At 36.5% G+C, this 72,089-nt stretch overlaps 2 protein-coding genes and 1 long non-coding RNA gene across 7 annotated transcripts; 2 read left to right on the forward strand and 1 right to left on the reverse strand.

Annotated features, from left to right (window-relative positions):
• The first annotated feature begins 11,432 nt into the window (after window positions 1–11,432).
• LOC121267125 lies at window positions 11,433–13,464 on the forward strand. The gene is made up of 4 exons (XM_041170996.1): window positions 11,433–12,287; window positions 12,584–12,728; window positions 12,865–13,108; window positions 13,269–13,464. Exons 1-4 carry the CDS (start codon window positions 11,433–11,435, stop codon window positions 13,462–13,464), a joined length of 1,440 nt encoding a protein of 479 aa, XP_041026930.1.
• Window positions 13,465–17,305: 3,841 nt separating this feature from the next.
• LOC121267518 (ankyrin repeat-containing protein ITN1-like) lies at window positions 17,306–23,627 on the reverse strand. Its single transcript, XM_041171406.1, has 6 exons — window positions 23,511–23,627; window positions 23,186–23,353; window positions 19,474–19,953; window positions 19,059–19,208; window positions 18,171–18,610; window positions 17,306–18,060 (listed from the first exon to the last, which is right to left on the reverse strand). Exons 2-6 carry the CDS (start codon window positions 23,322–23,324, stop codon window positions 17,431–17,433), a joined length of 1,839 nt encoding a protein of 612 aa, XP_041027340.1. The 5' UTR covers window positions 23,325–23,353; window positions 23,511–23,627; the 3' UTR covers window positions 17,306–17,430.
• Window positions 19,355–41,197, forward strand: LOC121267521. 5 transcript variants are annotated; one of them, XR_005941032.1, is made up of 6 exons: window positions 19,355–19,365; window positions 34,996–34,999; window positions 36,645–36,649; window positions 38,922–39,125; window positions 40,171–40,479; window positions 40,727–41,197. It is a non-coding gene; the product is annotated as an uncharacterized LOC121267521 (long non-coding RNA). The 5 variants fall into 5 exon arrangements; XR_005941034.1 differs by having other exon boundaries at window positions 39,043–39,125; XR_005941033.1 differs by lacking the exons at window positions 19,355–19,365; window positions 34,996–34,999; window positions 36,645–36,649 and adding an exon at window positions 26,305–26,319 and having other exon boundaries at window positions 39,043–39,125.
• The last annotated feature ends 30,892 nt before the right edge of the window (window positions 41,198–72,089 follow it).

Raw genomic sequence — 72,089 nt, forward strand, 5'->3', positions numbered from 1 at the left:
GGAAAACCAAATAAACTTCTTAAAACAAGAATTAAAATATAAAAGAATTCGAGAACAGTTAAAAGACCCATTATTAACCCAAAAAATTGATAATTTTAAAATTACAATTGAAAACGAAATATGTGCTAACCTACCCAATGCCTTCTGGAATAGAAAACAACATATAGTAGAATTATCCTATGAAAAAGAATTTTCTGAGAAAAACATTCCAACTAAGGCTAGACCTATCCAAATGAATAACGAATTACTAGAATATTGTAAAAAAGAAATTAATGATTTAAAAACAAAAGGATTAATAAGGAAAAGTAAATCACCATGGAGTTGTGCTGCCTTTTATGTCCAAAAACAGGCAGAATTAGAAAGAGGAGTTCCTCGTTTAGTAATAAATTACCCAATTCCTAATAAAAAAGATTTATTATCCCGATTATATAATGCTACAATATTTTCAAAATTCGACATGAAAAGTGGGTTTTGGCAAATCCAAATCGCTGAAAAAGATCGATATAAAACAGCTTTCACAGTCCCCTTTGGACATTTTGAATGGAATGTTATGCCCTTTGGATTAAAAAATGCCCCTAGTGAATTTCAAAATATTATGAACGAAATCTTTACTCCATTCACTTATTTTTCAATAGTGTATATAGATGATGTATTAATATTTTCTTCATCTATTGAACAACATTGGAAACATTAGATATTTTTGTTCAAGTTATCAAACAAAATGGATTAGTTGTCTCCTCATCAAAAATAAAATTATTCCAAGAAAAAATTAGATTCCTTGGACATGAAATTTATCAAGGAACTATTACACCAATTAGTAGAGCAATAGAATTTGCTGATAAATTTTCAGATGAAATAAAAGATAAAAATCAATTACAAAGATTTCTAGGAAGTCTCAACTATGTTGCAGATTTTTACCAATCTCTCAGACCATTATGTAAACCATTATTTAAAAGACTAAAAAAGAATCCACCTCCTTGGACAGAAAAACATACTAGTATTATAAAACAGATTAAAGCTCATATTAAGAAATTACCATGCTTAGGGCTTCCATCTCCTCATACTTTTAAAATTGTTGAAACAGATGCCTCTGATATAGGATACGGAGGAATTATGAAACAAAAATTATCATCCAACCCGGAACAAATAGTTCGATTCCATTCAGGATGTTGGAATCCTACTCAAAAGAATTATAGTACTATTAAAAAAGAAATTTTAGCTATTGTATTATGTATTTCTAAATTTCAAGATGATTTGTTGAATCAAAAGTTTTTGCTTAGAATAGATTGCAAATCAGCCAAGGAAGTTTTAATTAAAGATGTGAAAAACCTAGCTGCTAAACAAATATTTGCCAGATGACAAGCTATATTAATTATTTTTTATTTTGATATTGAGCATATTAAAGGAGAATCTAATTCTCTTCCTGATTTTCTATCCCGAGAATTCTTACAGGGAAAATCATGTCATCTTCAAAGTCCAAAATAAAGTCCAAATCTTCATACGCACGGCCACCATCTCCTCCCTATCCTTCACCTTGTCCTTCTGCAACTCCAAGACCTTATACGGTATTGGGATCATTACCACAAAACATTAGACCCTCTTACAATCCATTTTCACCATTAGTCTCTCCAAAATTACCAACCTATTCCAAAGCTGTTTCTCCTCTTTCTCCTTCCCAAATTATTAATCCTCCATTATTATCTCAACCTTCTTCATCTCCTATTATTATCAAATCTCATTGGCATCCGGTCTTTCCTATTGAATCTGAAATACAACATCTGTCTGACCCTCAGAAATTACTTGATGCCTTTCTCCTACCGGACTGGCATTATGTTCCACAAAACATTAAGAAAACTCAGCATTTTTATGAATTTATATTAGTAGATACTGACTCAATTATTCTCTCAGAAATTCCTTGTTCCCTTCAAACTCAACCTTCTCCACCAGCGTCTCCAATCATTGCTTTTCATAAAGTCACTATTAAGCAAGTTCTCACACTGGAACAATGGGGAAAAAATCCCTACTTGACAAGAAAATTCTCTCATCCCTATGATCCTCCTTATTATGATTATTATGATTACCAGCAAGCATGGACAAAAATGTTTTTAAAACAAAACAAAAATTTGCTTCATTCATGGTTCCGTCATTTTGATAAACTACAGGAAATTAAAACACTCCCGAAATGGTTCTCACTATGGTGGGAATATTATGGACCTGAACCTCTTCTCCTTTCTCTTCCTCTTCAGGAAAGTCTCCAAAATTTCATCTCACAGAATGACAGCCCACCAGCATTAAACCATTGATCACCCCTCTTGCTCTTCTTTCTCAAAACAAAATTAAATTGGATTATGAAATGGGAATACGTTATCAAACCTCATCTCTCTCTCAAAACCATTATGTTCCTAGCCCGTCAAGTTTCCATCAAATGGTGGGAAAAATACAATTATGATCATGTACTGAAGATGTTTTCAAAAGTTACCAAAGCTCCGGAAGTCCTAGTCCAGCGAAGCAGATTTCAAGCACAATTGGCATCCATTACAAACAAAAGGGATTTGAAAAAATTAGCTGAAGTAATGTCACAAATATCAGACAGTGACGATGAAGAAGAAGCACAACCCAGATTAACTCCACCACAGCAACTCGCATTATCACCAGCCCATCAGGCCTCTCCTTCTCAACAGGCCTCTCAATCTCAAGGCAACCAAGCTGCATCTCCTTCTCAAAATTATTCACCTTACCATCCGGTACAACTGATGGATTCTCAAGACCCGTTTGAACTGGAATTAGCAAATTTTGATCCTCAGAATTTGTGACTCCAAAAAATTATTATCTGACTAACCAGCATGACATGCAGATATTATCCCTCTAAAAAGTTATTCGCGACAGATTATTGCCCTGCAAAGCGACAAATAATTTTGTACTAGATTACGTGTTCTGTACTGATTACGTGTTCTGTACTATGTTTGTTTTTAGCGTCGGCTGACACTGTTCTTGTCTTTAATGTCGGCCGGTACTGTGTTGTCTTTAGCGTCGGCTAATACTGTTCTTATAACGGCCGGTACTGTTCATGTTTTATTAAAGTTACTGTTTTAGTGTCTATATAAAGGGGTTCACGAGGCAAGAAGGGCATTGAGAATTCTAATCTGATATCCCTTCCTCTCTCGCCCAAACCTCTCCAGTCCAAGTCCTGTCCTCCTCTCTTTGTAAATCTTCAATCGTCCTTCCCTCATGTCTTCAGCTCCCAACTCCTTTGAGAATTAATCTCCTTGTAAGTATTATATTTTTAATGAAGAAGTTTATTTCATATCTCTTTTCTTTAATTTCTATTCCCTCATGCATATGGTCGGTTATACCGCCTGCCTACTTTGCTATTATGCATATGGACGGTCTTACCGCCTTTAATTTTTATTAATACATTACTATTCTATTAATACCTTATTATATTATACCTGGGATATACGCCTTTGGTATCAGCTATTTGTTCCGGGTTGGATGATAATTTTTGTTTCATAATTCCTCCGTATCCTATATCAGAGGCATCTGTTTCAACAATTTTAAAAGTATGAGGAGATGGAAGCCCTAAGTATGGTAATTTCTTAATATGAGCTTTAATCTGTTTTATAATACTAGTATGTTTTTCTGTCCAAGGAGGTGGATTCTTTTTTAGTCTTTTAAATAATGGTTTACATAATGGTCTGAGAGATTAGTAAAAATCTGCAACATAGTTGAGACTTCCTAGAAATCTTTGTAATTGATTTTTATCTTTTATTTCATCTGAAAATTTATCAGCAAATTCTATTGCTCTACTAATTGGTGTAATAGTTCCTTGATAAATTTCATGTCCAAGGAATCTAATTTTTTCTTGGAATAATTTTATTTTTGATGAGGAGACAACTAATCCATTTTGTTTGATAACTTGAACAAAAATATTTAAATGTTTCCAATGTTGTTCAATAGATGAAGAAAATATTAATACATCATCTATATACACTATTGAAAAATAAGTGAATGGAGTAAAGATTTCGTTCATAATATTTTGAAATTCACTAGGGGCATTTTTTAATCCAAAGGGCATAACATTCCATTCAAAATGTCCAAAGGGGACTGTGAAAGCTGTTTTATATAGATCTTTTTCAGCGATTTGGATTTGCCAAAACCCATTTTTCATGTCGAATTTTGAAAATATTGTAGCATTATATAATCGGGATAATAAATCTTTTTTATTAGGAATTGGGTATCTAATCCATTGTAATACCTTATTTAAAGGTTTATAATTTATTACTAAACGAGGAACTCCTCTTTCTAATTCTGCCTGTTTTTGGACATAAAAGGCAGCACAACTCCATGGTGATTTACTTTTCCTTATTAATCCTTTTGTTTTTAAATCATTAATTTCTTTTTTACAATATTCTAGTAATTCGTTATTCATTTGGATAGGTCTAGCCTTAGTTGGAATGTTTTTCTCAGAAAATTCTTTTTCATAGGGTAATTCTACTATGTGTTGTTTTCTATTCCAGAAGGCATTGGGTAGGTTAGCACATATTTCGTTTTCAATTGTAATTTTAAAATTATCAATTTTTTGGGTTAATAATGGGTCTTTTAACTGTTCTCGAATTCTTTTATATTTTAATTCTTGTTTTAAGAAGTTTATTTGGTTTTCCTTTCTTCTAATTTTATTTTTTGTTAAGAAATTAATTTCTCTGGTTAATGAAATTTTCTTTAAAGAGTTAATTTCTTTTGGTACTGGGGGAAATATGAACTTAAAGTGTATCTCTTGTCCAAGTATTTTAGTAGAGATTCATTCTTCTGTTACAGAGAAAGGGTAAAGTAGTGCAAGAAAGGATTTCTTAAGATTACTTTGGTATTAATATTTTTTACTAAAATGAACGTTGTTTTAAAGTAAAGTCCATTATTACACATATGTGCATTGGATAATTTATAATTTATATTTAATTTTGTTCCATTGGCTTGGGATAATGTTTCTCTTGTTTTTTCAAAATATTTAGAAGGTATTAATCCCTCTTGTATACAATTTAAGTCTGCTCCTGTATCTAATAGGGCAATTGTAGTAAAAGAGAATTCTTGATTAATTGAAACTGTTACTTCAACATACCATTTTTGAAAATTTATCTTATTAAGAATATTAATGAAATTGTCCGTTTCATCTAATGTTGAACATTCTCCCTGTTCAATATTATGTTTTTCTTCATGGAAGTTTTTTCCATTTTTCTCTATTTTTAATAATATAATTTCTTGTAATAGTTGTTCGTTTGAAACTACTAATTTAAGATTAGATGTTTTTAAATCTCTAATTTCCTGTTTTATTTTATTGATTTCTTGTTGTATATCTTGAATCGTAATTTTCTGTTTATCAGTTTTAAATCTACATATGATTTCTGAAAAATTGTAAGGTGTTGAGAATGAAGTTATTGTAGTATTTTGATTATTAAATGTATCTTTTAATTTTTCTAAATAATCTTTTCTTTCTTGAGGGTTCTTGATTTTGTCTATTAATTCTAATATAATGTCTTCTTGTTTTGAAAGTACATTAATGGTTTTGTTACAAACACAATTATCCTTACTTAGACAATTACAGATATGTACTTCATCTTCTTCTAATTCACTATCAGAAGATTGTTCTGAAAAGCTTGATTCTTTTAATTGATAAATTTCTTCTTCTTCTGAAGAACTAACGTCATCTTCACTTGAATTTATTATAAAAATGTCCATTAATTTATCTTTTAGTGTTTCGGGTATATCTAATTCATTAATTTGTTGTTTAACTTTACAGTTTGATTTGTAATGTCCTATTTTTCCGCATTTATAACAAACAATCTGCTTTTTCTTTTTATTAGTCTTTTTAGGATTTTTTAGTGGCTTATTATATATTTGTTTATCTTTTGTCTTTTTATAAGGTTTTCTATATTTTCGTTTTTTATTAGAATATTTGTTATAAACTCTTTTTCCCTTTTTGTGTCTTCTTGAGGGGCTAATAAAGAAGTGTAACCAAATTGTTCACAAAAAGTACCTAATTCTTTTCTAGCAAATTTCTTTTCTTTCTCCATTTGCTTTTTTAATCTTAAATCATTGCACATAGTTAATCCAGTTCTATTAATCAATAGTACCGTCTGATCTTAATAATGATTCTCGTACCTTTTGGGCGAAGTAATATGGAAGTCCGGCTATGAACTTTTCCTTCCAGTATGGCTGTTGACAATCATTTCTGATCATAACTTTAGTTAGAAATACATCTTTATACCAACGAAAATCAGATAATTGAGGGCATTTAAGATTAATCAATAAATCACTAGTTCTTTCTTTAAATTGAACGGGATCACCTACAAAGTGTTTAGTTAATGCATATATTAATGTATTGACAGCATCTTCCAGGGGTAAATCATTTTCCGTTTTGATTATTTACATATTTTCATCATATTTATAAGTTGTTAATATGCGTGACCTTTCGTCATATGAAAGATAATGATCCCACCAACCTTTTAGTTGGCCAGTAAATCCTGTAACAATAATGTGTGCTACTTGATGATCAGTTTTTCTGTTACTTTTATAGACGTTGGCTACCATAATCATTTCTTGAAAATGATTTAGTATTTCGTATTCAGATAATCCGTCTATATTCCATTCGTATAATACATCTGGTGCGAAGGCTGATCTTACTATATGTTCTCTTTCCTCGAATTGCATATCCGGTGGAGTAGGTCTGGGATACCAATTACGAGTAATAGAGACATGATGTTTTGAATCTCTAGCCGAAAAGTTATTAACATGATCTCCTCTAATCTTGTTTATCTGCAAATCTAGATTTTTAAATTGGTTTTCAATATTACTAATTTCAGAGTCAGATATTACGGGTGAGTCTATTTTGCTTAATACATTAATATGTGGTTGTTTTGAGGTAGTGGCAGTGTTACTAATAGTTAATTTTTCTAATTTACTAGAGATCTGTTCCAATAAATCATTTTTGTTTTTGGAAAATATCGATTTTAAATGGGATGGAATTTCGTGGGGAACAAATAAGGGAGTTTCTTCTATTTCTTTAATAGTGGGTTTTATAGGAGATATTTGGGTTTCAATCCTTTCTAATTGCTTACTCATGATTTTTAAGTATAAATTAGTATAATTATTTTGTTGTATTATATTATCAAGGTTTTTTTCAGTATTTGCAATATTATGTTTTTTATTGTAGCCAGAATTTGAGTATTCCTTTGATTGTACTTGATGGCTTCAAAAGGGGGATATTCTTCATAAATAATTTGGTTATTTTCTCCTTTAATCCATTGATTAGCAGTCCTGTTTATGGTAGATAATTGGTTTGATTTATATATCTCAAACCATGTAAAGAAAGGAATATTGATCTGTATTTTCTCTAAATCTTCGTAATATTTTTCTTGAATATAATCTCTTTCTATTTTTGTAAAGGTTGAGAAAAATGTTATTCTTTTGTGACCATTTTCTTTTTTCATATAATCTTGTTTGAGATATTCTTTGTTAATTTTAAATTCTTCTTTATTCAGGGTATATATTTGGGCATCATCTCCAACTACTTGAGAATACGTTGGAGAAGAGGGTTCTTTTTCAGGATTATGGGAGGTAGATGCTCTATCAGGATGACTAATAGCATATACTGGTGTATCAATAATGTTTCCAGGAATGATCCCTCGAATCTGGGTTTCAAGATTTTGGGATCTGGTATCAAAATTTTGAGATCTATTTCTAGAAATTGATGTAAGAATAGATCTGGGTGTATGATAACTGGAAGGTGCTGGAGAGGAATAATGTGAGAAAGATCTTCTGAAAGGTTGAAAAGCTATTTGAACCGTCCCATCCATTTTTTGATCTATATATTCGAGATTATCTTTAGAATTATTTTCTATCTTGGGTGTTGGAGTGATATTTTCTAATTGCCATTCATTAGGAAGTGTGACTTGATTCCAATTGATTTGTTTAGGAATTTGTATACTAGAATTTTGTGTGCTAGATTGTAATAATAATGTATATCCTTTAGGGCTAGTAATTAGAGCTTGTGGTTCTAATGTTGTTTTCATTAATTTATAATGAATCCTGTAAACTACTGTTAAAGCATGTGACTCTTTCATCATTTGATAGCCATTTGTTTTAATATTTAGTATTAAGGCGTGTAAAATGTTACCATCAAATAATGATAAAGAATAATTGGGATAACAGTTAAAATAGACCGGTCCTTGGAACAAGCTGGATTCTACCATTCCAAGTAATGAATCATGAAAGTTATAATGTCTTCCGTCTCTTAAACAAAGCAATACTGAGGTATTTAAGCCGTTTCGAGTGAGTGGCTTTATAGCTACTTGTACTAATCCAATATGAATAAAAGAATAATTTTATTTTTTGTGTTGATCAATAGCCTTTTTTGTTAAGAGATGTAATGATTCATAGTCATTATTTAAACTAATAGTTTTCTCTACTGTTTTAATTGTATAATTTGTAAGGAATGAAAATTTAGAAGAAAAAGTTGAGATTTTATATATTTGATTTTTTGGAACATCGGGAATTGTCCAATCTTGTAGATTTCTTTCTATATCTAAAATACTATAGTCTTCTTGATTAATATTATCAGATTCTATAGGGATGCTAGTGGTAGATTCACTAGGTTTGAATAAAGAATTCATTGATTCAGATTTTCAACAAAAATTTCCTATTTCCAAAGAGAAATAAGTAGATTAAGAACTTGAGGGAACACCTCCGGGACCTCCCTTAGAGGCCTCTGGCATAAATGGGCTGACCATCGGTTTTTCTTGGCTTACTAACACAAGCTTCCCAATATACATTTTTCTCTCTAGTTATGGTTATATTTATAAAATTTGTATCAATGATTCCTTTACTCTTTTTTTTTTTTTTTAATTTATAAAGCAAGTATTTTTAGACGGTTTCTTATGGCATTAATTTCTTTTCTTATGGCATTATTATATTATATAATATATTATACGGTATAATGTTATAATATATAACATAATATATTAAGTATTATATATATTGTAGTCTAATATAATAATAACTAGTATATATATATATATATAGTGTATGTTACTATATACTTACCATATATTAAATTCATGTATGCATTTATAACAAGACATACAATCATTCTTATAATCTTTTTATTGACCATATTTTATTGACTATAAGTTAGAATATTACTAACAACATTAACATATATAATTTTTCTCTATTTTGTTAAAAATGTAAAAATTAATTCCCAATAATTGATATTATATTTTAAGAATATATTATGTTCTTAATAAGTTGTCTAAAATAACATTGCATCAAACACATCAAGTGATTTAACATAAATATGTATGTAATCCGACTTCTTCTAATGGCTAGAATTAAGTTATTATTAGAGTATCAAACAATAATGGTCCTCTCCGTCTGAAGGGTGAGGTTTTGTCTTTGCATATAGCAAAGTGAGTCTCTCTATTTTTTTGACTGAAGAGACGTGTATGGAGACTGAATTGGAGAGATAATGGAGAGGTTTCACTTTGACAGATTAGGAGAAAGAAGAAGTGGCAATTTCGAAATCAGAGGTAGCGAAGGTAGCCAATCAAAAGAAATTTTGTTTGGTGATTTTAGTTGTCTCTGAAAGATTGGTTAATAAAAAGGCTTTCCGTGCTATGATGTCAAAGGTATGGGGTCCTGTGGGCTGGCTCCAATGTAAGGATATGGGGGCAAATAAATTTTTGGTGGAGTTTCAACGTGAGCAAGACAAAAATAAGGTTCTGTTGGGAAAACCTTGACTCTTGACAGGTATCTTATTTGCATGGAGGACATTGACTGGACTAATCCTCCCACAGAGATTCTCTTTTCTTACGAGTTTTTTTGGATTCAAGTCCATAATATGCCACTGGTGAGCATGAACAAAGAGACTGGAATGCAAATTGGCTTGGGTATTGGAGATGTTATTGAAATCGATACAGACAGCTCAGGCTGTGCATGGGGTCAATATCTACGTATGAAAGTTCGAGTCAATCTCTCCAAACCTTTGATCCGAGGTAGGTTCCTTAACCTTGATGACAAACAGTTATGGCTTCCAATCAAATACGAGCGATTACCATCTTTTTGCTTTCATTGTGGAGTCATAAAACATAAGGAGGGTGGATGCACCAAGTTGAATAGAGGCCACTGCGAGACTTACAAACCAGAATATGGTGCATGGTTGAGAGCTACCACTCCAAAGCCAGGTAGTACGTTTACAAAGAGGTATGACGGGGTGGTAGGGGTGCTGCAGATCCTCACGGGAGGCGAGAGGCATCAGAGGATGTATCTAATTTTGGAAAGAGTAATCAAGGGCCAAATAAGGGGGATGCTCCCTCAAATCAAGATGATGAATCAGTGGAATCAAAAGGGATTTCACTAATAAGGAAAGTTGTCATTCTGACCTCAGAAGTTCACTTGGAGCCAAAAGGGAAGGCTATCAACACAGCCTAATCATCGGGAGAAGAATATCCCTCTGAATCCTTACCTAAACAAGATATTGTAGATTTTGTCATCCAGGCTAGACTCAATATTATGGTGGTAGACAAGGGGAGTGAATATGCTTCAGATAAGAAGATGAAGGGCCTGAGCCCGAAGGCCCATCAGGAAAAGGCCTCTACTGTTGATCTAGATCCATCACTAGCATCTCATGTTAAGTCTCTCAATCTTTTCCTATCGTCACAGATTAAACAGTTAACCACTCCAAAACATTCAATATGGAAAAGGAAAGCTCGTGCGCAACACATGTTTTTAAGGGATAGTGGCAATGAGGATCTCAAGATGGGGGGAGTGGTTTAACATCTCTGAAGAGAGTGGTGGAGTTCCCTTTGGTTAGCTCAAATCCTGTTAAAAAAAAGAAGCTTAATGAGATACATGAAGTGGCTATTAAGAAATAACATATGGTGGTGGCTGCTAGGCAGCACCACCAACAACCATGATTTACCTAAGTTGGAGCTGCCGAGGGCTTGAGAACCCTCGAACAGTTCGTGAACTTCACCTTTTGGTGAAATCCAAGTTCCCTAGTCTCATTTTTCTAATAGAGACTAAATGCAGTAGACATAAGGTGGAGTTAATGAGGAAGAAGTTAGGGATGTCTAACAGTTTCGTGGTTGACAGTAGAGGGCTAGTGGAGGTTTGGCCTTTCTTTGGAATGATTCTGCGCATGTTGATTTGCTCTCTTATTCCCAGTCCCACATCTCTGTCGTAATTGACAAATGGGGGGATAAGATGGGTTGGATTTGTACTGGTTTCTATGGAAACCCCTTGACTTCAAAAGGGCATCAGAGTTGGGAGTTGCTGCATGTTTTAGATCCTGGTGGCAGTAAACCTTGGCTCTACATAGGTGATTTTAATGAAATACTATACTATGGTGAGAAGTTTGGGGAGGATCTAGGCCTTTTGCTCAGATGGAAGGCTTTAGAATAGCTCTGATGGAGTGTGGCTTACATGACTTGGGGTTCAAAGGTGATAGATTTACATGGTGGAATAACTGGGAAGGTTCTCAATTTACTAAGGAGAGACTCGATAGAGCTTGTGCAAACTCAGATTGGCTTGAAAACTTTGGTGGTTATTTAGTTACAACAGCAGCAGCAAGCTTTTCTGATCATAGGCCTCTTGTGGTATCCATTGCTCCAGAAGGACAGAGTTTGGTCAGAGGGGAAAGACCATTCAGATATGAGGCCAGCTGGGCCCTTAAAGAGGATTGTCATAAAGTAGTGGAGGAAGCCTGGAAAAGGTCATGGATGGTGTCTAATAAGTTGGAAATGGCAACTGAAGGGCTGAATAGATTTAAAGAAAGTTTGAGGACATGGAGTAAAACCTCAGTGGGTTCTACTAATCAACAACTTCACAATAAGATCCAACAACTTTCTGCTCTCCAGCAAGCTGATAAGGGTGAGTTGAAAGGACCAATCCAGGTTGTAAAGAAAGATCTTGACCAGCTGCTTGAGGAAGATGATATTCATTGGAAGCAAAGGGCAAAGCAAAGATGGCTCCAAGAGGGGATAGAAATACTAAATTTTTCCACGAGTGTGATTCACAGAGGAGAAAAAAGAACAATAAAAACAGTAGCAGATGAGTTTGGGTCCATAGCAAAGAGTCCTGAAGAAGTTAGTGCAAAATTCCAACATTTCTTTCAGAACTTGTTTACTACTTCCAATCCAGAGGGCATTTCTGAATCCTTGCTTCATTTAGAGAGAAAAGTTACTGAAGAGATGAATGAAGCTTTGCTGAGAAAGTACACAAAGCAAGAGGTGAAAAAGGTTGTTTTTCCCTCTCAGTTCACCTGGACCAGATGGGTTTCCACTTGCTTTCTATCAAAATCATTTGAGTCTAGTGGAAAATGAGGTATGTGAAGCTGTTCTGTTTATTCTTAACTCCAATGGAAATGTTGATGCTATCAATGCTACTAATATTGCTTTGATTCCGAAGATTGATAGCCCTTCAAAAGTATCTGATTTTCGCCCCATTAGTCTTTGTAATGTCATGTATAATTGTCTCAAAGGCAATAGTAAATAGACTGAAGCTTATTCTTCCAGAGATCATTTTTGCTTCACAGTCAGCTTTTGTCCCAGGAAGGCTTATTTCAGACAATATTATTGTAGCATTCGAGGCCTTGCACACAATGAATAACAAAATGACCGGAAAAGAGGGGTACATGGCCTTAAAGTTCGACATGAGCAAAGCTTATGATAGGATTGAATGTAAGTTTTTGAGAGAAGTGATGAAAAATATCGGATTTGCTTAGGATTGGATACATCTAGGCAGGCCTATTTATTCTCTGTGCAGAAGTTCTTAGCTCCTTACTTAATGATGCTGAAAATTCAAGGGCCATTTCAGGTGTTCCTATTGCTAGGGGAAGGATTCACATAAACCATCTGTTGTTTGTAGATGGCAGTCTCTTGTTTTGCAAAGCAAATTCTCTTGAATGGAGTAGGCTACTGTTTGTACTCTCTTTATATGAAAATGTCTCTGGTGAGCACCTCAATAAAGAGAAAACTTCAATTCATTTTAGCAGGAACACGTCTCATGAGAACAAGGATTTAATTCTGAGAATAGCAGGTGCCCTTTTTGAGATAAGCAGGTGGGTTGGGCCGGCAGACTAGGAAAGAAGGAAAGCTAGCTAGATAAAGGGCAAGAGGGTGTCCAGCTGAGAATGTAGTATATGAGAAATACTTAGGCCCTCCAGCTCTAATGGGGAGATTAAGAACTCAGTCTTTCAATCTTATTTTGGACAAAATCAGGCAAAAACTGAGCAGTAATAAAGTCAAAATGCTTTCTCAAGCAGGGAAGAAGATTTTCATCAAATCAGTTGTCCAATCAATGGCTACTTACAGCATGACAGTGTTCAAACTTCCTTGGGCCTTTATAAAAGAAATAAATAAGTTGTTGAGGAACTACTGGTGGGGTCAGATTGAGAAGGAGAAAAAGATTCACTAGATCTCTTGGAATTCCATGGGAAACGCAAAGAACCTTCGGGGACTGGGTTTTCTAGATTTGCACAGTTTCAACCTTGCTTAGAAAAATCATATCTTTAAAACTAATAATTAATATCTTTGAAATAACATCCTAACATGTATATAAGAGGCTTAGAATCATCACATAAAAATATCAAAGCCTTTGGAATAAGATTATACCACGAAATATTCAAACTTTCACAAAACAAAAACTGTTTTTTCACTGCAGTTTTCAAGTTTCTAGATCTAAAGAAATCTATCATTAAAAGATTTATTCATGCAATAAAACCTGAATGAACATTCATAAACACATACTAACAACACTCCAAAAAATTTTCAGACCAAGATATGTCCAATAGCTTGATCAAAAATTTCAAAACATAACATACTTTCTAGTTTCACGCCCATAATGACATTTCCATAGTTAAAAATACTTTTGACTGACCAAATTAGCATGAAATGAGAATAATAAGATATCCACAGAAATTACACTCAAAGATGAACAACTTTTATGAAGGAGTCATTGTGCCAAAATACTTACAAAGGGTCAAAAATTGCTACTAGAAAATTGCCACGCAAAAAGACTTAGAAATCTGCCCCAGAGAGCTCTTTTGCGTTTCTCTCTAAAAATGAAGTGAAGAAGTGATAAAATGGAGTGAAATGTGACTTGCACGACATTAGAAACCTAGAAGGTGAAGTTATGGGCTTGAATGACCCTTGATTGGAGTTGGCTATGTGACATAAAGTGGAGAACAGTAAGGGGCAATGACTAACTGCAGCAGTTGTGAGAGATGGAGGTTGATGGAGTGGATTTCTCCTTCACATCAAGGCACTATTGGGTGCAGCCAATGGTAGTGGATGGTCTGCCATGTGGGGAAGGAAACTTCTTTAAGAAACTTTGCCACGGTGGCCAAATTCGTGGGCTTTGGTGGGCCCCAACCAAGTAGGCTTCAATTTGAGGTTTAAAGGGGATTTGGTTAGGGTTTGAGATGCTGTCAAGCCCAAAAGTATTTTGTTTTTTTTGCCCAATCAAATTTCTAAGGTTTAAAAGATTGGACAATGATGTCTTAACAAGGATTTGATTAATTAATAGCATGTGGAAGTGATTTAATCAAGTGATTAAATACAATGCAAGAAATCAGAATAAAAAGAGTTTGGAGGCCAACTTTAGGGTTTGAGAAACCGTTTAGGGTTTCGGTTTCAACCAAACTTTTGAGGTTTCAATTGGATTCCAACCATTTAAGATTTTTCTAAGATTGGAACCCTCTTTGGTCTGGCACAATTTGGTTGATAGGATGAAACAAAATTTTGCTTAGGTGGCATGATCTCACACATTGATTTCCTTTACAAATCTATCTAATCGTTCTATGGTGTCAACTGTCTAATACCATTTACTATGTGTGGCTAAGATCTTGCCAAATGTCCAAATAAAACTTCTCTAACCTAATTTGGATATTCCACACTGTGATTTTTAAAACATTGCATTAGGTACGCTTATCGAAGTTACTATTCACTCCAAAGAAATGCATAATAAAATTAGTATCAAAAAATCCTAAATATTCGTATTAACCTGTAGTGAAAATCGTTTACCTAAATTCAACTCTGAAGTGCCCACAAAAAATAATTTCACAATTTCGAACAGACGTTTCGGCCGGTTATAAAAATTGACTATTACGCCATAAAATCTTAAATAATCAACTGAGTCTAATGGCATAGACCAAAACACATTCTGATACTTCTAACTACTTCAAATAATTAAACTCATATTTTTAGCACCATAGTGAGTTATCACACTAACTATGTTGATAGACTAAAACCTATGCGATTGATCGATTTTTAAAAACTTATAGGATTTTTACGAGATTCCTAAAGTCAATAGAAATTCCACTAGTAAATTTCTAGCGGGCTGTTACATCTAGAATGCTAATAGTGTTTGGAGTCTAACACTAAGGAGTTTGGAGTTTTTTTTTTTTTTTTTTAAATGGAGCCTTAAATCTTGGTTCCAATAAGTATACTTATACCATAACTCTTTTATGGGCTTTAACTTCTTTGTTGGGCCTAATAAAATTATCTATAATTTATTTCTAAAAATATAAGATCGGGTCGTTACATGTTATGATGTTATATTATGATGAAATGTTAAGTTATCAATGCATTGAGAACGAGTCTGCAGACAATGTAGTTTCAACATAAGTTGTACTACAGTCACCAGCATGTACTCACAGTGCATATAGGGAAACTGTGACATTACCATACGTTATGTTATTGTTAATGATGGCTTTAATAACAATGAAAAGTGATGTTTTTGAAAAGATGAAGTGAGAAATATTCTCTGTAAGAAGATGTTCATTAAAGTTTTTCTTAAAGGATTTTGAGGAACTTAGATGGGAGACAAATACGAATATTTTATCTACACAACATACATATCATGTTTATCATTAATTATGCATATTTTATCTCCATGCAAGTTGGTTGTTTAACTTATTGAGATTTCAAGTAAATCTCATCCTTGTGGGCCCACTATAATTTCTCAAAGTGGTAGAAATTGTGTCAGGGCCAGCCTAAGACGAGCAGGATGAACAGCTAGCTACAGATGGTCGAGGACGAGCCTGATTTTGAGAAGAGGTTGGACCTTGATTATGATGTTCATAGCTTTGACTCTATATACCATAGAACGGATGAGAAACCTAGTCTAATTATGTACTTTTAGTATTATGGGATTCTATCTTCCATATTATGTTGAACTTATGAAAACCTCTAAGTGAGGAAGTACTTATTTATGGTTAACTAATATATTTGGAATGTTTAGTTCATTCTAGCATAAATTATTTTTATCTTTCTTATTTCCGCTAAGATTATTGCAAACTGCGAGTTGCATACCAAAATGCATTGAACGTGCAATGGCGGCATAGGGTTCACGGTGCAAGGTGACAATGGTATGGCGTAGCTTTGGTAGTGGAGTTACCCCACGGTGGTGGAGTTGTAGTGAGGTTTCTGTAACAAGCAGGGTCTGTTGTGTGTCGGCTTTGGTTGTGCCACTTGGTGTTTGTCCTATAATGGTGGTTGGCACGTACGTGAAGGGTTTGCTTGGGCGGCGATTCTATGGATGGGTGGTGGTGTAAGGAGGTACAATGGATGCTCTATTTTCATGAGTTGCATAAAACAGAGGCACTTGGTGTGGCAAAATCATGGGTTATGGAGCGGTGGCACGGTGTAGGGTTTTGGCGGTGGTGACTTGCTGTTTTTGATGATCTAAACATAGAGGGACTTTCCAAAGCTTGTTTTGATGTGTGTTGGTGTGGTGCAATCGTGATGCATCATGGTGGAGGAGTTACTCTAAGTTGGGATGTTACATTCGGCTTGTTGGTCGGTGGTCGCGAAGGGGGGCTTGGGTGGTGGAACTCACAGAGAATAAAGAGAGAATTTGTGAGGGAGTGGGGCATTTGTAGAGAAGAAGAACTCTTGTGGAGTGGCATGAATGGGGATGAGACGAGGAGTGGAAAAATAGGAAGAAGAGAGTGTAGGGAGGTGAAGGATTCAGGAGGGAGAAACCGATGGGGAGGGAAGAAAAAAAGAGAGAGAAAATGAAAGCTTTTAAGCCCAAAACACACCGTTTTCTTCAAGTGGACTGGGCTTCTCCGTGGCTTTGGGCCTAGTTTGGGCCGGGGTGTTACGCAAACTAATTGTGGATTTTGTAATGCAAGTATAATTTACAACATTATAACTAAAAAGATAATAGTGCCTCGATCTAATCAATGAAGATGATATTAAAGTCTTGATGGAAATAATTCAGATGAAGATAAGTTTGACCTGATGCTCTCAATTCTATGTTCTTCCATCCAAGTTCCGAATCACTTGTTCATCTTTAGAAATTTCTATTCCTTTTCATTTGTCAAGCATTGTAGATCTTCTACCTACTAACCATGCATGTTGCCCAGTCCAATTCTTCCTAGAAAAGTCGACCCTCACGGGGTCGAAAAAGAAACCTAGACCTATACGTTGAGTGGAATATATCAGCCCAAAGTCTATAATGTAAAACCAAAAATAAAGTAACTGGTATACCAGCTGAGCCGATTATAGCAATTGGAACACTTGGGGTTTCATTGTGATAGACTAAAAAGCATGTTACGCTGAAAGCTACCACCATGCCTGCTATAGAGATGAAGAGTGCTACGAGTCCAAGCAACAACCTCGCAGGTAATGACTGAAGGAAATCCTCTTCTGCATAACGTGACGTGAGAATTGACAGGAATATCAATATCGCAGTCGAGGAGGACAGAAATGTAACTGCATCTGATATGAAGAACGCCATAAACCATTTGTTTCTTAAGAAAATAGGAGTGCCTAAATCTTGATTGTTGCCACCCGGTATTGTGAAGGCCGCAGTGAAAACTACGGTGGCAATCAGGGTCGCCACAAGCATGCTATAGTTTGCCGTGTCCTTCATCCACTTTTCACCTTCTTTCTGCAAATGTTCATGTGTCTTTGTAAATAACTCCCAAGGAGTATTGGCAGGATTCTTGTTTTGATCTAAATTCACCATCTTCGTGTATGAAGGTTGCACAATGGTTTCTATCTCCTGAAATGATCACCGTGTTAGCAGTTGACAAGTGAAAGTGTGAGGATATCTATATATCTATGTTTGTGTGTGTAACTTGAATAGAAACAAATTTAAATCATATACAGAACCTTAAACCACAACAGCTCTCGCTGCAATTGAAGTGCTGCTCCTGATATGATATTTAGCCGGTCAGGAGGAGCTATTTGTCCAGCTAAGTGCAGCATATTGTTATTGTAATGGTCAGTATAGAGTGCGATGATACCCTTGATAGCACCTAGCTCATATATCAGACTGAATACACTCTCTTGCCGATATTTAAGAGCAAGGTGAAATATACTTCGTTTATTCTGGTCTACACTCCATATGAGATCAGGGTAGGAGCGTATAAGTATAATTAGAAATTCAACATTCCCTGATCTTGCAGCATCAAAAAGGAAAGAGGAATGGTCTTGAACCAGCTTTATGAAGTCTCTCTCTGGCAATAATAGAACGTTTTTCCAGAGGAGATCAACCAATTGATATGCTATTGTACCCATCAGAGCTTTGTTATAGATCATCCCTCGGAACCCTGACATTATTATGAACAAAATTAACTCATTATAGTTCACCTGGTACGAAATAAATACCGACTCTATAAACAATAAAAATGGAAACCCCGGGTGCATGTGCAAATCATGTTGAGTTGTCAAAATCCAATCTAATTGCCTGGAATTTCTTGATGGGGAAATTAAGACTAGTAGGAGTGCACATTTAATGCACGTGCCTAGTTCCCCCTATATAGACAATTTCAAATTTCAAAAAAAATTATGTTTTGTAAACAATAAGGTAGGTAATTGCTCATCTACCATGGCATGTAAAACGTACCCCGAACTGATTTCTACTGGACTAGAGGAAAACACAATAACTATGTATATATATATATATATATATATATAGACACACACACATATCGTTAATACTTTAGATACGCACGCGTGCCATTAGAGAAAGATTGGGTTGGAGGCAAACTAACTGACAGGAGTTTAAGCATGTTTCCCAGATGGATAGTTGACTTTTGCTGCCGATTGCAGAAGGCTTTTTGGCTAACTCTTGCAATGCTATCTTCCCATATGAATTCTTCATAGTCGATAATTCTGGATCCTTTTTCAGAATATCCAATGCTATATCTGTCCATGAAGCAGCAGTACAGTTTATATGACCTTTCTCAAGGGTCCATGCATGTGTTAAACAAAAATTCCCATAACATTATAATACGTATCGAGTTTCATGTTAGAATATATATTTAAAATAAATAAATCACTCCCAACTTAGAATCTCAACTTTGTTATCATCATCATGTACTTAAATCATCACTTTTTTCTAAACTTTTAAACTGATTGGAAAGACCTCAAACAATAGTAATGGCACTGTTGAGATAAAGGACGTGCATACCGTACAGATCACTGGAAATAAAAGCAACAAGGATATCAATGCGTTCAGGAGCAGTCAAACGTTCAAAAGTAGTGACAGAGTATAGATAAGAAGCCATGTTTCTATGTCCTTGCAAAGCTGCCATATAAAGCGGTGTCCTTCCTTTACTTCCACGGATCAGTGGCAGTTCTGTATTCTTATTCACCATCTCCTCAGCAATTGAGACGATTCCTGATGCAGCAGCGAAGCAAATTGCCGTATTTCCATGTGAATTTTTCAGTGCTAAGTCGTCCGAATTCATCCGTTTTACCAGCTCTTTTACAAAAGCTGTGCGCTCTGCTGCAACTGCGATGTGAAGAACCGTATCCTTCTTTCTTGTTATGTGATAACTAACAGCATCTGGATACATATCAATTACAGCCTTAGCAGCTAGCCAATCATCTTTTAGGGCGGCTTGATAGAGACGAACACAAGTGTCAAGGAAATGAAATCTGCTCGTCCCTGGAATTTTTTGGACTAGCATAAGTAATCAAAATATTTCACAGTGGAGTGTTTGCTAGTTAGATGGTATTAAATAACACATAATAAGAGAAATGGTGTAACACCTAGTATTTTAGTGTATTTTTTTTAATTGAAAGATTATTTGTTATTAATTTAAAATTTATTCTCTTGTTTTAAAATTGTTGGATTTTTTTAGTTGTGTTATTTTTATGATTTTTTTAGTTTACGAAAATTATTTTTGAAGTACTTTCTCTAAATTAATTATTTTTATGCGTTTAAATTTCTTCTCAAATTAAATTAACTTGTTGTGGGGTTTAATTATTTATTTTCATTTTAATCACTGCGTTTGAATTATTTTATTTTACTTGCTGTGTTAAAATCGTTTCCGTTGGATCGTTTTTGTGACCCAAGATATGAGGATTGGACCTCATTTCTTTCCCTACATTTTCTCTTTCCTCTTTTCTTTTCTTCTTTTTTTTTCTTCTCCTTCTTTTTCTTTTCTTTTTCTCCTCTCCTCTCCCGCGCGCCGCACGACTCTCCCCCTTTCTCTCTTCGTCCGTTTCTTCTCCCATCCAGCCCCGCCGCCTCGCGCTGCCGTGCGCGACACCGCCCGGCCCACTGTCCTTCCCAGCCACCAGCGACCACCCCCCTGTAATCTCAGCCCCAACCGCACCGCCGTTAGCTCCCACGCACATCACCAAGCCGCGGCACTCCCGGCCACCATCTTCTCACCACATCATCCTCGACCTTCTAGCAACCCAATGGACCCAACCCCACCTCCGATCTGTCACCGGTGAAGCCTCACCATCAACATTTCCGTTTTGGGCATTTTTGTACTTCAACCGCCTATTGCGCCGCCACCCACGGCCAACCACCACCACCACTAGCTTCACCGACATCCCTAAGCCCTACCCTATCAATCTCGGGTCTTCGTTTACACCCGTTCAAAAGTAGGTTTTTGAGACCCACGGCCACAGTGCTTTTGGCACTGTTTTGTTGCTGCGTTGCCGCTTTTAGCACCTCCGTGATCTTTCAAAAATTATATTATAGCATTGTAAGTATTTTTCTCGAAGAACTTTTGAGATTTAAATGTATTTTTGCGCTAATTTATATTTACTGTGAATTTGCTGTTTGTGCCGGACTAAGTCCGAGGAGTAAAGGGGTCGGTTGGATTGGATGATGGAGTTGTTTATGTGATTGGTTTATGCTATGAAATTTGTTGGTTGTTTCGGATTTAAATATTGGTGTTTTGAGTTTGACGTTGGTCATGGTGGATATTGGTGATTTTTTTAGGAAGTGGTGATATATTTTGGGATTATGAGGGTTTTAAGTTTTAAGAAATTAAGATAGATTATTTTAGAAGCTTAGGCTTAAATATCGAAATCCGTGATTGATTGAAAACTTACGAAATTGTGTGATTATTTTTATAGGTGACGATTTATAGTCGACTCGACATTTTTGAGGAAATTTCTGAAAAGCTAAGTTGCCCAGGTAAGCGGGGTTCATATATTAGTTTTGCATAAAACAAATAAAATGAGGTTGACTTTGAGAATAAATGTGTTTACTTTTTTTTGAAAAGAGATGATCTGAAAACAACCTCAGATGTTTATTCTGCATATGCATAAATTCTACATAAGAGAAAGTGTTTTTCTGTCATGACTGGTGTAGACATGAGCTAGTTTTGTACACTTTATTTCTGAACTATGTAAAAGAGCGAATAAGGAATTCTAAAAGTTTTGTTATGAACAAATGATAATGTTTTGTTTATGTTTATCTCGAACATGTGATATGATCTGAAGCTTTTCAGTATTTTGTTTTGATGTGATGTGTCATCTGAAAATATTGGCATGAAGTTTTGATTCTGTATATGATTGTAATCAGATTTTCGATGAAATCCGTTCTGTTTCTGTTAAGGCCCAGCCACGGGTATAATGGTGGTTTATAACCCTACCACGGGGGTGAAACATGGAAAATGGCCCAGCCACGGTTATAATGGTGGTTTATATACCACGGGGGTTAAACATGGTATTGTCCCGATGTGATATTAAACGATGATAAGATTATAATGTTTCAGTTTAGAAATGCCAACGGATTCTCTTTTTGGAATAAGTATATTTTTCTGAAAAATTTCGCTCTAATGTTTTTGTACAAGTTTTATTTCTGCATTCTGAAAGTAAATGTTTTGTTCGGCTTATCAAATGTTATAAATGCTCATGTTTACATGCTAGTATATGCTCTCTGCTTGCTGAGTTGTTGATAACTCACCCCGTTAATCTTCATAATATTTCAGATGACATCGATGGCTTAGCTGAAGATCAGTATTAGAGTCTATGAAGAAGATTAGCATTGATTTGTTGTTGGGTATCTCATAATATTAGTGTTGGTGTTGGAGGTTAATTATCTTTCTTAAGTTTGCTTCATGGATTTAGACGGTTTATGGAAACTATGTTAATGTTTTATTATTTCTAGTTGTTATTTGAGACATGAAGAAGAGTTGATTTTATTTGGGTCATTGGATTGAATATTGGATAAATGAGTTTATTTGATTTATTTAATTGAAATATTTACGTTTGATTTGAGGTTTGAAAAATGGATATATTCTTGAATTTGGAAGTACTCTAGCCTTGTTAGAGCTGATTATCAGGTTTTATGAGTTAACTCTCCGGACCCTCGGAATCGGGGCGTTACAGTTGGTATTTTCAGTTATATAGGGTGTAAGCGCCGCACACTTATTTAGAAAAAAAGCAAATAAATATAAGATCATATGAAAAATTAATGTTTTAATAGTAGATCATCCTACTCTTAAAAAGAATGTATGACGTTTGCATAGTCTATAACTGTATCTATCATTTCTCACCAAATGAGTTATTCTACTTAGAAGCCGGGTATATAAATCACACCCTCTATTTTATTGATCTCATCCAACAAAACTTAATGCGTAAGAGATTTTAATTTTAAATTTTTCTAACAAGTCAAATTTTGCCACGTCAATCAAATTTAGGGTATCCTTTGCATACCGGCTTCTATAGAATTTTTCATCTTAAAAGCAATAAACAATTAGTATTAAAATACCTGGCAAAGTCTGGCGGGAATCAACGTTTGAACAACCATATAATCTCAATCTACTCTAATATCATGTTTAATCATCAATGGTCTGAAATTAAGCTTATCTACTAATTGCTACGTGACCAATAATGCGGCCGGGCGAGCTAGAGAGAGAGAGAGTACTTACTCTCATTAGCCTCATTTCCAGCATTCTCGCTTGAGCTCAACCCCTCCAGTGATGTAGTTGCGTCCCAGAAATCTTCAGTTTGAATTGATGATGGAACAGAAGAGAGTCGTTGTTGATTCATACCGTTTCCATGGCTCATCGTGGAAATGCCTAGCTAGCAGCTCACTCCTTTCAAAGCAAAAACTTTCTTCCTTTGTTGAAAAGTGGAGAAAAGGTTGTTCCCCATTTGGTTATTATTTGAAAACGTAGTGAGAATTGAGAAATTGCAGTAGAATGCTAAATCCGAAGATCTGTTACAAAAGATTGCGAATATCGGAATATGTACCTGTGTCGTTACAAATATACTGATCGAGCTTCAGAGCCTTCCTGGCAGCCAAAGAACTGGGCTTTTGGATGATTAATTAACGTCCAGCTTGCAGGGTCGTTTCACATATGCGTGGATATACATAGACATTAACACAAACACAAATGCATGGATATATATATATATATAGACAATTACAAGTCAGTCAAGTAAATATAATTAATTAGTGCTGTTCTGACTTAGAGGTAAGCGCGTTTCGGTCTTTCCACATTAGAATAAGAAATATCGAAGATTAATTAATATTTTAACGAGAAAAAGTCACATTTTCATTCAACCTTTGTGCGCCTGTGGATGGAAGACAGATCATCAACCTCACAAACCAAGAAATTGACCAAGTCTTTCGGGGTATTTTAGCCAGTCAGTGGCATCTAGTACTATTATTTCAACCACCCCAAAAACAAATACATCCGCAACGACCAGCAAGTCATAAAGCAGTGGATTAATTCTCTGATTCAACTTTTTATTGCCTAAATTTGCACAACAGGCTCGAATTGCGGAAATAATTATCCTCAGCTCATGGTGATGATTTGAGTATTGATACGGTGCTTTTCATATTTATCAATAAAATAAATAATAATTAAGTAAATAAAAATAAATATAGAGAGATAACGATTTACATGATTCAGAATAAAAGCTTACATCTACGGGTTGTTTGAGACGAAATCCACTTATGAATTATGATTTTAAAATCTCTAATGGCCTCACATATTGCTCAATATAATGAAAAAATTTAGAATTTTAGGAGGTTGAAGATGATGTCTTCCTTAAGAGAAGATCCTATGCAGTTACTACATTTGGAGGAGTGTATGTGTAGAGAAGTTGTGGTGAGTCCCTTACATTTGTAGAGATCTCTTCTTTTTATATAGATCTATTTTCTTTCTTGAAGTGATTGAGTCCAACCTGCCTTGTGAAACATTCCTTTTAGGAGTCTGAACCAACTTCTTTTGGTTTATATCTATAACGCCTTGTTCCCGAAGGTCTGAAAAGTTAGCCCTTAATATCTAATATCAACTTAAATAACACAACTATAAAATCCAAAAAACTCTATAAAATATTAATTCATTTACTCGACCTAAAAAGCTATGTTCCTTCATAGGGACAACAAAGAAGTTCTCAATAACATAAATTAAAAAGTCTCCAAAAACTCAAAAATATCCTTAATTCATCAATCAAAATACCGAAAATAAATCAATTTACTAACTACAACTCTTAAATATGCACTTGTACCCTCAAGCACTTATTTCACTACGATCATAACACCTTGCTAAAATTTCTTACTCTTGTTCTTCAGCTGAACCATCAAAATTATCTGAAAAGTATATGGAGATAAGAGGTGAGCTCTCAACAACTCAGTAAGCAGAGAACATATACTAGTGTGCAAATATGAGCATTTATAGAATTCAGAATGAAGAACAAAATAATTTTACTTTCAGAATGCAGAATCAGAACAAATTATCAAAATATCAAAGCGAAAGTTTCAGAAAATATTCTTATTCAATGTCTTTTGGCATAGCATAATTGACCACCATCATACCAGAACATCATATCACATCAGAGGCCATGTTTAACCTCCATGGTAGGGTTGTGCAAATCCCAATAGCTAACCGAGTAGAAACAGAATGTGAATCTTCCTCTTATTTATTCTCGGAGTCCTGAGTGTACACACAGGAAAGACCACCACAAAAACCACTTTATTTCCAAAGTGTGTGCACCAGAAACAGAACAGTTAGTACCAACCCAAACAGGAGCCACTATTAGCACCCGTGATAGGTCAAACAGATCACCATCTACAAATCAAATCCAGATTCAGAATGTCATGCCAAAATTTTTCATAAATTACATCATATCAGAGTGCAAAACATCTTCAGAACAAAACAGATTAGATCACAAAAATATAATTTATGTACAAAATTTCATATTCGCTCTCTTTTGCACAGTTCAGAAACAAAATGTCAAAAATAGGCTCATGTTTACACTAGTTATGCCAGAAAATACTTTATTCTTATACAGAATTTCATGAGTAATGCAGAACAAATAACTGAGATTATTTCTAATTTCTTTTCAAAACAAAATATGCATATTTTTCAAAATTGACTTCAGTCCATTTTATTTTTGTGCAATGTCTAGAATAGAAACTCCGCTTAACTAGACTTCTTAGCTTATCAGAAATTCTCCACAATAGTACTAAACGAAAATCAATCGTCACCTATAAAATAATCATATATCTTCCATAAATTTCCAATCTACAAATTTCAATATCTAAACCAGAAATACCTATTTTAATACTCTAAAACCTACAATTTCTCTTAACTCTAAAACACCATCATTTTCTAAATTCATCAATTTTTCACTTAATGACTCCGACCAAAACATTAATATTAACTAATATAATTTTGTACTATAACGTGAGACAAAAACCCATATAGAATACTAAAATATTTATTGAAAACGACATAGCCTCATGGAAAAAAAACATGTCCTACCGAAAACACTTGTTCATGAAACAATTGGCTAAAAGGGTAAAACTATAATTATAACTCAAAATATTTACTAAACCTACGGAAGTTTACGGAAACTAAACACTTATACTAGGCAGCATCGTTGTGCTTGAAGAATAACGAAGGACTTACCGAGAGAAGTTTTGAGCGGCGGAAAGCAGCTGGAGTGGATACGCTGGCGAGCTGGGCACGATGGTGGGAGCAGCGGCAGAACACTAGTTACAGAGAGAGAGAAAGAAAGAGATCAATTAATGAGACAGAGAGAGAGAGAGGTTACGGGATGAGCAAGCCAAGCGTGAGAGAGAAAACAGAGAGGGAGATTACCGAGAGGTAGAGGTGGCGTGAGGTGAACCTGGGGTGACTGAAGTCTTCATCGGCAGTTTCTGGGGCCATAACATGAAGGAGCTCTCGGTGGGAAGTTGTCGCCGTGGCTCAAGGTAGGAGGAACACATCCTCTATTTCGGGAGTAAGGAACAGAGGTTTTGCGGGATGGCTAATGGTGGCTACACTAGTGGGTTCGCATCTGGGTCACAGTGGTGGCTTATGGCAGCGTTGTGGAGGAGTATGCAGCAGCTTGACCTCCTTGGGAAGCTGTAGTTCCTATGTGATGGTTGAGTAAAACCGTGAAGGTGCAAACTGGCATTTGGCTGTGCGTGGGTGAGTCTCTTGCCGTGCGTGGGTGAGTCTCTTGTTGTGCGATTCGAGGGCTCGGCGTCTCACATGGTGCTATGGGGCGACAAAAAAAAACTGGGTGGTGGCTGGCAGCAGCTACGTGGAGGTGCAGGACTAGGTAGGTGGTGCACGATTGGAGCGGTTTGGGAGGAACTGCGCGAAGTTAGGTAGGGGCTACTCTTGGGATCAAAAAGAGACGATTGTGTATTCTAACATGTGGTATATATAGGTGATTGAAATACCAAATTAAAACCCTAGATATAGGAGAAAACGGCGTGCATGCATAGGGATAAAACCGACGTAAAATTGTGTAGAACGTGGAGTCTGAAAATAAGATAACACGGGCTTGGACTTTATGGTCCATAAAAAAAATATAGGCTTGGCGCTAGGCTCGGGTGTTACAATCTCTTCATTGCCTTATCCCTTCTTTGTCTTATCTCTTGACTTTATCTCTTCCTTTATTATTAGTGATGGGTTTTCAATTGGCGGGACCCAGTCAATTTTATCGCTAACAGATGCCCACGATTCTTAAGGTCAACTTACTCAACAAAGAAATCCTTGAGAATCTTCAAGTCAACAGCGATGGAGGTAACCTGTAGAAAACTGCAAAAATATCAATTCTGGGAACTGGTCAATATTTTGCTGCTCTTATGCAATACAATGGAGATTTTCATGAGTGGTAAGAAGAATCTGTGAAATTTGTAATAAGGGCCTTCAAGGATGGGCCTCTGGGAGGTCTGTTTGAAAGAATGTTTGCGTGATAATTGAGTGTGCTAACAATTGCATGTGACTGTTTATAATTGGCAAAGTGCGTAAATTTCCGTATTTTGTGATCATTTTTTGTTTTTGGTAGCATTAGTGGATTTTGCCTTCTTTTGTGATTTTTTTCTTGTGTTTAATGTATCTGTTTTTATGTAAATGTAAAAATTTATTTGTAGCAACCTGTGCTTAAGTAGTCAGGAAGCCCTTCGACCCCATGGGTTCATCTTAAGTAGTTGTTGAGCCCGTGTGAGGTGGTTGTAAAGCTCAGAGGCTCGTTGCCGAAAGTAACTCACTGGCGGCAGTGCTGGCAAGTGGAGACACTCTCCTTTAAGTGTAGCTGAAGGATGCCTCTACCTCATTAAATGGGCAAGTGTAGGAACTCATCTTAGATGTTAGGGGATAATACCTTGACTGCATAAAATGGGCGACTATAGGAACTCGACTTAGGTTCTAGCGGGAGGATGCCTCCACCTCATAAAATAGGTGAATGTAGGAACTCAGCTTAGGTGTTCCTCAACCATGTAAAATGGGCGAGTGTAGGAACTCGGCTTAAGTGTTAGCAGTAGATGCCTCGATCATGTAAAATGGAGGGAGTGTAGGAACTCGATTATGGGTGCTAGTGCGGAGCATTGACTGTGGCAAGAGATGTCAGAGTTGAGCTCGAGTACTTTGTTGCAGTGGGAGTTGAAGCATGAATGCACTTTGTGGCTGGAGCTGGAGCTTGATCGTACTACAAAATCCAATAGGTTAGATTAGATAATCCAAATCATAAATGTGAAATTTGCAAACATGAGACATCTCGCTTGAGTGTGGTGAAGGCTGGTGACACACAAGTGATGCCTGTAAGCAGCCATGCTTTGGCAACAATGAGGACACAAGATGCTCGCGAAGCCGAGTGGTCTATTCTGATGATAACAAATTAAGATGCTCGAGTGGTGCTTGAAAAGAGTTTCGTAGTCGGTGTTTCGGGCAGCGCAAGTGATTTTCAACAAAGTATGTTCTCGGGGCATGTGGTCACTAGGATTATTGTAGCACCTCAAGAAGTTTTGTTAAGAAAATCTCTGAAAACTAAATTTTTTGTTAAAATTAAATTAAGATGGCAAGTTTGAGAAAGACAAACCAGAGTAATTTAATTGCTACTTTCAATTATTCCTTGACTGAAGTTGTTTGTTGCTGAGTGATTTTTTATGTAATGCGTGTTGTTCGCTCCTAAGTATAATCTTTTTGCAATTTCTTTTTGTTTAAGTGAATTGTGACTCCTGGTTGATTATAGCTGGTAATCAAAGTGCAACATTTTTGTTCTTGTGTTCATGCTTGCCTGCTTTACGTGCTTCATATGCGTTGAACTCCCTACAGCTTTGCTCCACCTTCCTGGGTCTCTTGCTGGTGCACTCTATCTCTAGTTATGGTAGCCGGTAGTGTCATGCCGCTATTTGATATGTGAGGTACTCCAGCTACGAACCAGTTTGGCACAGTATGCAAGCTAGACATGAAGCATAGATGTTGGTCTAGTGCGGTACGACAAGATACCTTCGTTGAGCTCCAGGAGACGTTGGTCACGTTGCCTCCCATAGAATGGTTGTTTGTCTGTGTGTTGTTGCTCACCATTCTCCATAAGACAATAAGTCTCGCATCCGAGCTCTTTCTTGACAAGGTCGGTTGCTCGCCACCTTTGCTCGTCGTAATTAGTTGCTCGCCATGGAGTGGTCTATATGTGTACGTGTTTGTCTGTGTGTTGTTGTTTGCCACCTTTCGATTGACCTCCAATGTGGGTTGCTTGAGGTTCTCTCTGTGGGCAAGGAAGCATCCAGGATGTACAAGGTTGGTGAGGGTGGCGAGGAGCTTCTGCAGCGTGAAACCTTGGTCGCCATGGTGCGGCAAGATGTTACACCAGGTGAGGCAACTTGTTGCTACATATTGGAGGTGGCGCATGCTTGTTGTGGCTAGGAGCTCTACGGTGACAGAAAATGCCGGTAGCCCAGGGGTGCATACGACCAGGCTGAGCTTCACAGCAAGGGGCCACTTCCGGCGTGGAGAAGTGTTTTCCTAGGTATTGCACATGGCTAGGAGCTCTATGGTTGATGGAGCTTTTATTGTTAGGGGTCACCGTGCTGGTTATAGAAAAATTTGGTGAGCATACTTGTGGCCGGTGGTTGTCCTTCAGGGTGCACAACAACGTGCATCCTCCACCCACAATGCTATGCCCAACGTGATCAGCTTACGTGGTCAATGAACTTCCCCACCAGTGATAGAAATCGTCAGTAGGTCTGGTTGTAGACAGTGGTGTCCCCATCAATTCACGGACGCTTGTGCATGGGCCTTCGATAGCTTGTTGCTCTTTATCCACACTGTGCATAGTGCTCCATTCTTCGCCATCGTTGTATCTCCATCGTTGTTGTATCACTGATGGCTGTAGGTTCTGCATGATGATGGAAATGGGTGCACCCCTTACATGCGCTATGCATGCTGCACGTGTGCAGTGCAGTCTACTTCTTATGTTCTTTCTCTATTTTTTTTACCATTCGATGCAATGTTAAGAGAGTAAATAATAGGGAATATCAAAGTTGAAGAGAACTTATCTGGTTGTTTGAGGCGAAATCCACTTATGATTGGTGTTTTTACAATCTTTCATGATTTCACATATCGCCCAATACAAATGAGAAATTTAGAGTTTTAGGAGGTTGAAGATGATGTCTCTCTTAAAGAAGATCCTGCTTTGTCAAGTCATGGATCCTGTTCATGCTTTGTCAAGTCATAGATATTCATCTATATGGATCAGTTCAAGCACGACCCATTTAACTGAATCAGACTTTCAAATCCTAACACAAATCATTTAAATGACGGGTTGTATCGTGTCACATGTTTAATAATTAATTAGAAATAGGTCAATACGACACGATTCATATCGGTCCATTTCACATAAATGGATTGAACTAACCTGCATAAACTATTTGACCTGATTAACAAATTTCACATAAAATTTAAAATCTCTATTTATTAATAGCCACAATATCTCTAAAACAATACTAAGACTACCTAATAACAAAAAATATCAATATTTTTCATATTTTAACCTATAATACAACAAATATTACAAACCCAAAAATAAAAATTATGAGCATAGATTCAAAGTTATATCCCCAAAAATAAAAACATAAGTGTAACACCTTGTACCTAGATGGGTCAGAGAGTTACTACATTTCATTTAAAATCATATCTCACGGTATAGACAGAGACTCAAATTTCTCAATTATACATAAATCTCACTGTTTTAAATCAACTACTCTAAATAATTAATTAGAAAGATAACAATATCTTAATATAAATATCAACTTCCAAAACACCAAGCCATGAGAACACGACAAAATATACTAAATGAAATCCTCAAACAATCACAGCATCCTCTTGTGTTTAATCCACCATACTTAAATAATCTCGCTCATGCTCCCTAATTTTGATCTTTAGCAAAATATTCAACTCGTCTGAAAAATATTGTATAGATAAGGGGTGAGTTATCAACAACTCAGTAAGCATAGAACGTATACTAGTATTTAAATATACAAATTTGCAAGGTTCAGAATGCAGAAAAAAATATTTTTAGTTTTTGAATGCCTAATTAACACATGTTATTAAAATATCTGAGCGACAATTCAAAACATTCATATTCAAAAATTTTTTGGCGCAACATAACTGAGCATCATCATATCATATCATATCATAATATAGGTCATGTTTAACTACTGTGGTAGGGTTATGCAATCTAAGGATAGCCAAGGAGAACATGAATCACTCTGTTACCAAAACGATGTGCACTCAAATAGAGGCTACTACTATAACCAGTGGCAGGGCTGGATGCCACTACTATCACACGTGGCTAGGCTGGAGGCCACTATTGTATCTTGTAGAAGGGCCATATATTAGAGCAAAATAGAAATATTGGAGCCATCACAATCTCAGAATCAGAATCATCGGATCAGAACCAGAAACATAATCAAACACAGAATCAAAATGTCATCCCAAAGATTTTTCAAATGCCACATCATATCAAAATAGAATACTGAACATATTTATATCATCTTCACATAATCACAAATAAATTTAGAGCATCTTCACTTAGGCTACATTTGAGCAGTGAGGTGATATTAGATGATTGGTGAATAATGATGAAAAATAATAATAAAATATTAAATTATAGTGAATAGTAGTAACAAGTAGTGAAAAGTAGGTAGAAAATAATGATAAAATATTTAATAGTAGTGGAGTGATCTCAGATCACTAGAGATCACTCCATTATCTGAACGCAACCTTAGTCATGCATAAATTTTAAGATTTCATATATATATATATATATATATATATATATATATATATATATATTGCAATATTCAGAAACATAATGCCAAAAATAACTCACGTCTATACCAGCCATAACAAAAACTATTTTTATCCTTTTGTACGGATTTCAAGAGTAATGCAGATAAATGACCGAGGTTATTTTCAAGTGTTCTTTTCATAACAAAATATACATATTTTTCATAAAATCAAGCTCAGTTCATTCATTTTATGCAAAGTCTAGTATAGGTACCCTGCTTATTTGGACGTTTTAACTTTTCTGAATTTCCTCACAATAATACCATGGGATATCAATCGTTACTTATAATAGTCACAAAATTAGTGTAAATTTTTAATTGAACACGTATTTCATAATTAAAACACGAGATATATATATAAAAAAAAAATCTATATTCTCCTAACATCTAAAATTCCCAAACCCTAAAATATCATTACCTCCAAAATACTTGATTTTCATATAATTTCTCCGAACAACTTCACGATTAAATTCTAAGATCATATTACTCCGTAAATTGATCTTATAATATTGTTCATATAAACACATGATCTTGCCACCGAAATATACTGATTAAATCCCTGATATCGACAAACCCAAACGCAACTCAAAACATGATTGAACTTAAAATTTGAGCCCAGTGAGGATAACTCTACCATGGATTATACTCAGTGACATAACCATAATTACGTAAAAACAACTTCATGGTTTCACAGAAAGGCTACACGGTAGAAGGGCTTAGTGGCACTTTTATGAATAAGTAAGATTCTGGACATCCTTGACTGAGAGGTAGGGATAGATATTACCTACGGTGGGGAGTGTGTAAACTAAGAGGGAAAATTGTGTTTGTGAAATACACATTAATATAATAGAAATTACAATAAAATTAACATTTAAATAAAATTAATTTTGACTGAAGCATGAAAATTTCACTCTCTTTAAGAAAATTCAAACTTTTTACAATGTATAAAATTTCAAATTAACCGGTGCAACAGAATTCGTATTGACTTGACTACTCTAAGATATAACAGTCTGTACAAGTGGTTGAATTCAAAATTTCATTAAACGAACACGTCTTTTTTGTCTAAAAATATTCTAAAAAAATATGATCTACACACTTTACATTTTTATTCTTTCAAAAACTTCACACTATTTCTCCGTACCTCAAGACAAAAAATGTGACCAATCGCTAATTATTCTCGCGATTGATCAGAGTCTCGTCATTGCATTTGATATAGTTATTTTCAGTAATTTCCTAAACATTGAAAATATATATGGGAATGGTATTACTATTTTTTGTGAAAAATACAACATATATATTATATAGTCATTTCAGTTAATGTTATCACACAAATTAAATAGCAATATTTCCCAGTTCAAAATCTATGTTCCGACTCGACTCGATTAAGGTGTATTCCGATTAGCCTACCAGGAAGTACATGCGCAATGATTGTGTTCCGACCTTTTTTTTTTTTTTTTCTAATAGCAACGAATGCAGTCAATACTCAATAGTCTTTCTTGGTGTAAAAAAAATAAAAAATAAAATAAAGCAATAGTCTTTCTTGGAGATGAGGTTGAATATGTGGCATAACACTCTAGTACTTGAATTTGCTTTAGAATAAGAAGTCACGTGGTCGATTAATTTGCAATTCTTTAATTTTCTTTTTTTCTCGTGTTCTTCATTTTATATTTGCTTTCTCTCTTAGAATTTGTGGGTTATCTACAGAATCTTCGAGAAGATCTGAGCTGGGTCGCTCTTTTAGAATGAGTGAGTTCTTATGCGGAGGAATCGCATCCTTCAGTGTTTATTTCATGTATAATTATTTAGTATAGTAATTTATATATAAATTTAGAGTATATTATTAATAATAATATAGTATTAGACTGTTAGTATTAGGCCACAAAATATAAATTATAATTAGTATACATTATATATTATGTATATTAATATAAAAAAGAATATATAAAAAATTTATTATGTCATAAAATATTATTACTAATACTATATATATTTTATGTTTAAAGCATACGATCAAATAAATTTTTATGTTTAAGGTTAAAATTTTATATTATAAATTATATTAATATTATCTTATATATAATTACAATTTATATTATTATATATATAAAATAAAAAAAAATATTATATATAATATAAAAAAATAATTTAAAATATATAATATAACCAATTCATCCGATCCTAAAAAACGTAGATTCGAAACTATATCTAGGGGTGTGCAAAATTTTGAGAATTCAGACTCCGTCCGACCTCCGCTCCGACGCCGACTCCGACGGAGTCGGAGTTGTCGGAATTCGGAGTCGGAATTCGGAACTACTCCGACTAGTGATTCGGAAGTGGAGTCGGAGTCGGAGCTCCATGTAGCTCCGACTCCGACTCCGATTTTTTTTTTAAAACCCAGCTGTAAAACGACGTCGTTTTACAACTGGGTTTAAAAAAAAATTATTGAACGATACCGTTCCACTTAATATGGAACGGCGTCATTTCATATGTCTTCCTAAGGAAGCCTTCTCCTCCCCTTCTTCTTCCTTTTCCAGTTCTTCTTCTTCTTCCTTCTCCATTCTCTCTCGCGTCTCCCGTCCCAGACTCCCAGTGCCAGCGTGCCGCCGTTCGTCGTTGCTCCTCCGTGCCGTCGTTTCTCGTTGCTCCTCTACTCAGCTTCCACCTACGGTGAGCCCTAAATTTATGAGCCCTAAATTTAATTCAAGCACGTCTCTTATGAATTGGAGCCTGCAGTTGTGATTCTTGTGAATTGGTTGTATTGAATATTCAATATAGTCCCAACACGGCACTCAAAATCCTGAATTTTACATTGTATTGCAGACTTGCGCGCGAGCGAGATGTCGAGCGCAAGTCGAGCGCACGTTGTATTGAATATTGGCTCGAGCGCCATGTCGAGCGCAAGTCGAGCGAATCTCTTTGGATGGATTTTGCTCGAGCGCCATGTCGAGCGCACGTCGAGCGAACCTCTCTGGATGCATTCTGCTAGAGCGCCATGTCGAGCGCAAGTCGAGCGAACCTCTCTGGATGGATTCTGCTCGAGCGCCATGTCGAGCGCATTTCGAGCGAACCTCTCTGGATGGGTTTTGCTCGAGTGTCACGTCGAGCGCACGTCGAGTGAACCTCTCTGGATGGGTTCTGCTCGAGCGAGGTGTCGGGCGCAAGTTGAGGGCACGTTGTATTGAATATTGGCTTGAGCGCCACGTCGAGCAAACCTCTCTGGATGGATTCTGCTCGAGCGCCACGTCGAGCTCAAGTCGAGCGAACCTCTCTGGATGGATTCTGCTCGAGCGCCACGTCGAGCGCACGTCGAGCGAACCTCTCTGGATGGTTTCCGCTCGAGCGCACGTCGAGCGCACGTCGAGCTAATCTCTCTGGATGGGATAACAAAGAAGTTCTCAATAACATAAATTAAAAAGTCTCCAAAAACTCGAAAATATCATTAATTCATCAATCAAAATACCGAAAATAAATCAATTTACTAACTACAACTCTTAAATATGCACTTGCACCCTCAAGCACTTATTTCACTATGAATTATTAGATTATTAGTATTAGGCCACAAAATATAAATTATAATTAGTAGACATTATATACTAATGTATATTAATATAAAAAAGAATATATAAAAAATTTATTATGTCATAAAATGTTATTACTATATATATTTTATGTTTAAAGCATACGATTAAATAAATTTTTATGGTTAAGATTAAAATTTTATGTTATAAATTATATTAATATTATCTTATATATAATTATAATTTATATTATTATATATATAAAATAAAAAAATATTATATATAATATAAAAAAATAATTTAAAATATATAATATAACCAATTCATCCGATCCTAAAAAACGTAGATTCGAAACTATATCAGTGCCGATAAATTTTTTTAATCTAAAGGAGCTGATTTTAGACCGGAACAACCTCGGCGGGCCCTCGAGGGAGGGAGCCGAGTTGGCAGTTGGTAAATATGCCTGCCAGAATGGATTTTAAAGTATGTTTTGATAAAAATAAATGAAAAAACAGCAAGCCCACCACAATTGACTTGGCTATAATTGGGCGATCCAAGAAGAAAATCAGATGAAAAAAATTTTGATCCAATAAATGCTTAGGAAATTCTATAGATTATCTAGAAATTTTATCTCAAAGGCAAAGTCAATTTATTATTCTTAAAGTAATTCGAAACTTCTTAAATTTTATCAGATAAAACATAAAATATTCATCTCATCTAATCATTATATTTATTTTACATTTCTATATAAAATATAATAAACAATTTAATTTTTATAAATTTTAATTTAATTTTTTCAAATTTTACAATAATAATAATATTAAAATATAATATTTTAAACTTTTAAACAAAATATAAAATTTTCATACTACCTCCAAACCAACCAATCTTATACCATTGATTTAGTTAGAATTTTTAAAAATTTATGGTCCCACAAATTTTTTTATAATTTTCAAATGTAAATAAAACCAATAAAAGAGTGCCACGTGCCAGTCTTATAATCAGGTACTAAAGCGCCTTACATGGACGCCCCTATACAGCTGTAATGCATTTGATAAATAATGGAGAAGGCCCTACCCTTCTTTTCATCAAGTGTCAATAAAGTAAGAATTTAGTTTTCTTAACCGATAAGCATTGCTCCCAATTCCTTTTATTTTTACCGAAACCGACACTTCTTCTGCTCTCCCTCTTCTTCACGCGGACACACAGTCGCTTGCGCATAACCAAAACTCAAGTCACAGAAATTTTTTGTGAAACCGAGAGAGAGTGCAAAAGCTTTGGTAAGTGCAAAAGCTCCATTCTTATTTTTAGTACTTAGATGTAGAACATGTTAGCTTGTGTTGGAAGTGTTTTTACTGGAAATAAAAGGTTGGTTTGTGAGTTGGTATTGGGCGTATGTTTGGTTAGCGTGCTATTAATAGTTGATGATGCCTCAAAGTTGTTGGATGTTAATTTTGTGATTGTAAAGGAGTTTTGTGATGAGTATGATTTGGGTTCAAGCTTCTATTATGAGCTTAGTGTCCAAATATGTGACTTTTATTTAAGATACATGATGATGGGTGTTAATATGCAACAATATTACAACCCTACGTTATGGTTATATAGCACTTTTATTGTAAGATAGTGATGATTTGAGTTCTTGTTTAGAAATGTTGACTTTTACGAATTATATAATGAATACAATTACTGTTTAGGTTTGTAGTGAGTGTGAGTTGTTCATATATGAGATAAATGCTTAGGATTTAAGTAAATAGAGGCCATATGCATCAATACTAATAATAAGAGTCGGTTTGATGGCTTGATGTTCAGTTATGCATTAGTTGATGTTTTATTGCAAATCTGGAATTTTTATGACTTGGATGTTATGTTTGGACTTATATTAGACTTGATGATTTGCATGGTTTAGATGCCCAAGAAAATCAACATATTTCAAGTGGATGAAGTTATAAGTTCAAAATGGTTATATACATGTCTCGGGCTGAGCTGTTAATTAGTGATTTAGAGATTTCCTCAAAGTTATCTTGGATTAATTGTTTTTTTGAGCATGATAATGTGTAGAATTGATCTTTATCATGAATATTTTAAGAACTTAGGATACTATGATGCTTTAAGCACACAAATACATCATAGAAGCAAGAAACTCCACATTGAGCTTTGCTTTGTATTTTGGGTAAATTTGGTTATTTGTGGTGGAAGTTTAATGAGTTAATTTTTTATTAAACTCTGTCTTGGGATGAGGTTAATTGCTAATTTTGGTTTAAAGCTTACAAGCATAAGATTAAGCTTCAAAATGAACTTAGTGATATGTTTATGTTCAAGAAATTCAGAATTGGTGTTTTCTTGGGTTTGCAGAGCGATAAATCATATTCTAAGGTTAGAAATGTATTTAGAATAGAAAATACATGTGATTTATGAAGTTTTGTGAAATTTGGGGTTAAATTGCAATTATTGAAAGTTTTGGGATTAATATGCAATTTTCAAGAGTAAAGGGGTTAGTGTGCAGTTTTGCTAAATTTTGGAAGTTTTTCTAACCATAGTATATACTTATTTATTTCAGCCTTTGAAGTTAACTTCTTAAAGTGAGGGAGTTCGTAAGTTAACTTCTAACTTGTGGTTTATGTTAGTATGCTTAGTGATAAATGCCATATTAAAAATTCGTATTCATGTTCTAAAGTTCTATAGATATTTGAATTATTCATGTCATGATATTCTGTCATCCCTTATGAAGCATATGAGCATGTCATGAAGCATAAGTTACGCATTAAAAATATTTTTATCATGACCCAAGTTAGGATGGTGGATTATCCTAGTAGAACTCCTCTGTCTACTCTAGAGTACATAAATGTAGAGTGGAGTCTCCTGGGTTAACGAAGAATAGTTAGTGACATCGAAAGAGATAGTAATAGTCTTGGAGCGAGGGTAAGTATGTGCCTTCTTGCTGGTGGAGGCTAGAGAGTACTATAAGTGAAGGACGTTTACATGAAGTTTGAGTACTCTTGAGACGAAGCCATAGGCAGTGTTACCTGTCGTGTGGTGAAGATAACTAGTAAGTGCATACAGTTTTGTGGGGAACTGTGAGGTACCATAAGCATGTTTAAAAGATGATGTTATGATGATGATGATGTTATGATGTTACTCTCTTTTGCTAAAGAATATGGATGGGAGAAAAATACAAATTTTGAGTAATGCAAGTTCATGTCATTTATGTATGCATTTCATTTTTATTATTAACCATGCTTTTATGAACTGTTTGTATGTTATTGGTCTAACTTATTGAGTTTCGATGTTTGTAATTAAGGAGTATGCTACTCCAAGACATTTTATTTTGCTTTTGGGTCTGTAAATATTGTACTGACTAGCTGTCCGTAAAATCTGCTCTTTGTTTATATATGAGTGATGTTTGTGATTTTAGTTTATTATGGTACAAATTTTAAACTAAACAAATTTTTCCATTGCAATTATTATATATTGCTAGAAGCATGCTAGATGCATTGCATATTATCTATCATGTATGGGGTATGTAACCTTCTGTTGTATGTCTTGACACTTTAGTCTCCGTTATATCCTAAGCGGGGTTGGGGGCATCGCAGTACTTACCTTTAAAAGCAAATTATTTGTGCTCTACTATGTATTAATTAACCCTCTAAACCAGCTGAACCCATTCCTTTATCAGTTGGATTGACCTGCTTAAGTTCTTCATCAACAAAGGAGCTGAAGTACCTTATCTCAATCACAGACCTCTGTAGATCTATCCAGGTATTTGTCTGTCTAGCATATTAAATTCCTAGCTTGGTCAGTTGGATATGCACTTGCTAAATAAAGGCCTCCCTGTACCCTATCATACATCTCTCTACCTATCATACATCTCTCTCTACACGTATTAATTTTTCTTTGATCTCATATTAGATAGATCTAGTCTTATATCTTTTTCATTGTTTCCACTATTAGCGAAGTGAATGGAACTTTTCAATTTCAAGAAGTTCTTAGCATATATTAATTACTTGTTCCTTATTTCGGTATTAATTTAGTCGTCTACATTATACCATCAAAATGATGGCATCCGTATGATGCCATCAAAATGATGGCATCCGTATGAAATTGCATCGAATATCACTTCAGTTCACGTGTACTTAATTGTGCAACTGCTTTCATTTTTAATGAATATATATCATTACTGATTTGATGAAACTGTGAAGTTAGGAAAAAGGTGATTTTTTGCATTACAGTACTAGTTCAGATTGTCACTTCAACTTGGTAACATGAAATTGAACTCGATAGTAATTGCGGATCAGCATTCTGCAGTGAATATGTATCCATGCCATTGAACTCAATAGTATAAAGCAACCTGAATCAGGATAAGAAAAGGGTAAAATTTGTATATTTGCTTTCTTATTTGCTATATATACTAAAAACACATTTCCTTATTACGTGACATTAATCTTTATTTAGTTTCATTGATCCAAAGCTTAGATGTGTAATCTGAATTTTAGGGCTTAGATTATGAAAAAAAGAAATATAATTAACATGTACGTCCTACAATATTTAATACTAAATAATTAATAATAAAATCCACATGATGATATTATGTCTATTTCCCTCTACAATAAATCCTAAAATTTGGGCAAACTCTAGAGAATCCATTTAGGCTGACATATTTTTACTTAATTTATTGACATATATATATGCATAATTGACTTATTGCGCATCCATCATCGGTGCCAATGTTGGAGTTGAGCAGCGAGCTAGCGGTGGTGCGTGACTTGATATTTTTTAATTGGGCTTGTTTGTTCCATGCATGCAGCGGCACAAATAATGATTCAATCGAAAAAATACTCTTCTGGGATATCTAGCCACCAGTCAATCAATATCATTATGAAGAACATGCAACAGATCCATTTAGGCCAGACCGGTAAGGTGAAACCGAAAGTGCATCACTCATTCCAGACCAATTCTAAGATGAAAGTAGAAGTCAGGAATTCAGTCGAGATCAGGAGTAGTACTAAGGTGCAAATGCCAAGTACTAATTTCCAGTCATCAGTCAAAATCAGAAAGGAGAAAATGGAAATGATCCAGTCCTCAAATTCTTCCGGCCACACAAGCAGGAACATCGGTAAGAGTACTACTAAATACAATTATGAGTTGTGCAAGTATCACATATTCTTTGACTTATTGCGTCAAAAAATTAATTTTTTTTATATAGTTTTTATATTTACTCATTTTTTTGAAAATAAGTGTCGGTGCTTATGCACTCTATGACTGCAAATATTTTTTTAAGGAGATATATAACCAACTTATTGCGAATAATTAATTGATAGAATAATTAAGTAGGCTTGTTAAATATTGTGGTTGGCATGCAGGCCGCCAACTAATGCTACCATCGAAGGAGACCAGTAAGGGGCAAGGTCAAAATATAAGACCAGTAAGGAAGAGTAGTAACCACCACTCAGGATCTTGCCACACAACCAGGACCAGTACTAAGAGCAGTACTAGAGAAGAGCAAAAGAGTACTGAAACCCGAAAGCACTATTATAGAAAACCATAAGCAGCAAAGCCACACATGATCAGTGATCTAGCTGTTTGGGAAAATAAGTTGACAGTACGTTCGGTATTGCTCTAATTAGTAGTATTCTATATATTGTGATCGATCGGTGTTTGTGTTTTTTCTTTAAGATGTACGTACGGTGGTGTATTTGATGATCTGTGGGATGATGCCTTTTAATAGTACAATATACTTATAATTGTTGCCTTTTTATTTCCACCGGTCTTGAATTCGTAATCATGTATAGGGAATCCGATGGAGTTAAATAAAACTCGGTTACCTTGGATCATCTCATATATAAGAGTATTAGTATTGGATTAGCTATTTCACTAGGCATACTTTTACCTAATATTTCATTTTTGGCTTTTTGTCAATCTCATTCAAAACTTAATGCCATATTAGATAATCCATCTGAACTCTATATAATAAATAAGATATTATTTATTTTTAACTTTATTATTTCTTTAGAATTTTTTTGCATATTTTACAGATCTACCTGTTTTAATTTATTTTGTAATTTAATAAATATATTTTATTTTAGTTATTATAATTTATAATGTGTAATTTTTTGATGACTTTTTCTTTTAAAATGTAACGGTTATATAGTTTATTCTAATTCAATTATTGTTTTTTTTACTTATATTTTTATTGATTATTATTTGCAAGTGAGAATCAATATCTAAAATTTTATGAATTTGTTAATTTAATTTTATACAAACATTTCTTGTAAGTTGTAACGTTTGGGTGAAATAAGAATAAAAATTAAGATGGTCTTTCTACCGTTGAGATCAAATTTTTTGAACCTCTTTCGGTTATTGTAGTTAAAAGTTAACATGATTTTATTTTGCCTAATCCAATATAAGTCAATATTGGCTTCCAACAAATTTAATACAACAGAGCCCAAGTATCCTTAAGCTAATCAAATATTATAGTCATCCAATCTTTCAATAAAATCAAATATAGCAACTTAACAATTAGGGAAAAGCTCCAATTCTCAATCCTTTGATGGTGTCTGCTCTCTTATACTCATAACCACTATTGAACTCTCCATCCGCATCAAATTCTATGATTCAAAGGAGCAGAATGATATTGGGTCTACCACGATGAGATTTTGCAAAATCTCAAGTGTTACAGTCTCGCTAGAGCCCGTTGTCTCCTAACGACAACCTAGAGGATGTCACTTAATATTATGCGCTCTTGAGTAACCAAAAGTGCTCCACTGAGATCATGCCTCATCTCGACTTGGAGTCATAATACACATACCCCGTAAAGCCATATAATTAAAAAATCTAGCAATATTACAAAATCCAATTTACTCACATAAATTATGCTACGATGGAAAGATTTTCAACAAGTAGATACAAGTCATAAGGCAATCCAATGATAAGATTGTAGCAATTATTTTACATGTTATATACAACTCAAAAATATGAAGTCAATTAACATTTACAAGCTGTAATTCAAGGTAAGGGTGGGCATTTCTAGCAAATATTGACAAATTATAAACTAGTACAAAAGTGGAAAATTCCAACAACCCTTTATGACTTAAAAACAGTATGAAAGAGGGAAAAATCTCCACAACATAACTTAAAAATCACTTTCTAAATGAGAAATGAAATATTATCATAAAAGGCAAAAATATCTAAAAATGGATAGTTGAATGGGAAAACAACTAATTTTGGCTTAAAAATGATGCACACCGTGCACGCCGAAAAGAGCTTTCCGAATTAGGATCATATGCACAATTCTGATACCCATAGTCAAAGTTATGGCCAAATTATAGACACGTGCTCAAAACTACCGCAAATCAAGGAGAGATCATTGTTTCTTGCTGCACTTGCGCTGATCTTCCGTCTAGAGGTAGTTTAGCGCCATTAACATGCAACCTGACAACTTAGCATCATAATGAGTGAAGGAAATCCTCTTCTACATGGCGTGATGTGAGAATTGACATAAATATTAATATTGATGTTGATGAGGAGACCAATGCAATTGCATATGAGATGAAGAACGCCAAAAAGCAGTTGCTTCTTAATAAAATAGGAGTACCTAGTTCTTGATTGTTTGTGACGACCTCAAACCCCCACTTGGGATGTAGCGGAGACTTGGAGCGTTGGGACATGCAACGCATAGTTACATACCCCCATTCATGACAGTTAATATGCAATGCATTTCTGATATGCAATAATCGCAGCGAAATAAGGGTGACCATAACTCATGCCAGAATAAACTAAAACATCTCAATAGAATTAATAACCATCATAAGTTTAGACTTAAATATAGCATATCCTTAATACAATATTCTTAAAGCCAAGTTTCAACAATTAAATCAACTCTCTCATACACTCTATCGTATGCAGAGTTAGTGATATGAACATCTAAATCAGATCTAATCTCCTCTCCAGGTCTGACTCCTCCTCAACCAATCGTATCCATTGGTCCATCCTGGTCGGTCTGCTCCAGTCATGATATAAGTTCTACCATTCCGGGGGGAATGGTAGTGGGACTACCACAATGAGATTCCTTGAAATATCAATAAGTTAACAACTAACTTGCACAAAAATAAATTAAACATGATAAATGATAAATATGAAATGCATGCTATGTAGAAAATCAGTATTTGCCTCACATCTAGATTCCTCAACATTCTCAGAAAAACTTTGATGCATATTCTCTTACAGAGAATATTTTTCAATTCAACTTTAAAAAACATAACATTTCATTAGAGCATTAAGGCATATTAACTATGATGGAAGCCCATCCCGGAAGGGCCCGAACCAAGGAAAGCCCAACCACGGAGCTCGGATTGAAAGGAGGGAGCTAAAGATCCTGGGCCATAGACTTAAAGATTGAGCGCTCAACACATTCCAGAAAGGCCCGAGTTCAAAGGGGCCAAGTTACGGAATTACCAGCAAGGGAGGAAGTTGGGAGCCCAGGGTGAGAGGATCGTGAAGCGAGTGCAAACCAACCGGGGTGGCCTGTTAACGCCAGGCTCGGGAGCATCAGAGGCAACGTCCCGGGGGTCGGTGAATTGACAAGCCAAATCACTTGGTCGGATGCACGCCTACGTTCAGACAGCGGCACGCGCCCGGTCCCAGGGTCACAGATCCAACCCTTGCCAGTATCAGAGAATTTGGCGCGCGACGGCACATTTCGCATATAAAGGACGGTTTGCCCACGATCTGGCACTCACCTGCATGGTAGGGAGTTGGTGGCATGCAACGGCCCATTCTGCAAACAAAGGACGGCTCGCCCGCTATCTGATGCACACTGGCATGGCAGGGAAGTGGCGGTCAGACAGACCTAACACGACTGAAGTGGCACGATCTCCCGCTATGCCACGAACTGACACCTACTGGAGCAACAGAGAATGAGTGGTGGCAGGCCTGACGCCTGACACGCCATGATCTCCCTCAACGGAAGAACCCAAATCAGGTATAAATAAGGGAGAAGCCTTCTACGGGGGACTCTCGACTCAATCTGTCTAATAATCTTACCATGCTTTGTATTTCTCTCTTCTTGGCCAAAGACTAACCCATTGACTTAGGCATCGGAGTGACCCTGGAAGTCACAGAGCCTCATTTCCTTCTTAGTTACAGGCGACGTGCAACTTGGGCTTTACGGAACTATTCGGGCTGTGAAACAAGATATCTATAGTGGCGCCATCTGTGTGATTGATTTTTCCATAAAAGCGTGTATTTCGCATGCCGACAGCGACGCGATCCCAGGCTACGAGAAGGGAAGATCACGAGGAAGAAACGATGGAAGCGCGACTCGCAAGCATGGAGGAGACCATCAGAAAACTGACGGATGAGGCGGGGATGCTCCGCCAGGAGAACGCAGCCCTCAAGTTCGCCAACGAGGAGTTGGCGGGAGGGGCAGAACCAAGCGGCAACGAGTAGGAGGATTCGCGGAAGGTTCCGGCGGATACTGTGGCGGAAAAAGAAAGGCGCGAAATGCACCTCAAAATCGGAGAGCTGGGGGACAAATGTGCAGAAATGGAAAAGAAGATAGCCACCCCATCAACTGTAGACCAGCTACTCATCAGCTCCGACCTCCCGTACAGTGAAGGAATTTTGGCTATTCCCCTTCCTCCCAAGTTTAAAGTTCCCCAGATGGAAGCGTACGACGGGTCCAAAGACCCGCTGGAGCACCAGGAAACATTCAAAGCCCACATGACCTTACATGGCTTCCTGGGAGAGGTCGCCTGTCGAGCTTTCCTGCTAACTCTGAAGGGAGCAGCCTGGAGCTAGTTTAGGGCGTTGTCATCAAGAACTATAGGGAGCTTCGAGGAGCTTGCCTGTCTATTCATGATGCAATTCCTGGCCAGCCTAAGAGGAGACGCCTTGCGGCGTACCTCTTAACGGTCAACAGAGAGACGGCCAAAATCTGAAGTCGTATCTCTCGCGATTCAATCGGGAACGCATGACCACAGACGATAAAGACGAGAAGATCACGTTAGCGGCACTCCTGGGAGGTATTTGGCCGTTGAATCCGTTCATGTCTGAAATAGCACGGAAGACCCCCACCACGCTGAGAGAGTTCATGGACTAGGTTGATGAGTTCATTAATGCAGAAGACACCCTGGAGGCCCTGAAAGCCCTGCGAAGGTCTGAGGTGGAGCAGGCCGGTATAAAGGTGTCAGGGCAACGACCCAATCGTGACAACTGTGGAGGAGAAAGGGGGTGAGTGTCGGATGTGAAGAGAAAGAGAGAAGCACCAACTCGGACCCAGTGAGCAAGCTGCGCCCACGTCGTGGCAATGGAAGGGAACCATCGCTTGGGTTCCAAAGGAGAACATCCTCAGGAGGTTGAGAGCCGCCCGTACTGTGAGTATCACATGAATAACCGATGCAGCATGCGCGACTGCTACGCCTTGAAGAAAATTAAAGAAAAAGAACAGAAGAATCGGGCGAGTCGGTCGGGGAATGAAACGGACCGGCCCAAAGGTAGGCGTCCAAATTTTTGGCAGGGGGAAGTCCCAAAAAGGCAAGGGGCTAGAGGCGAAAGGTGAAGGACTCAAGAGGAGGCTTGGAGGAGAGGTGTGGAGAAATGAGAGAGTGAATGAGGTATTTATAGGGATTAAGAGGGGAGGGGAACATTGGCCTTGGCTAAAGGAGGGCTTGGTGATTGGTTGAATGGGTGGTGGAGTGTGGTGGTGAGGTTTCCAGCTTGTTTCATCACTTGTGCAGGTGAATAGTGCATTAACCCCTCATGATTTCTTCGTCTCAGGTGCTATGTCGGTGTAGGAGTTGCCATGGTGTGAAAAAAAGAAAAGAAAAACAAGCATGAAGTCATGCCATGATGCCTTCAGGTTGTATTCTAAAAATCTGGATAGATTTTCATCTCTTGCTTGCATCACTTTTGTTTTTTCTCAATGACTAATTTGTGCAGGTATCAAGAAACTCCTTGAAGGCTTTTTTAGGTGGTAGATGGTGGAAGATTGACTGCCAAGTGCTCAAGTGTGTGCAGCTCATGGAAGAGGGTGAAGTGAGGTTGCCGAGTGATGTTTAGTGCAAAAGCCATTTGGTTTGGCTTCTTTGAGGGATGACTTGGGTCAAATTTCCCATGATGACTTTGAGGGGCTCTTGGGGATTGGAGGGAAGGGGTGGTGGCATGTGGGAATGGCTCAAGAAAGAGTAGAAATTCAAATAAAATACAATCCCACTCGGTTGCTTCAACTAAGTTTCAAATGGAATTGGTTGGGGCTATGGTCCCGTTACTTGGGGGATTTTCACCCAAGGCTTGGTCTGGTTCATAAGAAATGAAATGATGTGTGATTGGTGAAATTATTCATGAAAATATGATGGAAATAGCGTGCGCTAGGGGGCTGATTTGGAGCAATGCACATGAAGGTGCACGTGTACCGATTGGTGGTGATTGTGCATTGACATGTCTTTGCCTCTATTGATATGTATTGGATCAAGATTTAACTTCTAATTTGGTGTAAGAATGATGAAAAAAATAATAAACTCCAGATTAAAAATGAGGAAAAAATTTAAAGGAAAATTAAGCTTAAAACATGGGTTAGAGATCACTAATCATCTGTAAGTTGATTAATGCCCTTAACTCAAGTTGAAATCTTATGGTCAAATGAAAACCTTTGGGGCGTGTGGCACTTCTTTAGCTTGAGGGAAACCAATGGTATGATTTATGTGAGTTTCAATTAGAAATATAAAAATAGAAAACAAGGCTTTTGGGCCTTATGGGGCTTGTAAGGCCTCTTAAGTAAGTCTCCTAGATATGGGCTTTTGGTGTGGTTTGAAGAGTAGACCTTATGTCAAGATTTGAGGGCTCATATAAGGCTTTAGAGGCCAACTAAGATTGGGTCAAAAAAGTATGTCTTTCTAAGATTGGGCATTAAAGCATTTACTATCACCAAGGCCCAAAGGCTTTGAGTCTTTCTCATACTTGGGCCTAATTTCTAAGACTCTTAAAAAAGGCCTATCACTCCATAAAATTTAATAGGTCTTGGCTTATAACACCTATTCTTGGTCCAACACATCCATGGTGATTGAGAGCCTTAATTAAACACTCTTGGACTCATACCTAAAACCATCCATACTTAGCTTTTTACTTAACCCAATAATAATGCCAAGTGTCACTCCACCATTGGCTTTATGGCTAATAATCTAAAATAAATTACTAGAACCCTTCCAAAAATTCTAGCTAAACTCAAAGTGTGATTGTTAAGCTAAGAATAATCCAAAAACGTTCCAAAAAAAAATTACTAACTAAAATTAAGGGAGCTAATAGCTAAGTCTTAACGGACTTTTTAAGCGGGGTGTTACATAAAGTGAGATCAAGAATGACGTCCGTACATACCATACAAATTAATCAGTGGAAATAGAAGCAACATGCAAGGATATCAATGCACTAAGGAGGTGACACGTTCAAAAGGAGTGACGGAGTATAGATAAGACAGCATATTTCTACATCTGTGCAAAGCTGCCATGTAAAGAGGCGTGATCGATCCGTTACTAACGCGAATCAGCGGAAGTTCATTGTTCTTATTCACCATCTCCTCAGCAATTGCCACGATTCCTGATGTAGTTGCGGAGCAAATGGCTGTATGCTTTTGTTTATTTTTATTCCTAAGTCGCTGGGTTTCATCCGTTTTACCATTTCTATTACAAAATCGGTGCGCTCGGCTTTAGCCGCGATGTGAAGAACTGTATCCTTCTGTCTTGTTATGGGATATGTAATAGCATTTGGATATTTATCAAACACATCCTTAGCAGTTGGCCAATCACCATTTAGGGCAGCTTGATAGAGACGAACATAAATGTCAAGGAAATGAAATCTCCTTGTCCCTTTAATTTTGTTCTTGGCTAGAATAAGTAATCACAAAATTTAACGAGTAATGCTTGGGACAAGCCCTAAATGTACAAGCCATGTGCAAGCATTTTGTAAAAAAGTAGGTCCCATAATAAAAAAAAATTAAAATTTTCATACTTTCCATAGTAGTGTCTACTTTTTTACAAAAGACCTACGTAAAATTTATATATTTTGGACATGTATATATCAGTATTCAAATTCTTTGGTGTGTATCCATGCACTTATAATGTCATTTTTCTGTGTCATGAACGAGTGCATTTTCTCTAATTACAGAAGTTTGAATTATATTTCTAATATTCGAATGCAGAGTAAAGTGGACGATTAAAGTTCAAACTTATCATCTCTGCTATGATTTAATATATAATCATCCATTATATCTAAAATGTTTGAGTAGAACCATCACACTCATTTTGAAAGAAGTGAGTAAATACAGGACTTAGGGCTGTAAGTAATTCGGTCCGGACCGACAAAACCGACCGAACTGAACTTTTCAGACCGGGATGAATTATAGACGGGTTGGTCTCAGTCCCAAAATATGTGGACCGATGACATTCGTTCCTATCCCAGGGTCTACAGATTTTGGACCGAATTGGACCGAACCCCTATATATATTTTTTAAAAATATTTTTACTAATTTAATATATTATTTTTATATAGTAATTATATCAGTTAATGATGTAATTTTTATCTAATTTATTATCATTGACCATATAAAATATAAAATAATATATGCTATCAATTAATAATAAATCTTAAATCCTGTGATAATTTATGTCATTTTATTTAAATAGTCAATATATCATACATTCATACATACTTTACTGATCACACTTAATTAAAATAATTAGATAATTTTTTTTATAAATGCCTAAGTTGTAAGCAAGCATGAATAATCTATGTACAATGAAATTATTTGATATTCATTAACATTGGCTCGAGCAGAGTGTTGAACGTGGCGCGAACGAACACTGGGGTTTGTGTCTCGCTCAAGCCCATTGTCGCGCGAGATTCAAGCGAACTCACGGGTTGAGCTTTGCTCGAGCCCACTGTTGAGCGCACCTCGACCAAACTCACGGTTTGAGCTTCGTTCGAGGGATAGTCGAGCAAACTCACTGTTTCTCGATTTTTTAGCTCTAAAACCAGTCTCCACCTCAACAATTAATAATTACACACTTTAAAGAGTAAAGTCTAAGTTAGTAAGTAGTAACTATAAATATCATAAATGTAACACCCAGGTCTAGTAGGGCCTAGCCTTTACATATATATATATATATATGTACGTGTGTGTAGAGACTAATTTAGGACCCAATGACCTGAGCCCAAAACCTTTATTAATGCCATTTACTCCGTTCCATCCACGACATTTTTCTTTTCCTCCCAAACTAGGGCTGCACATATGAAAATAGAATCTCATACTCACTCCCTTTTTAAGCCCTTAAGAACGTTGTTAGCTATCACGGTAGATCTCTCCTAATTGCAATACCATGGAACTGCTCTCAACCACCATCACATAGCCCCATCACCCCACACCAGTCTGACGGTTTCTCATCCTCGTTCCTTCTCCCCCACGTCTCCACGTCCAGCAAGTACTCAATGGACACGGCAACACACCACAACCGATGTGACCTGTAGGAAAATCAACTCGGTCGCTCAATTTCTTCCCACAGCCCACGACAAAACAGCAGTTCCTAGGTTTCTCTCCAGAGAGTGTTCTCTCTGTCAGCCACAGTAAGGCCACCTGCATCCTTCCAAAAAAAAAAAAAAAAAAACACCCCCACACAGAACACATGAATTAGCGTCTATAGTGTAACGCCCCGTCCCTGAGGGTCCGGAGAGTTAACTCATGTTACTTGATAATTAACTCCACACTACTAATATACTTCCAAAAGCTCCAAATCAAACGTAAACACTTCCAATTTAAATAATCACACAAAATCATTGAACAAATCCTCAATATAGTAACCCAAAAAAATATATCAACTTCTCTACAAGTCACTTAAACTCACATTGCAACAATATAATGATACTCTAAATTTCCAACATTATAAAGAAATTTTGATTCAAACTAATTTCCTCAATATAATCAATTCTTTAAAATACCACGTCATCAAAACACAATAAAATTTCTTAACAATAATTGCCAATACTCATCAAAACTTTCTATTCTTAAGTCATCTCACCCAATACTTCATAGTCTTGATCTTCAGTTGAAATGTCCAAAATCATCTGAAAATATTGGAGATTAGGGGGTGAGTTATCAAAAACTCAGTAAGCAGAGAACATATACTAGTATGTAAACATGAGCGTTTATCAAAATTCAGAATGCAGGACAAAATATTTTCTTTCAGAATGCAGAGTCAGAATACTTGTTTTCAGAATGCAGAATCGAAACTTTTTACCAAAAATATAAGAGCGAAACTCTCAGAAAACATTCTTATTCAAAATTCCCTTGGCATATCATAACTGAAACATCATATCGGAACATAATTTCATATTTAACCCCCGTAGTAGGGTTGTGCATTCTGCGGAAAGCCAAGTAGAACATAAATCACCATGAATATCAAAGCGATTGCACTCAGAACAAAAAACCACTATTATATCCCGTGGTGGGCAAGAGGTCACTATTGTATACCGTGACAGGGCTAGAAGTCACTATTGTATCCCATGACATGGTCAAATGTCACTATTATATCCCGTGACAGGGCCATATATCAAAGTAAAGCATAATCAGAGTCAGAACAGAATCAGAATCAAAGTTAGAATCAGAGTCAGAACAGAAGGAACGTCATGCCAAAGGTTTTCCAGATGTCAAATCATTCCAAAACAGAGTACTGAACAAATTTAGATCATTTCACATTTTTCAAAACAGATTCAGAATATCTTTACGTCACATGCAAAAATTATAAATTTTCATATTCGCTCATATTTTTTTGAGTTCAATAATAGAATGTCAAAAATAAGCTCATGTCTATACCAGTCATACCGGAAAATATTTTATTCTTATACAGAATCTCATGAGCAATGCAGATCAAATAGTTGAGATCATTTAACATTTCTTTTCAAAACACAACATGCACATTTTCAAAATTGACCTCAGTCCATTTTATTTTTATGTAAAGTCTAGCATAAGAACCTCGCTTATCTGGACTTCTTAGCTTATTCAGAAATTCTCCACAACAATACTGAACAATTGTCAATCATCACCTATAAAAATTCATGTAACTTAAATAAATCTCTAATGAACAGATAAATCTCATATTATACCTGAAGTACCTATTTTAATTCCTAAAAACTTAAAATTCTCTTAACTCTAAATATTATCCCTTTCTAAATTCATCAATATCCACCATAACCAACGTTAAACTCAAAACACCAATATTTAAATCCGAAACAACCAACCAGACTGTAGAAGATTTGTTAGTGCAAATATATACTTAAATTTCAATAAATTATTTAGGAAATTACTTACAATACTAAAATATAATTTTCGAAAGATCACGGAGATGCATGAGGTGGCGGCACAGCCACACAACAGTGCAAAATGCACTATGGCCGTGGGTATCAAAATGCTAGATTTTGAACGAGGACAAACGAAGATTTGAGATTACTAGGGAATGGCTTAGAAGTGTTGATGAAACTAATGGTGGTGGTAGTTGGCCGTGGGTGGTGGCATCGGCGGCGGTTGGAGGGCAAAAAGCTTAAATCGGAAATGGAGATGGATGGGCTTTACCAGTGGCGGATTTGGGCTGAGGAAGGGTCGGTTACGTGGTTGGGAGGCCTCCTGTACTGTGGTGAAAATATGGTGGCGCAACGGCGGCACTAGAGCACAAAAATTGCTTGGCTTGAAGCCGTACAGGGAGGCTAATGGCGGCGAGGGAGGAGCTGGAAACAGAGGGGGGGTGGTTGCCGGCCGGAGGGTAAGAAAATGGGATGGGCGGTGACGACCACGGACGGCGCTTGGGGTTGACAAAGCAAATAGACGGGGGAGAGGGGAGGGAGCTCGCGCACACGGGAGGAAGAAACAGAGGAAAAAGGAGGAGAAAAAGAAATATAATAAGGAAAAGAAAAAGAGGGAAAAAGAAAAATGGCAAAAGAAAAAGTGAGGGAAAGAAATGAGATTCAATCCTCACAACTTGGGTCACAAAAATGATCCAACGAAAAGAATTTCAAAACAGTAAGTTGAATAAAATAATTTAAATGCAGAGACTAGTTAAAATAAAATAATAATAAAAATCCAACAATACAATATTTTTAAAGTTCAAGATTAAACTAATTTAAAGTAAAGAACAATTTAAATGCAAAACAATAATTAATACCAAGAAACCACATCCTTAAAATTTCACAACTTAGAAATCATAAAATAAATCCAACGAAAAATCCGATAAATTTCAAACAAGAGAACCAATATTTAAAATAATTAAAATAATCTTTCAATTAAAATACACTAAAATATGGGGTATCACATGCAGCCACGGAAGGCTTCACACGGAAGCACCACCCTTGTGGGAAAAGCCAAACCGTGAGCCCAAAGCCCCGTTGTGCACCACTGCATTGCTCCCGCCACTGCCGACTAAGCTTGATTCTGAGCAGCGTTGCATGCCCTCCCACCGTCCAACTTCAGTGCATGTCCCCACCACCGCGTGAAGCCCAGTGGCTACATCTCCTAGCACCAACCACGGGACCACTGCGGAACAGCCGCACAGCACCCCCAACCACTGCCACGAATGAGCCAAGCCCGAGACACAACCCAATGTGGCGTTGCTGCACCAGATCACCCACTGCACTGCACTGCAATGCAATGCAAAGACTGCCACACTACCGAGAAACTGCCTGACAAACCACCACCACCGCCACCGTCCTTACTCCTTCACTGTAACACCCCGATCCCGGAGGTACGGAAAGTTAGCTCTTAATACTTAATATCAACTTCAATAACACAACTATAAAATCTAGAAAAATCCATAAAATATTAATTCATTTACTCAACCCAAATATATATGTTTCTTTATAGGAACAATAAAGAAATTTTTAATAACATAAATTAAAAACTCTCCAAAGACTTGAAAATATCTTTAACTCATCAAATCAAAATAACCGAAAATAATTCAATTTACTAACTACGATTCTCAAACAAGCACTTGTACCTTTATGCACTTATTCCACTACGATCATCACACGTTACTAAAACTTCCTAATCTTGTTATCCAGCTGAACCATCAAAAGTACCTGAAAAATATTTGGAGATAAGGGATGAGTTATCAACAACTCAGTAAGCAGAAAACATATACTAGTGTGTAAACATAAGCATTTATCAGAATTCAGAATGCTGAACAAAATATTTTCTTTCAGAATACAGAATCAGAATACTTGTTTTCAAAATGCAAAATCATAACATATTACCAAAAATATAAGAGTGAAACTTCCAGAAAACATTCTTAAGCAAAATTTTCTTTGGCAGAGCATAACTGAACATATTCATCTTATCTTATCATGTCAGAACGGAGACTATGTTTAACCCCCGTGGTAGGGTTGTACAAACCCCGATAGCTAACGTAGCAGAAACAAAATGTGAATCTTCCCCTCATTCATTCTCGGAGCCCCGAGTGTGCACATAGGAAAGACCACGCAGAAAACCACATTGTTTCCAAAGTGGGTGCACCAGAAACAGAAAAGTTGGTACTAACCTGAACAGAGGCTGCAGTTTTACATCGGTGGTATGGTCAGAATGGAACAGAAACAAAAACAGAATGTTATGCCAGAGGTATTCAGGAATCACATCATATCATATCAGAGTACAAAACATCTTCAAAACAGAACAGAATTAGATCACAAAAACATAATTTATGCACAAAATTACATATTCGCTCTCTTTTGCACAGTTCAAAAAACAAAATGTCAAAATTAAGCTAATGTTTACACCAGTCATGCCAGAAAAATACTTTATTCTTAAACAGAATCTCATGAGTAATGCAGAACAGATAACAGAGGTTGTTCAAATTTCTTTTCATAACAAAATATGTATACTTTTCAAAAATCAACATCAGTCCATTTTATTTTTATGCAAAGTCTAGCATAGGAACCCCGCTTACCTGGACTTCTTAGCTTTTCAGAATTTTTCTCAAAAAGTGTCGAGTAAACTATAAATCGTCACCTATAAAATAATCACGTAAATCTGTAAATTTCCAATCAATCACAAATTTAAACCATTTAAGCCTAAGCTTCTAAAATATCTATTTTAATTCTTCAATATCTAAAAAAATTCTCATAACCTTAAAATATCTCTTAATTCAAAAAAAAAAAAAAAAATCCATCTCAAAACTCAACTTCAATTAAAGACCAAGTCTGAGCTATAAAAGCTTTTGCAAAACACTAGCAGAACATAAAACCAAACCCAACCTAAAAAGAAGGCCCATCCAAAACCTATTTAAAATATACATTCAAATCTTACTTGGCTTAATGGGAAAATAGTAATCTCATAAATCTATAATCTCCCCTACCCTCTAACTTCACCTAACTAAAGCACTTAGAAACACCCATATATTTCTGAAACTCACAGGAGAGGGAAGACGTGCGACAGAAGCTCACTGTAAGGGAGGGAGGTCTCGAAGCTAGGTTGCGGTGGATGGTCGCTTTCCCGGCGGTGTTGCATTGAGAGAGAAAAAAGGCGATGAGAGAGAGAGACGGAGAGTGCGTGCGCAAGAGAAAAGGGAGCAACGTGAGAGGAACTCACCGTGTGGGCAGCGGAGAAGTAACGACAAGGCAGTTGGGAGCGGTGGAAGTGTATCCTTAGTGGCTGAGGCAACTGGCTTGGGCGGTGGCTTAAGGGCGGTGGCTTGGTTGAGCCAAGACTCCTCTATTTCGTAGGTCAAAAATAGGGGACCTACAATGGCTTGAACGGTGGCTTAGGGTAGTCCCTACGGTTGCGTGGCTCTCCCTCTTTTTCGTTGCATTGCTGTGCAGTGGGTGACAATTTCAACGTGGCAGTTTGTGGAGGCGTAGGGTTGGGTTTCAGATGGTGTGGAGTCAAGGAGGCGATGTGACTGGGTTGTTGTTTGTTGGGTGATTTCGTGCGTGGAGCTTGTGCAGTGGCTACGGTGGCTGAGCAGAGTCGCAACAGTGGGGGGGTGAGTCTGATCCGTAGGGTTGCTGCTACGGGAAGGACACTGGTGGCAGCGCCTGGGTTGTGGCTACTTGAAGGTGTGGTGCGGCGACAGTGATAAACCGAGAGAAAAGGGAGAAAAATTGAAGCGGCTAATCTAGTTTTTGGTTAAGGCTAATGAACGTGCAAATATATATATGAATGGATGATCAAAAGGAAACCCTAGAGATGAGAGAGTAGTGTGCATGCAGTGACTAAACAAACGCGAACGTGCACAACGTGGAGTCTGAAATTATTTTCACGGGCTAAGGCTCTTTAACCTGAAAAATAATTGGTCGACGACTTGGATCTTGAATGGGGTTAATGCATGGCCTTTCTTTTCTCTAAGTTTTGGACCTCAACTCAACCTAAAAAAAAAATTACACTTGTCCCATAAATTTTTCAAGTGAATATCTACTTGGCCTATTAAAAGACTCAAAACCTATTGAAAAATCATAGTCCTCCATTAAAAAAAAAATCTAGGCTCAAGGTCCATAAAAAATATACTTGTTAACCCGAAGTGGGCTTTTCTTATCTATAAACCCAAAATTTTTGTAAAGCGAGCTTGGCTTGGCTCGGGTGTTACATTCACAGCACCTTGCACATTGGAAACCACCACACTTACTCGCGGAAGACCCCTGTTTTTGCTCCTCAAAATAGAGCAGTCCACTTTCCTAGCTCTCGTTTTTGTTAGGTGCCGCAAGCCACGGCACGGGAAAGTCCAGCTCACCAGTGTTTTCGCCCTTGCCTCCCAACTTCGCTCGAGTGCCAAACCAAATTATAGAGCAAGATTTGATAAGTAACAGTCAACAAATTGGAATTTATTTATCAATAGATTTTTTTTCTTCCATTTGAACTCATTTCGATAATTCTTTTAGCTGCTTTCATAGGCGCAATTGTTGTGGCCCCTTGCATGCCTCATTCCCTCTTGGTAAGCGCCGAACCTTCCCTCACGGTTGTTCTTTCTATCTCTCATCACTCACTCACTCTCTCTCTCTCTCTCTTTCTCTCTCTCTCTCTCTCTCTCTCTCTCTCTCTCTCTCTCTCTCTCTCTCCCAGTGCCCAACTGTCGTGCTCACCACCATCTACGTCTTCCCAGCTCATGTTCGTCGTGCCTCTCCCCCTACCTCTCAGTGAGTATGGACTAATCCTTACGCATGGTTTTGAATCTGGAAGTTAATCTCAGAGTTCTTTTTTTTGTGACCATGCATGCTTTACCCCAAAGAGCCTAGGTATTGTTATTTCCCTAAACACCCCTGTCATCAGATGGTTCCATGGGGCATGCTTTTTATATTAAACTTGCTTTGCATGACTTTGGTTGAAGTATATTAAACTACATAGAAAATATTTATGTTTTCAAATTAAATTACTATATATTTTACAATTAATTTCAGTAGTAAATAATAAAATTTTATTTTGTTCTAAATGCTTTAAAATCGATTTATGTATATTTTACTAAATGAGTTTTTCATTGTTTATATTATTTGAATTTGATATCATTATTTTATTAAGTTGTAATTTGTATGTGTAGATCGGCTTTTGTAATTTAGAAACTATTGGAACATTTTTAAATGGGCAACTTCATATGTGCTGGATGTTTAAATTGGAGTTGTTGTATTTTACAAAAACTATGTTAACGATTTTTATGGGATTTTATTTTATTGTAATAAGAAATTAATGTATTATTTTAAATTTGGTTATGTTTAGTATTTTTAAATTAGGCATAATTTTACTTGAGTAAATATATTAGTTCATAGAAAATATTTAAAGACTTTAATTATATTATCTGGTATTAATTTTATAATTTGATTTTGGTAGTAAATATTATGATATCTGTAAATTTTTGTACATATGATATGAAAATGATTTGGATATGTTTTTTATCAAATGGAAATGATATGAATATATTCAGCATGTGGTTTGATATGATATGAATATGAAAAACATTTGGCATACTTATCTGTTTTGATTTTGATTCTGAATATGGTTCTGATATGATGATACTGGTTCACGTTATATGATTGGTACCAACATAATATGATATGATATGAGTGCACTTACTTTGGAAATAAAGTAGTCTTTTATGTATTATTTCTTGTATGCACACTCGGGGCTCCGAGTTTGAAAAAGAGAAAGTTTCACAATATGATACTGTCTGGTTTGGCAACCAGGGATAGTACAATCCTACCACGAGGGTTAAACATGGTATATAATATGATACGATACGATACGATATGATATGATAAGATGAAGATGTTCAGTTATATTATGCCAAAGTGTTTTTGAATATGAACAGGATCTTTGAATATGTACAGTTGGTTTTTGAGTATGAAAAGATTAAAAAGTCACTCTAATTTTCTGATAATGCATTTCTAAGATCTGTATATGAAATTGAAATGTTTTGTTTCTGCATAGCAAACTTTCTGAAAAGGCTTATGTTTACATACTCGTATATATTCTCTACTTACTGAGTTGTTGATAACTCATCCCTTATCTCCACAATATTTTTAAGATATTTTTGATAATTTAGCAGAGGTTCAAGAATAGGAAGCATGGGTAAGGCTTTGTGAGTATAGTCTATTAAATACAAAGAGGGTACTTGTTATTGGAGAATTTTAGTGAATAGTTTCATTTTGCTTTGTTGACTTAGTACTTTGGGAAAGTTGGCATTTATTTTGACACTTCGTCTTATTCTTAGTTATTTATTTTGGAGTAGATGGTTTAAAGCAATAAGGTCTATGGGTAAATAAGGAATTAGAGTTTATATTTGTATAGTGAGATATGATTTTAAGTGTTAAGAGGTAACTCTTCGACCCATCCAGGACTGGGGCATTACAATAAATATAATTATAGTAAAATATTTTTTTAATGAGTTAGTTACATAATTCACATTAATAAATTACTTAATTTTAATTTAGAAATTTAAATAATTTTTTTTAATTTATTTGAAGAAAAAGCTGTAAAAATAATAAAAAAAATTAGGCTAGACCGGACCGATAGCTACCAGTTCGGTCTAGATCCCACTCTTTTACAAAATGAGTGTGCGACGTTTGCATAACTCATGACCGTATCTAGCATTATTCTTTAAATTAACAATGAACTAAATCAATCAAAGTAGAAAAAAAATCAGTACATACCTCAGTTTTTGTAACGAAGGGGAAACTTATTTTAAAAACATCTTCAAAATCTAAAAGCATTACAGGTGTAAGTAATCACCTTAAATCCACTATAAAAAATTAATTCGTTACAACCAAAATATAGAAATACTTACAAGACCCTTGAAATAACTAAATCTGACTAGCAACACCCCCAATTATCCCACTCAATCTCTACACCCAGGTAGCTCAGGACCACAGGCCGTTCAATTAAATAAATCTTCTGATTTTTCACCAAGATTTCTTCAAACATAATTGCGAAGTACGAGTACATGATTAGTATAAATTTTTACCATACAGATTAATGCATGAATTTATGGACTGCTGAAACGTGGGGAAAGAGGTTCACTATTAAGTTATTATTTACTTTAAACATTATATAAAAGATTGTTTTTTTTTTAATTTTTAATTTTATAAGCTGAGCACATTCCTTCATTAAAAGAGGTCATTACAAAGTTGACTTGAAAAAAAGTCAATTACAAACGTTAATCGCTTCCCAGCACAATTCCGTGACTAGCATGGTCTACTTTAGACGGCTAATCTCTAATGACCTAGGTCTAAGAGATAGCACAACTCTGACCACAACAGAGATAACAAAACCCCCTACCCTGAGTTAGCGGAGTAGGGTGCACCAAACCCCACCAAAGCACCGACTAAGCGGAGGGGGGACCCCCCTTCAGACTAAGGTCCGAAGGGATGATGTTTTTTATTTTTATTTTTCTAAAAAGTAAAGACATACAGAGGAGAAAATACAAAGGGAAAACATTGCTAAAAACAAAAAAAAAACAAAAAACAAAAAAGAAACAAAAACAAAAAACAAAACAAAACACAAAGAGGCTACAGTGGCGCGTGTAGAACATGCGCCACTTTGGGAGGAAGGCCGACGGTCGATTTTGAAAGTCCCAAAGTCACAGGCCCCAAAAATGCCACGCGTGGCGTTGTCAGAAGGCTCCTCAGTGGCGCATGAGAGCCACGTGCCAACAGCTCTGAAGCTTCAACCCGCGCGTGCGGGCTACGCACCACTCCGTTTGGTGCCACGTTCTGTGATCTTGAAGATTGGCAGCTGGGCAACACCAAGGTAGGGCGCATGTAGGCTTTTGGTCGTCGGAAGGTCCCAGATCTGCGATCCTCCCTTATTTTGGCCTGAAAAAACACAAACAAAAACCAAACACTATACAGGAACAAAACCAAACAAAGGAGAAGGGAGGGAGGAGGGAGGTCTAGCCGGATTTGGTTTTTGAAGAGTTTGGAGAGAAGGGAGAGAGTGTCGAGAGTGCATCATATATAAAAGGTAGTGAGAGAGAGTAAAATGCTAAATGATGTCAACAAAGTCAAGGTTCACCATGTATGTATAATATAGACATATATACACACTAATAGATGAAACAATGTTGACGTCTTAATTTGTAGAGAACGATCGACATGATTACTGACCAGAAATATTAAGTCAGTCAAGTAAATATACCATTTTAAGACCTCATTTATTTTGGATCGAAGTCTGGTAGAGTACGTTCATGTCCACGCTAATTTTGGGATCTCGAGTGAGGAAATATATATATATATATATACACACACACACGTAAAAAACAAAAATGTTGTACGATCCATGAAGTCTATCTCTCTCGAAATTAATTAACTTCTTGTAATTTGTTTGTTCCAACAAAACCCAAGAACCCTTCATATGGAGGTGTTATTCTAACAATAGGACTTGGGCTAGCTGTGAATTCCAGCAAATTCTCGGTTGTCAAGGTACATAGACAACACATAGTTTAATTAATTATTCTCATGTTTTGTTTAGTACAGGAGTGTATATATAGCCTTATTTTCATAGCTTGTATAGATTGAAAGGATAATTTCAGTTTTTTATAACTTACTTTGGATTTTTGTCACCCCCAAGTAATGTTTTTGGTACATGGTATTCCTATGAAAGTGAGGTTTATTTATAATAAAATTAGGGGTATCGTTCCTCTTCCTTGGAAAAAAAAAAATCGTCTTTTTTATCTCTAAAATTAGTCCACATTTTCTATTTGTCGGTGTCACAAGTACTAATAGTTTACTTATAAAAAAAATGTGTCACAAGTACTATTATTCTTCCATAGCCGCAGAGGGATAAAAATTATTTGCAACTTTGAGCTTCAGTAGTTATTAGCTAGTCTGATAAATATATTTTCAGGAATGCTTTGGAACGGTCAGGTTGTTTTTAGACCTTTAACAACCTCCAATGATAAGGTTCCATCTCAACATTGCATAAGTTAAAGCCATGAGGAGCACCGCATGAGATTGCTAGCTAGAATTAAAAGCCCTGTGAACGAATTGCTTCCCATTCCCTCTTCTACTAGACGTGTTGTGCTTGTTGCTTCCAGTAGTTGTTGCCACCACTATCGAACCATTGCTAGCAGTTCGACATAGCTAATTCGTCGTCCTACACAGCCAGTGTATTTTATGGCCCATTTTGAATGTCTTTTATGCCATCCTTGTAAACTGTTTTGATACTCTGTATTATTTTGATATAACATTTGAAAACCTTTGGCATGGTGTACTGGTTTTCGTATCTGACTCTGTCTCTGCTTTGCTCTGCTCTGCTCTGTTATGCTTTGCTCTGTTTGGGTTGGTACCAACTTCTCTGTCTCTGAGTGCACCCACTTTGGAAACAAAGTGCTTTTATTGTGGTCTTTCCTGTGTGCACACTCGGGGCTCCGAGAAGAATAAAGGAAAGATTTCACCTCTGTCTCTGCCTGGTTTGGCCACCGGGATTAGCACAACCCTACCACGGGGGTGAAACATGGTCTCTGCTTTGTTTGATGCTCTGTTTGGATCTGATGATGATACTCAGTTTATGTTATGCCAAAGTATTATGGGTTTTACTTGTCTTAAAACCATCGCTCTGTTATTTTTGAAAGTATGTTCCGTTCTGCATGATAACTCTGGAAAATATTTTGTTATGCATGCTATACTTTGTAAATGCTCATGTTTGCACGCTAGTTTTAATGTCTTTCAGATTTAATTTTATCTTGGGCTTGGGCTTAATAAGACTTTTGAAGTTATTAGTTTGATTTGTTATGACTATCGGGAGATTTTGGACTCCTTAGTTTATGTTGCTGCAGTAATGACTTTGTAGAGTTTCAATATGGTTATTTAGAGTACTTGAGATTGAGTTTTGCTAATAAAGTTTTGGAGTTTTATTTTAGTTCATGTTCTTAAGTGACAGGTAATAATTCTCCAGACCAACCGGGCTTGGGGCGTTACAATCCTCAAATGGGTTCTAGCAACAACATCCAATCTCTCAAAAATTATTTATGTCCTTTGATTCCTTTGATGCATAACATAACCGTCACAACACGTTAAACACGTCTTGCATACTTCAACAATGTATTCATTGTAGTCTATTTTACAGAAATCACCAATAAACTTGTAATGATCCCTTTGTAACACTCCGTATTTTAGTGTATTTTTACTGAAGGATTATTTTAATAATTCAAAAATTTATTCTCTTGTTTTAAAATTATTGGATATTTTAAATGGTTTATTTTATGATATTTAAATTATGAAAATTAAATTGTTGTGTTTTCTTAATATTTATTTATTTTTGTACATTTAAATTGTTCTTCTTTTTAAATTAATTGATTGTGAGATTTAATTGTTTTATTTTCATTGTATCATTACGTTTAATTTATTTTAATTGATTTGCTGTTTTAAAATCATCTTCGTTGGATTATTTTTGTGACCCAAGATATGAGGATTGAACCTCACTTCTTTTCTCCACTTTTTTTTTTTTTTTCTTTTTCTTTCCTCTCTCTCTCTCTCCTTTCTTCCCCTGCTCCTCGCGCGACACCATTCTCTCCCTCTCTTCCCGTGCGTCCGCGTCTCCCTCACCAAACCCACCATCGTCGCGCCGCCGTGAGCGACACCGCCCCTCCCATCAGCTTCCCCATCGGCCGGCGACCACTACCTGTCAATCCCAACCCCTATCGCGCCTCCGTTAGGCTCCACGAACCGTCCAAAGCCGCGACGTTTCTTGAGCTTGCGCGCCACCGTCGTGCCACCTCCGGCCACCATTTCTTCACCACTTCATCCTTGCCCTCCTAGCAACCCAATGGACCCAACCCCAGCTCCAATCCATCACCGGTGAAGCCTATCTATCTCCATTCTCGATTTGGACATCTTTAGCCTAAAACCACCATTTGCGCCGCCACCCACGGCAAACCACCACCACCATTGGCTTCATCGACCTCTCTAGGCCCTACCCTATTAATTTCGGGTCTTAGTTTATCCCCATTCAAAAGTGAGAATTTAAGACCCACGGCCATAGTGTATTTTACATTGTTTCGTTGCTGAGCCACCACCTTTTGCACCACCGTGATCCTTCGGAAATTATAATATAGCACTGTAACTATTTTTCCAAATAATTATCGTGATTTAAATGTATTGTTGCACTAACTCATATTATTGTGATTTGGTTGGACATGCCAGACTGAATCCGAGGAGTTCGGGGGTCGGATGGGTTGTGGACGGAGTTTTGTGTTTGGTTGGTATTGTGAAATGTTGGTTATTGGTATGGCATTGTTCATGTACATCGCATATTGCATGCATTATCATGTTTGTAAAGAAAATTGGGTTTTCGTGTACATGCATTCATGTTCATGTGTTTCATGAAAACTGGGTTTTCATGTGTAAAAAGACTTTGGGTGCGTGTGTATCATGACCCCAAGCCGAGATTGGGTATTATCTCGGTAGAGCTGCTCTGGTCACTCGGGAGCAGAATATACTAAGTGACGTCCCCTGGATTGTTGCTGGGCGATGATGGGATCGGACGAGATGGTCTCGTACCGACTCCGTGGCCCCTCTGCTGATGGGGGCTAAAGGATGCTTGGCCATGAACGCGCTGGGCGCGGAATTGGGCATCGCTCGTTGCGTAGTGGGTGCTTGGCCACGAACGTGCTAGGCGCGGAACTGAGCATCGCTACAAAGCCAGGATGTGTGGATGATCCCTAGGAGAGATCATGGTGCATTGGTTAATGGAATAATTGGCTGTTTTCTGGGAAAATAGCGTGTGTTGATTAAAAGGATTTTATGTGATTCATTTTCTGGGAAAGAAAATGAGATTTTATTGATTTGGGTCGTTTTCTGAGAAAATGACGGAGTATTATTTTTAGGCCAAAATGAGATTTTGGCATGTGTTGAAAATATTCATTTTCGGAGAAAATGATGTTTTGAGAATAATGTATATTTCATCATATGCATGCATGTTAGTTGCGTCAATATGTTTTTATCTCGTAGTTGTTTGGTTTATACTTACTTGCGGTACCATTTTGTGGTAACGCAGATTTTGATGCAGATGAGGCTGAGGGTAAGCCTGAGGATTTGGCTCCGCCGGAGGAGTGATCTGGGATCACTCGTTTTGGTTTGAGACTTATAAAATATTTATTTTGGATGATTGTATAATTTTTAAACTTTTTTTACTGATTGTTTAAATTGCATTAACAATTCTGGTACTTAGTTAACTTAATTCTCCGCTGCATTGTTTTTGTACACCGTTGCATGTACACACACTTGACACTATGTTGGGATGCGTGACAATGTTGTCATCATCCTGGCGTCTCGATTTCCGTGTCTCCTTACATGGGGGTTGGGGGCACCACACCCCTAGTAGCTTAACTATTTCTAAGTACTCAACCTCCATGAACCAAGAATTAGAGAGAGAAAGAAGAGAGAAGATCAAGAATTGGAGGGAAATTGATCAACTAATCCAGAGTTGGCCTCTACCCTAACTCGTAGTCCTTCTTATATGAATTTTATCAAAACACACCGTACAACTGTTTACAACAACTAACACTTCTATCACAGAATGACACCGTCCCTCTTACAATAACCAACTCAAATAACATCGTGTTTCATATACAATCTACTAGCTAATACAATAGAAACCCAAAACGACTACGTATTAGAGAAATCTTAACTAACAAAATTTTCGCATCTACCTTCATCTTTCCATTTCTACTTCTTCTTTCCATTCATTTCAGCTCCTGTGTGATGATGACATACTCCACCCCTTTAGAGCACCTTGCCCACAAGGTGAGGAAATTTCTCCCTTAACTTCCAATATAACTCCCACATAGCATCTTCCATTTTATCTCCTTGCCACTACACCAGTACTTCTACCACTACTCTATTATTAACCTTCTTACTTCTGCACTACAAAATAGCTATAGGTTCAGATGACAAGTCTCCCTGCAAATCAACTGGAGGTAATGTAGAGAAAGGGGAAATATTTTGCCCCAACTTCCTTTTTAAACAAAACACATGAAATACAAGATGGATTGAAGTGTGCTGAGGCAAAGCAAGCCTATAAGCAACCTATCCAATCTTTTGAGTAATCTGAAATGGCTCGAAAAACCTGGGAGAGAGTTTGAGATTACGTCTGGTTGTGTTGTCTATAAGGTTGAAGCCTTAAATACCCAATCACCCACTACAAATTCCCTTTCAGTTCTGCCTTTATCAAATTGAATCTTCATTCTTTCCTAAGCAGCTACCATATTTTGTTTGAGGATAGCCAAAATTTGATCCCTTGATTTCAACAAGTCATCCACTGCTTGATTAGCTATCAAGCTTGGAATATACTATTGTAACTTTGTTGGAGGTCTACCATACACTGCCTCATATGGAGTCAACTTCGTTGAGGCATGAAATGTGGTATTATACTACCACTCAGCCAATGTTAACCAATCATACCACTCCCTCAGTTTATCACCAGTAAACTCCTCAGAAAATGCTCCACACATTTGTTAACAACTTCAGTTTGCCCATCACTTTGGGGATGATAACCAGATGAATAAGAGAGAGCAACCCCTTGCAACTTAAAAATCTCCTTCCAAAATGAACTTGTGAAGATGGAGCCCTTATCCGAAACTATGGTTTGAGGCATTCCTTGTAATTTGAATACATTGTCAAAGAATAGAGAAGCTACCTTTGCAGTTGTAAATACTTCAATGCCATAAGATGAGAGTATTTTGATAGCCTATCTACAAACACCATAATAAAATAATACCCCATCAAATCGGCAACCCTTTTACAAAGTCTATGGACAAGTCAGTCCAAACTTGCTGAGGCACAGGCCAGGGTTGTAACAACCTTGTAGGGTGTACATTCTTCGCCTTGTTTCTCTAACAAGTATCACACTCCCTGATGTATTGCTTCACTTCTTTCTTCAAGCTTGGCCAGTAAAAATCATCCCTAGCACGTTGTAGTGACTTCTGAAAGCCTTAGTGACCTGCAGTGGGACTAGCGTGAACAAAATGAAAAAAATCTTAAGTTTCAAGTCAGGACAATCTGGCACATAGATTCTTCCTTTTTTAAATAGAAGGTCGTGTTTCAAAGAGAAGGAAGAAGTGGAAGGTAATCCACTTTGTAACAAACTCAGCAGTTGTTGTGCCAACTGATCAATCACATAAGCTTGCTTCATTTCCTCCAACTAGGTTGGAGTAGGGAAAGAAATAGCAACAAGGATATTAGAATCATCTGAAGGCTCCACTCTAGACAATGCATCAGCCACCTTATTCTCAACCCCTTTCTTATACTCAATCGAAAATGCATAGTCCAATAACTTTGAAATCCACCTTTGTTGGGCTGCTGTTCCATCCTTCTATTCTAACAGATATTTCAAACTATAATGATCTGTTTTAATAATAAAAGCATTACCAAGCAAGTATGGACACCACTTCTTAACAGCTATCACCAAAGCCAATAGTTCTTTTTCATAAGTTGACAGCAACAAATTTTTTTCCTTCCAGAGCCTGACTCAAAAAAGCAATTGGTTTCTGGTCCTGCATTAAGACTGCACCCACCCCCACACCACAAGCATCACATTCAATGACAAACAACTTGGTAAAACTGGTAAGGACAGAACTGGAGGACTAGTCATAGCCTGCTTCAACTGTTCAAATGCCTTTGCTGCTTCCACAGACCACTAAAATGCATTTTTCTTCAATAATGTTGTCAAAGGAGCTGCTACTGCACCATAACTCTTAATAAACTTCCTATAATATATTGTCAATCCCTCAAGGACTTAATTTTTTTAGGAATTGGCCAACTAATCATAGACTCAAGCTTCTTGGGATCAGCTCTCACTGCATCTTTAGAAATCAGATGTGCTAAATATTCAATTTCTAAGCCGGCAAATTGACATTTGGATTTCTTGGCAAACAATTGATTTTTTTCCAATCTCTAAAACAATAGCCAAATGATACAAATGAGACTTACAATCCTTACTGTATACTAGAATATCATCAAAGAACACTATCACAAACTGCCTCAAGAATGGCCTGAACACATCATTCTTAAGTGCTTGGAATGTGGTGGGAGCATTAATGAGTCTAAAAGGCATGACAAGGAACTCATAATGTCCCTCGTGTGTTCTAAAAGCTATCTTATGTATATCCTCAGTCTTCATTCAAATCTGGCGGTAACCTAATCTTAGGTCCAACTTGGAAAACACAGTGGATCCAAAAAATTCTAAGAGAAACAAGGTTGAGCAGAGGAGAAAGGGGCAAGAGGTGGTTGGACAACCACTACAAAGCGACTAGGAGTGGTGGCTCGTGGTGGTGGAACCCTAGAAATCTAGAAATAGAACGAGAGAGAGAAAATGGGGTGGGGAATCAGAGGGATGGATGTTGAAATTGAAGAGCCCACCATGGTTGTCAAATAGCGGGGCAGTGGCGGCCGAGCTAGGAGAGATAGTGGCCGACAGATTTGAGACATAAAAGTGACGGCAAAATAGTAGGGATATGGATGCCGTGTGACGGTGGACTTGAGAGGCTGGCCGAGACCCCTAGTAGATCTACCATCCTTGAGGTCTAACAACGGCGAGCGTTGGTGGTGGCAACACCAAAGCTGAGGGGAAGAAGAGGAGAGAGAGAGAGAGAGAGAGAGAGAGAGAGAGAGCCAAGAAATTCAAAAGGGAATGGCTCGAAGATGATGTAAGGTGGTGAGACAGTGGCTAGAGGCAGCGGTGCTCACATGGTTGAAAGAAGCTAGTGAACTCAGCTTTGATTGAGGGTAGCAAACGATGGTAAGACGATGGCAGGGGATGCGTGAAGAAAACAAACGAAGAGAGGGAGGAAGGGACTTGAGCAGCACTGAGGTAAAAAAAGGAACTTTAGGGTTTCCTTCCCTTGGTCAAAAAGACACAGCATAGAGGGAGGGATTGGGCCCTTCTTTCCGGCTTATGGGATTGCCTATATGGGCTGGGCCCAAAATTGAATACTCTCACATTGAAAATGAAACCCACTTAGACAACATATAGGGCTCAACTTCACCAAAGAAAACACACACACGCACACTAAAAGAAAGAAAAAATCCGCTTCCAAATCAGTCTTAGGCTTCACACGGCTGAGCTTTACAAAAATGATATGAATATATTCAGTACTCTATCTAGGGCATAACATCCTCATTCTGTTTCTAATTCTGATTTTGGTTCTGATATGATGATATTGATTCTGTTATATGATTGGTACCAACATCTCTGTTCTGAGTGCATTCACTTTAGAAACAAAGTGATTTTTTTGCATGGTCTTTCATGTGTGCACACTCGAGGCTCCAAGAATAAATAAGGAGAAGATTCACATTTTGATACTACCTGGTTTGACCACTGAGAATAACACAACCCTACCACGAGGGGTAAACATAGTCTCTGATATGATATAATATGATATGACATGATAAGATGATGACGTTCAGTCATGCTATGTCAAAGGGTTTTTGAAATGTTGCTATGATGTTCTGGTAACACATGTTTTGAGATATGCATATTGAAATTGAAATGTTTTTTTTCTACATTATGAAATCTCTAAAAAGACTCGTGTTTACATACTAGTATATGTTCTCTATTTACTGCATTGTTTATAACTCACCCCTTATTTCCACAATATTTTCAGATGTTTTGGATGTTTTAGCTAAGGATCAAGAATAGAAATCATGGGTAAGATTGTATGAGCATAGAAGATTAAGTACAAAGTGGGTACTTTGATTATTGGAGAGTTTATTCAGTAGTTTTGTTTTGCTTTGTTATCTTGAAATTTTGGAAGGGTGGCGTTTATTTTTAGACTTTGTGGTGTTCCTAGTTAATTATTTTGGAGTAGTTGGTTTAAAACTAAGAGATCTATGTGTAATTAAAAAAATTGAGTTTATAATATCTGTACTATGAGATGTGAGTTTGAAAGTGATAGGAAGTAACTTTCCAACCCATCCAGGACCAGTGCGTTACTAAATACCTTTGCTAAAAGTGACAAAATATTGCCCGAAGATATGAACAGAAAGGGTATATAGAGCATAGTTTGTACATAAATGGTGGAAAAACTTTGGAGCGTGAATCTTGAGACTCAGATACTGCTCAAATGTGACACCATACCCTTGTATATAAAAATTTGGATCAAAATAGCATGCAACTTTGCACAAAATTAAGATTATATATGTATGTGGGTCTGCTGCAAAGTAGCAAATATAACAAAAGGAGGTATATTATATACAGAGTATGGGCACAATATTACAACCAAAGTAACTGTGGATTTGGAAATGCAAAGTACAATTTGTAATCAATATAACAGAAATGATAGTAGTACATCTAGACAATTATGAAGATTAAATTGAAGTTTTGATGTAAATAATACTATTTTCGTCCGTTCAAATTCAAAATCACTTGATTGGCTTTAACAATTACCCATCCTTTTCTTTTGTCTTGCATTTTGGATCTACCAGTCAATTGCCTAGTTGAATAGTACTTCCGAGAAAAGTCTACGTTCACGTGGTCGGAAAAGAAACCTAGAACCATACGTTGAGCGGAATATATCCGCCCAAAGTCTATAATGTAAAATGAAAAACAATGTGACAGGAATGCAAGCCAAACTTATTATCATAATTGGAACACTTGCGATATCACTGTCATAGACCAGAAAGCAGGTAGCGCTGAAAGCTACCACCATGCTTGCTATAGAGATGAAAAGTGTTGTAAGTCCAAGCAACAACCTTGCAGGTAATGAGTGAAGGAAATCCTTTTCGGCATAGCGTGATGTGAGGATTGATGAGAATATTAATATTGATGTCGATGAGGAGAGCAATGCAATTGCATCTGATATGAAGAAAGCCAAAAACCATTTGCTTCTAAGTAAAATAGGAATGCCTAGTTCTTGATTGTTGCCACCCGGTACAGCAAAGGCCGCAGTGAAAACAACCGTCACTACAACAGAATGTGTGTTTTGTGACAGAGAAAACTGTCACAAAAAAATGGCAAACGGTCACTAAACATATTTGGTGACGGTTTGAAACCGTCACCATAACCGTCACCTAAAGTGCGTCACAGAAAACATTTGGTGACGGTTTACTGTTCAACCGTCACAAAAAATATTTTTAGTGACGGTTGGAAGTGTTCTGTTCGGTATAACGTTCGAACGTTCCTTTTTTTGTGACGGTTATGAACTGTCACAGAAAATCACGTTCGGACGTTATACCCGACCGATTGGCGTTCGAATGAGAGAAGTTGACATTCGTTGGATATCGTGTTCAAACGTATGAAATTTACGTTCGAATGTTAATGCGTCCGAACGTTAATTACACTAAACGTTCGAATATTTGTTCGAACGTAAACGTAAATGTTCAAACGTAGCGCGTTTAATATTCAGACGTTATTTCAAATGTAAACGAAGGAGCGTCCGAATGCAAGTTCTTTGTTCGAACGTTAGTCGCTTTACCGTTCGAACGGTTTGTTCGTTTTAGCGTGAGTACGTTCGAATGTATAGTTTAACGTTCGAACGATTCAATTGTATTTACGTTCGAACGTTTGTTACAGTGTGAACCAACGTTCGAACGATTTTTATTTACATTCGAACGTACAGATCAGAAATACTAATTTCATAAAATTTAAAAACATAATACCAATTGTATCATATTACATACCCAATTAACAAGTAACAATGTCTTATAAAAGTACAAAATTAGATATTAAAACTAGTCAGAAATATTGATAAAATTTATTTCTTCTTTTTCCCTCGCCCACGGGGATTCTGTTGCAACGACATAACACGTTCCATTTGCACCATCATCTCCCGTTGCACTTGCTTTTGCACTTCATTGCGTATTCTTTCCTCATGGTCTCTCTGTTGGTCCTGCAAACGCGTCTCTAAATGAGACTGTCGTTCTAAGAGAGACTCTAACTCTTGTTGTCTCGACCTCATATACTCATTCTCACGCCGTGCAACTTCTAAATCTGCCGTAAGATTATTAATTTGTGAAGCCGATGAGGTTGAGGAGGATGAACATTTATGCTTGATAGATCGTCCCAAACCTCTTGCCATACTAGACTGCGGCCCGAGCACTTGCGTGAATATGTCTATGTCACTAGGAGAGGATTCCTCAGAAGCCGACTGCATCTCCAACATTTTGCTCTGCAATTTAAAAGGTAATGATCGTAAATAATTAGTAACGTATTAAAAGAAATAGAAATAAGAAATAAACTATTAAAATATTATATAAATAATTTATTTAACAAAATTAACACTGCTTACATAATTATCTGCAGCGACAGGATCCATCCACTCACTATGCTCATTAGTGTGAGCAGCAGCATAGAAATGAATGAGGGAAAAGTTTTCAGGATCATCACGTTTCTAACAAAGCGAGAATATTATCAATTTTAAAAAGATAATATTAGTACTTATCAGAAATAATATCAGGAAAATAAATGAATTCTATAATTTTTTAATTACTATTTTTTCAGCAAGACGGTGGAATGACCTTGAACCGGCACGATGGTGGACAGTCAGAACGGATCTATTCTGTGCATTTGTAGAACTCAAGTGCTACAAAATATATTAAAAATGTTAATTGTAATATGTATACATATAATATATAAAACGAATATGAATGTAAATAATTAAAAGATATAAATGTAAAATACCTGTTAATCTGGAGATGCGAAAAGATCACAACACTTTCTCCAATCATCTAACTTCATCTGCTGAAAAGGAGACTGCGCAGCCTCTTCCAACGTCTCAAACTTCTTGAAGTGGTCATGACATCGTCCTTTGTGACGTCGGAATAGTGTAGCCATCAACTCATTCACGGTTCTCAAATCCTCGCTACGGCCAAAGTCGAGGTCGAATTCATCCTAATAAGGGAATCAGGTAAAAAATATAATATATTAATCTAGGTGAAAAAAATGTACTGAAAAGTAAACTCACCAGCACACGACTTCGAATGTGCTCCTTAATCTCTTTCGGAACATCTCGCCATGAGCGCACATAAAATGGAGCATAAGCTCGAGATTATATTCTCCATATTGCACAAATCTCGTCACTCTACTAATTTCTACGTTAGTAGAAATTTCGGCAGCACCTCCCCATAATTCTCCAAGTATACATGTTCAAATATCGGGATTGTGACCCTACGAACAGTATACCCGAAGAACAGTAGAAGAAGACACCGAAACTTCATATTAAACGTGGAAAGTAGCGAGTAACAAAAATGTACAATACAGATAATATAATCTCAAACTGTCCACACTGG

The sequence above is a fragment of the Juglans microcarpa x Juglans regia genome, chromosome 5S (genome assembly GCF_004785595.1).
Source record: "Juglans microcarpa x Juglans regia isolate MS1-56 chromosome 5S, Jm3101_v1.0, whole genome shotgun sequence".
NCBI classification, from domain to species: Eukaryota; Viridiplantae; Streptophyta; class Magnoliopsida; order Fagales; family Juglandaceae; genus Juglans; species Juglans microcarpa x Juglans regia.

Excerpts from the sequence above, each read along its gene's own strand:
- LOC121267125 (XM_041170996.1), top strand. The coding sequence starts at position 11,433 with ATGGAAGGCTTTAGAATAGCTCTGATGGAGTGTGGCTTACATGACTTG. Across the intron at positions 12,729-12,864 it reads AGCTTATGATAGGATTGAAT|GTGTTCCTATTGCTAGGGGA; the intron begins GTAAGTTTTTGA and ends GGGCCATTTCAG. Across the intron at positions 13,109-13,268 it reads GCCCTTTTTGAGATAAGCAG|GCAAAAACTGAGCAGTAATA; the intron begins GTGGGTTGGGCC and ends GGACAAAATCAG.
- LOC121267518 (XM_041171406.1), bottom strand. The coding sequence starts at position 23,324 with ATGAGCCATGGAAACGGTATGAATCAACAACGACTCTCTTCTGTTCCA. Across the intron at positions 19,209-19,473 it reads TATTTCCAGTGATCTGTACG|ATATAGCATTGGATATTCTG; the intron begins GTATGCACGTCC and ends CTTCATGGACAG. Across the intron at positions 18,061-18,170 it reads GAGAGCTGTTGTGGTTTAAG|GAGATAGAAACCATTGTGCA; the intron begins GTTCTGTATATG and ends TGATCATTTCAG.